The sequence below is a fragment of the Saccostrea echinata genome, unplaced genomic scaffold (assembly GCF_033153115.1).
Source record: "Saccostrea echinata isolate AGI-Se365-2 ecotype Australia unplaced genomic scaffold, CSIRO_AGI_Sech_v1 ptg000061l, whole genome shotgun sequence".
NCBI classification, from domain to species: domain Eukaryota; kingdom Metazoa; phylum Mollusca; class Bivalvia; order Ostreida; family Ostreidae; genus Saccostrea; species Saccostrea echinata.
In genome coordinates, this window is record NW_026889810.1 from 1,399,913 (window position 1) to 1,472,001 (window position 72,089).

Here is a 72,089-nt window from a genome sequence, read left to right on the forward strand (position 1 = left end):
GTCAAATTAACCAAAGCACAGGCGTTTTCTGAAAAAAATCTTGGATGAATCGCCTGTAGTAACCGACAAACCCTAAAAAACTTCTCACTTCTTTTCGAGTGCTTGGTATTGGCCAATTTTCAACAATCTGAGTTTTAGATGGTCTGTTTGTACACCTTGAGCAGAAACAATATGCCCCAAATATTGAACTTCTTTCTGAAACAATTTACACTTTGAAGGTTTCAATTTCAAACTGGTCTCCCTGAATCTGATAAACACTTCCCTAAGATTTGACAGAGTGGATTCAAAATCTCTACCGAAGACAATGACATCATCTAGGTAACATAAACACTTCTTCCATTATAAATTTCTTAGAACAGTCTCCATAAGTCTTTCAAAAGAAGCAGGGGCATTAGATAGGCCAAAGGGCATAACATTGAAATGAAAAAGGCCTCTATGACTACTAAATGCAGTTTTGACTCTATCTTTTTTAGCTAGAGGTATTTGCCAGTAACCATTTGCAAGATTTAAAGTGCAGAACCATTGTGGACTTGTGAGAGTATCGATGGTTTCATCGATTCGAGGAAGAGGATAAGCATCCTTCTCCACTAGGGTATTTAATTTCCTAAAATCGATGCAGAATCTAGGACTTCCATCTTTCTTAACAGCTAAGAGAACTGGAGATGACCATGGACCATTGCTGGGTTCTATAATCTTTTGTTCTAACATGGAGTCAATTTCCCTATCGATAATTTCTTTTTGTGACCACGGAACTCTCGAGGGGGTATTTTCACTGGCTTATGATTTCCCGTATTAATCTCATGTTCCACTAACTTATTGTGACCCAAAGGACCCACAGGGGAAGAAAAATGTCTTGAAATTCAAAAATCAGATCTTTCAATGTTTGTATATTTTCAGCTGAGAGATCAGATGGATTTCCATCTAGCAAAGATTTCAAGTGATCAGGAAGTTCAATGTCTTGGTTTTTCCCATCCAAATTTTCAACAGACTTAGTTGGGGCTATGACTGTTGAAACAGCCTGAACAGAAGCAACAATAGTCTTTTGTAAGCTTGATACCCTTTTGACCAAGGTTCAGCACTGATAAACAGACTGTTTGGTTGTCTTTTTCTGACGTAACTACTGACCTAGCCACCAATAAACCTCTATGTCTAATGTAATGTGAAGGTTCTAGAAGACAATATTCCCCCTAATAATTCTCTATCTATTGTTCCTACCACAAACATTTCTGATTGGGCTGGAATTGTAACATTTTTGTTCAGGGTCACCCTAGCTTGATGATATTTTTCCTGGTGAGAAAACAATTTGATCTTCCCAAACTTGTTTTAATGATTTTTTTTCTTTACTTGCAGACAAACATCATGTTTTGTCATGAAATTCAGACCTAACAGAGCATGGTACTTCTGATCAGAAAACTGGATATTGGAAACTATGAACTCGGTCTTGGAAATTTTACCACCTATATGCATGTCTTACTCTATTTTTCCATATACATCCAGATTATCTCCCTTGACAGATTTCAAAACAAGAGATACAGGTTGTAAATCTACTAGATCCATGCCTAACTCCTGAAAAAAATCTGATAACAGAATTGGCACAGATGCTCCTGTGTCGAGCATTGCTAAAACTGAGATGTTCCCTATCCTAGCCTGTCCACTCAAGTAGTTTTTTGCTGAAGACACAGTAGTAAGTAAAACTGAACTTGGATTTTCACTATCTTTGATGGACTTGATTGACTCTTGTTTTTCTGAAACTTGAATACAAATACTTTATTGGTGAATCGAATTATTGTCATCTTCATGATCTAAAAACCTAACTTTTTTCAATAGGTCTTTTCTCAGAACAGACTGAACCTTCGACCTCAAGATCAGTCCTTTCTAGTTTCCCGAAGTCATTGTTTTCTTGGGACATTTAGTTTCAATGTGACCTACACCTCTGCAAAATGAGCAAACAATTTCCCTGAAATTTTTATTGCTTTGACCCTCTATTGTTGGCATTACGTCTGGGTGAGAAAGATCTATGGTATGAAAAATTGGCACTATTCTGATGGACAGAATTGCATGTATTTGGACTTTTACTTCTTTGCCTGTTTTGTACCCTTTCAGTCGATTCACTCACTCTCAACAATTGATCTAACTTTCTCTCTAAACTTTCCATTCTTTCCGCAATAGTATTGGGTTGGGTGCCCCCCAGAGTCTTGCTAGAGTTGGTTTCAGATCCCTGAACCACTGCAAAAACCCTGTCATCTGTAGGTTTCCTAATTGTATCTATGGGACCTTCTGCAGCTTTATACTCTGCAGCATATGCAATTGCCTGAGCTAAAGATTTTGGATGTCTGAATTGTACATGTTTCTTTAATTCTGAATTTCCTAAACCCTGGATATATCTATCTACCAGAAATTTCTCCAAATTACTGTAGGGCATATGTGGATAAGCTCTCTGTGCCACTCTGCGAAGTGCATACCCATAGTGTGTCACATTTTCTCCTAACTTCCTTTTGTACTCTCTAAACTCATATTTGTACACATCCTCTCTTTCTTTAGGGGAGAACCTTTGATAGAGCTCTTGTTTAAGGGCATTGTAGTCATTTAACTGGCTTAATGTTAGACCCCCCAAAAGTTTTTGAGCTTAAATTCATAACAAGTCTCTGCGCTTTTTCCCTATCATTCCAATTGTTCAGATTAGCAACCCATTTCTAATCATATTTCTCAGTCAGAGCTTTTTCCTTTTGTCCTACACACATGCACATTGGGGTATTGTTTAATGCCGGAGTATTTGAATGTTGATAATTTGAGTAGCCTGCAAAATTACTTGCATTTTGTGAAGATCTGTGAGGCATAAGCTGTCGCTGAACATTTGCATTTGGCACTTGTGAGTTAAGATAGTAATTTTGATAAGGAACTTTTGAGTATGAGGAAATGTTTACTTGTGTTAGATATTGGTATTGACCTTGATCAGCAAAGCTTGAAGCATTCTGATACTGTGATGGAGCAACAGGATGTCCTGTTGAATATGAATGATCCCTATGACTTTGTGTTTGATACCCCGAAGAATTTTAATTGTATATTGGGGAGTGATGTCTATCCCATTGGGGGCTTATTTAATGTAAAGATAAATTAAGTAGATAAATATGAGTTTTATCACAGTTCGTCTTGGAATTTGTAAATGAGTGGAGTCTGTCCATGCACTTCCACAAGATTTGCAGTGGAATACGTTTTAAGCCTTATATTGTTTTCATTTCAAAACTTTAACTGCATATATATCGCTAATTGTTTACATTACCATGTATGTATGTAGAGAATTGAAATCGATCTTTAAAATTACATTTAAGATATTACAACGGTAAATTTGTATGCAACATAAAATATTGTTAATTAGGTATGTTCTTGTAGAATGACTGTTATGTGTTGTGTCCTGTCGACATTATATACTTACAGTACAACTTGACTCCCTTTGAGTTAACATAACCTTGACCAAAGAATATTTTTCTTTCAGTTTAAGGTCATGGCAGAAGAAGTGTCAAATTTATGTAATACATGTAACTCTTATGGGGAAACATATGAAGTTCATACTTTTCACAAAGATTACCAATATACAGATGGCGTGTTTCTGTTCCAAAGCCATTTTCATATCGATGTAATGGCTTGTTCAGCATTTTGTTCGACTTGCCTAATGATGTAAAGTAGGCGGGTTTCATGAATACACGCAAAAAAGTCTCATTTGTTAATCAGCGTACAGCACTATATGCAATATTAATCTAAGCTTAAAAAAACACTTTACCATTAATTGAAATCGTGAGAACCTGCTCAGTGATCGGATGTCTACAGTACCGACCGGACACAACCTAACACCAGAGCGAACCCAAAGCGCACCCTGGGTTCGCTCGGGGTCCGCTGCAGGTCCGCTTTCAGAAAATTTGGGACCGTTCTGGGTGCGCTTCGGGTTCGCTCTGCGTTCGCTCGGGGTCAGCTCTGGGTCCGCTAGAGAGAACCCGGCGTTCGCTTTCCGGGTTCGCTTTACGCAATCATGCGTGAAGCGGACCCCGCTTTAATCTTGCCGCCAGTAAGCCCCGCCCCTTGTTTATTCCAAATACAGTAGTGAAATCGATCATTACTGTTTTTATGGCGATCAAAACATGTACATGTAAGTGACAATATGGAGAAAGTTGATAAATTTTCAAGAATTACACCGTACATTCGACGTAGAATTATCACTTTTATTTTTCTTAACTTACAAGCTAAGTATATCTCGAAAGAAAAAAGAAGAAAATTTATTTTCGATGTATCGGATGGAGTGAAATTGATAAGAGTATCTTAATAAAAAAAAAGTTTTCAAATTCATTTGTTTACTTTTTTCATGCGTTTTAAAATAAGTTGGAACTTCCAATTGTAATTGCAATGGTTAAATCGTAATTTAAATGTTTGAATGACAAACAACTGAATTATGATCTTAGCTATGAAATAGCTGAGACATACTGTACACGTAAAATGCTAAGTTTTCATATTTAGCAGTTTATATTTAAGCTAGGTTGTCGTCCATTACATGTATATGTAGGTCGTGATAATCACTAAAAATTTTCATACAGTGTAACTTGAGTTTCGTTTTACAGATCATTGATTTTATAATTTACTTCCATGCTATAAATCATTATTTTATAAGTGGCAACAAATTACATGAATATGTACTCTTCATGCAACGTACCAAAGAACTATGACGTTTCCAAATTCAAAAATAATAATTAAAAAAAGAATAATCATTGAATTTCTCATTGATAACGTGTCCAGACGAGGTACATGTAACTTAAGGAGCATCGAATGTAGGGGGAGTATATACTCAGGTATATATACCGTGACCATGCAGACAGTATACATCCAGCTAGCAAGTGTCAATTAAAAAAACCCACCGCAATTGCTCTTAACACCCGCAATATCTTCGAAACAGGTGTTTTTGTTTTTGTTTTTTTGTTTTTTTGTTTTTTTTTAATTTTTTTTTTTTTTTTTTTTGACTGACTTGCAAGTAGTTACTAAAGTTCAAAAACATACGATGTAAGGTCGACATGTAGGATCATTAGAATTGACAAAATAATCTTTCCCTATATACATGTACTTAAATCAAGCTATTTATTAAATTCCGGTAAAAGATTAATTTTAAAAAATATCACAGTATTTAAAAAAATGAGAATTTTTTCTCCAGTTAACGTATTGACATAATGCACATTTATACCGTACAATGTACATTTAATTTTTTTTCATGATCAATTATTAAGATCGATAATTTCGATGTTGATCTAGATAAATTAAAACGTGCATGTACATTGAAATAATAAATAAAAAATAATTAAATTAAAGCACGTACATGTTCTTATACTGTATCTTGAGATAATAAAATTCTATAATTTATCGAAGACCTTTTTTTTAATTCTTTTTTTTTAGTAACAATTGTTATAACCATTATTATCTTCTTTTTTTCTATTATGAATTACAGTACTTATTGTCTGATAAATTTACGCAATGTATATTTATATATTAATGGATTTTAAAAATATAAAGAAAATAAATATGTAACTATACATGTAAAATGATAATAACTGGATAATAAAAATATATAATGTATTAATAGATTTTAAAAATAAAAAATAATGCAAATAGATGTGTAAATATTGCATATTGTCTGGAGAATTAAAATATATAAATATAAAATCATGTTTAAAAATCATATCTGTACTGTCTCGTGATTAGCAGACAGTCAGATAACCACGCATCTACACAGAATACTCCAAGTCCATATAAACTGATGAATTTATTGACTTATATGTAAGATGGCATGTGGTAAAGGACTACAAAGAAAACAAAGGGACTAATCAGAAAATGTTCACAATATAACAGATACTAAAAGTGTACGACTTAACCAACTTTGATAATGACTGTTATGGCGTTCCATAGAAAAAATGTTTCAAACAGCAATGTATTTATCTTAAATTCTACTATTTGCATAAAATTATATTCTTACAAGTTACTTTACATCATTTTTATCTAAGTGAAAGAAAGCAGTATAAATATTCAGTAATATTATGCTACTTATATCAAGTTGTTTATCCTAGATATAGTAATGACAACAATGGCGTGCCGTACTTCGTGCACATGCGGTTACCGAAAATCATAATTTTCTATCATTTAACTTCACGACTGCAGCTATGCATTACACATCAAATGAAGTACACATAAAAGAATAAATTTACAAATGTATTCAATTACTTACACAGTGATTTCCCTAATCTTCCAAAAAATCAACAGCTAAACAATGGGTCAGCCTCATGGCTTCTAGAACAACTTGTATTAACAACTCGTACCTTTAATAATTCGTACGAAGGACAGAACACTCCCCGCCTGATATCTCCTAGATATCACAAATATGACTAGAATAAACAGAATGCACTACGAAAATGATTGATTACAATAAAACTAGTTGACTAGATAACAAGATATGACTTGATCCCTAAACAAGTGTCTATACAAATGCTCAATGTCTAATCTTGGTAAACATCTTAAGTAGAGACTAATAAAACAAGTTCATTGACGGGGCGAGTATACAGACTGTTTCCCGCAACTCGAACACGAACCTTACGAACAGCTTTATCAGCACAAGGAAAAGTTTCCTCAATAATACCCATTGGCCAGTTGTTTCTGTTTGCTGCTTTATCTCTCAGAAGCACAATATCTCCACATTTAAGGTTAGCACAAACTTCAGTCCACTTGCGACGCTTTTGTAGGGTTGTGAGGTACTCGTCTCTCCAGCGTCTCCAGAAATGATCTGACAAACTTTGGACTCTTCTCCACTCTGCCCGGTAAAGATCCTTTTCTGTAAACTCCCCAAGATTCCTTGCAGAAAAGGCATCCGCAGTCTTCTGAGTCAACAATGTTGCAGGGGTAAGTATATACGGTGACTCAGCATCTGTAGAAACTGGCACAAGAGGTCGGTTGTTCAGGATGGCTGCTACTTCAGTCATAAATGTGAAGAGTACATCATGCGTGAGATGTTTGTCTGCCACTTTCGAAAGCATAGCGTCCAGTATTCTCCTTGCTGAGCCGATCATCCTCTCCCATGCTCCTCCCATGTGGGACGAGCAAGGGGCATTGAAGATCCAGATAGTCCCTGACTTGTACAGATAGTCTTTGAGTTCTCCATCCTCCACATTTACTGCATCAATCTTTAGATCGTCGGTGGCCCCAACAAAATTAGTTCCCCGATCTGAACGGAAGACCTTGACCTCACCTCTGATGGCTGTAAATCTCCTCACTGCGTTGATGAGTGCAGATGAAGACATATCCTCAATCAATTCTATGTGCACAGCACGTGTCGTCAGGCAGGAGAACATAACTGCCCACCTCTTAGACTGAGCGCTTCCACCCCGAGTTCGTCTGGTCATGATATTCCAGGGTCCAAAAACATCAACACCAACATTGGTGAATGGGGGACTGTTTTCGAGTCTATCTGGAGGAAGATCAGACATCTTCTGGAATTCCAAGGATCCTCTAAGTTTACGACATGGAACACAGTTATGAATGTGAGTACAGATAAGCAACTTAGCCCCGGTTACCCAGAATCCAGCCGCACGTAATGCGCCTTCTGTAATATGTCTGCCTTGATGTTGTACGTTTTCATGTACCTGACCAATAAGGAGCTTGGCAATGTGATGCTTTCCAGGAATGAGCAGAGGGTGCTTCTCTTGTGCAGGAATATTGGCATGTTTAATTCTTCCACCAACTCGTAACGCTTTCTCAGAGTCTAGAAATGGATCCAAAGGAAGAATATGGCTGTTCCTGGAGAGAGCTATATTTTGCTCCAATTGAGAAATTTCTGTAGCATAAGTCTCTCTTTGAACTGTGTGCACTATGAACCTTTCAGCTTCTTGATACATCTCTACAGATCTTTGTCTCTGAGACTCATCTGGCTTCTTCCTATTTCTAATGAACTGTTTAAGGAAGGCAATGGCTCCAACAAGTCTTCTCCAACTGGAGAATCTCTCAAATCTATGTGATCCAAGTTCACTGCTATGACCCAATCTGACTTTGGTCAAGCATACACTGACTTTCTCAATGGGACGTACTTCCTTGTCCTCACAAGGGTTCACTAGAGAATAAGAGTCTTTAGATACTTCCAGCGTACTTGTATCACCATGACGATCTAGAAAATCCCTTGGTCCCTTGAGCCACATACTGTTACTCATTTTGTCAGCAGGTACGGATCTGGTTGCCAGATCTGTTGGGTTTTTCTGTGTGGGTACGTACTGCCATTGCTCAGGACATGTCGACTGTCTGATATGTTGTACCCTGTTTGCTACATAAACATAGAATCGTCTGGTTTCATTGTGTAGGTAGCCTAACACAATCCTGCTGTCCGTGTAGAACTTTACATCATCGATGTTGATGTCCAAGTTTCTCCTGACGACGTTCGAGACCTCAGCCGCCAAAACTGCAGAACACAGCTCGAGTCTTGGTATTGTTGTTCCATGCTTTGATGCAACTTTGGCTTTTCCCATCAATAGTCCAAGGTGAGAAGTTCCATCTTGATAAACTGATCGTAAGTATGAAACTGCAGCTATAGCTCTTTCAGAAGCATCACAGAAGGTATGTAGTTCTACCCTTACTGCTTTTCGTAAGGAGACAGGTGAGTAAGCTCTTGGGATAAATATGTTCTCACATGCTGTCAGGGAATCTCTCCATTGCTCCCACTGCGCTCTATGATCCTCAGAGAGGGGTTCGTCCCAGTCCACTGTTCCTAAGACAAGGTCACGAAGAATAAGTTTGCCTTGTATGGTTACAGGGGCTATGAGTCCAAGAGGATCAAAAAGGCTGCTAACAGTGGACAGCACACCACGTCGCGTGAAAGGGGTTTCCTTCAGGGAAACACGAAATGTAAATGAGTCTGAATCAAGATCCCAGTTTAGCCCAAGACTTCGTTGAATTGGCAAGTCATCTGAGTCAAGGTCTACATTCTTGAGCTCCTTTGAGAGGTCTTGCAGAGGTAAGTTAGCCATTACTTCTCCACTATTGGATGCAAACTTGTGGAGACGGATCTTTCCTATATTCATCAGAGCCTTCTTTGTCCTCGTGAGAAGGTTGATAGCTTCCTCTGCGGATGGAACTGAGGTCAGGGCATCGTCAACATAAAAGTTTCGTTGTACAAACTTCTTTACGTCTTCTCCATATGTTTCGGACGCAATCTCAGCTGTCCTCTGAAGTGCATAGTTCGCGATGGCGGGTGATGGTTTGTTACCGAAAACATGAACCCGCATTCTGTATTCTATAATGTCTTTGTCAAAGTCATTATCTTCGTACCAAAGGAATCTCAGAAAGTTTCGATGACTTTCTCTTACTGTAAACGAGTAGAACATTTTCTGTATATCAGCCATAATCCCTGTCTGTTCAGATCGGAAACGCATGAGAACTCCGATCAGGCTGTTGGTGAGATCTGGGCCTGATAACAGCACGCTGTTCAATGACACGCCTTTGAAGGTTGCTGAGGAGTCAAAGACACATCTTATCTGTCCGGGCTTCTTTGGATGGTAAATCCCAAATACCGGAAGATACCAGCATTCTTCTCCAGAATGTAGTGTAGGTGCAACTTCGGCATGTTTGTTTTCAAGGAGTTCATCCATAAATTCAAAGAAATGCTCTCGTTTTACTGGATCCTGTCTTAGACTTCTTTCCAATGACCTAGATCGTTGAACGGCCATTGCGCGGTTGTTTGGTAGTTTCTTGCGAGGAACGCAAAAGGGAAGTGGTGCACACCAGTGACCATTCTCGTCTTTGTGAAGTTCTTTATTCATCAAACTTAAAAATTGTCTGTCCTCAATTGAGGGTCCCACAGTCTCGTCTAGATCAGTCTGCATGAAGACATCTGATGCTAGCTTCATGTTGATTATGTCGGGAGACTTTAGGCATGGAATACAGTTAGTTGGTTCAAGCACATCAAACTTGTTTGGACATGGGGGTAGAACAGTCGGTCTTCCTTTAGAAGTATGGTAAGTCTTGCAGACACTTATGCTATCTGGTTTGTGGTTTCTGCCCAAACACATCTCTCCCATGACTACCCATCCCAGCTTCAGCCTCTGGGCAAATGGAGAATTAGAAGGTCCGACCACTTGTTCCAGTACATGATGCGCCTCAATTGCATCACTTCCTATCAGAAGGAGAATCTCTGCGTTTTCATCTATAGGTTCCAGTTCGTTCGCTATGTCACATAAATGAGAATAGTGTCTCACTGCCTCTGGGGTAGGGATCTCATTTCTGTTGTTTGGGATGTCTCTGCACTCAATAATTTCTGGCAGAACGATCTTGGTTGACAGGTCAACTGACTGTATAATGAATCCACTAGATCTCCTCCCAAACATCTGTGACTGTCCAGAGCAGCTCCTCAGAGTGTACTCCATTGAAGTACTGTCCACTCCAAAAAAATGGAATAGCTCAGATCTTGCTAATGTTTTGTTGCTTTGCTCATCCAGAATCACATAGGCTTTAATTTGCTTCTGTGGAATGTTCTTATTGGTGACATAAACTGGTAAAATCTTTGCACAAGATTTTCCATCGACACTTCTTCCACAAATTTCGGTACATGTACTGTCAATGTCTAGTGGTTTAATGGGTTCCTCCCCGCCATTCTGTCTCCTGCTCTTAAGGCGCTCATTTGTCATATCGAAGTGCAAAGCTGTGCAATGGGTGTGACTTCCGCACTCCTTACATACAATGGCAGTCGTGCAATCACGTTTCCGGTGGTCCTTTGACGCGCAACATTTGAAGCAGACTCTGGAATCTTTCAGAAGTCGACGTCTCTCTTCTATGGGTTTCAGTCTAAATGCTTTACATTCGTTTAAGTCATGCTTCGAACTCGGATGTAAAATACACTTCGGATGTTGAAAGACTGTTTTTATTGGCTTTATATTACTATTGGTGTCTGTTATCTTCACGTTGACTCTGTTCCTTGAGATACTCAACGGTTTTTCCATGTTGTTGTTGCTATCATAGTTTAGTCCAGGATCATTTTTGATGTAGCTTATCTCCTGAATAAAGTCTAAAAACTCACTGAAGGGCGGGAAAACTGCGCTGTGATTCTTCTTGTACCTTACAGCTCTTGCTGTCCACTTTTCTTGAATGGAGTAGGGCAGCTTCTGTATGATGGGTAGCACCCCAGAAGATGTGTCATAGTACGATAGCAGGGTACTGTACGTTGGGTTCTCTTTCACGCTGTTAATTTCTGCAAGAATGTCTGCCAATTCAAACAACTTTTTGTGTTCTTTGTTTGTTAGTTTTGGGAAATACTCTAACTTCTTTTTAAGAGCTGCCTCCACCATCTCTGGACTGCCGTACCGTTGGTCTAATCTTTCCCATAAACGAGCTACCCCAACACAGGGTCTGTTGACGTTAGATATCTTTATGCTACATGCATATTTGGAGGACACTGGTCCTAACCATTTAATCAGCAACTCTAACTCCTCTGACGGACCGACGTCAAGTTCTTTCATCACTTGCTTGAAAGTTCTCTTCCACGACAGGTATGCTTCTGGCTCTTCAGAAAAGACCGTAAGTCTCGCAAACAGCAAGTCTTTTCTGAGAAGGAACCTTGTGAGATCCGAGGTCACTTGGTTTTGAGAGGAATTCGAATTCACAAGTGCTGGGTGTTCTGGTGACTGTTCACGATGTATATGATACCTAGGCTGAGGTAGGGGACGGAAAAACTCCGGTGAATAACTAGGATCCCGCATGGAATGTGGGTCGAATGGTCTTGCACTAGGATTCAGATTAGTATATCCAGAATGCTCGTTTACATAACGATTTGTCCTTATCTCTGAGTTTTCTTGCTGTTTTGGTAGCAAAATATCGGACACTTCATTCCTATCAAGTTCGCTCCCAGCTGTCTTCAGTGCTTCAACCTCTGCCTCTGCTGCGGCTAATTCCTTCTCATGTTCTAGACGAGATAGGCTTGAAGTGAGTTCCGCTTTCCTTCTTTCTGTCTTTATTTTTGTCAGCGCCTCTTCTTCTTCCACTTTAAACTTCTCCTCCAGAAGATCTCTCTCTTGTTCTGAGAATTTTATCTTTGCCTTGGCGGCCTCTACTTTTGCTTGTTTTTTGGCAATCACTGAAATTCCCGATCTTGCAGAAAGTCTGGATCCATGTGATGAAGACGTTTCCATTAGATACTGTTTCCTTTCCTGTATTTCTTTGAAAGCCTTTTCCACCCGTCTTTTTCTCTCCTGATTGTCTCGAGTGAATTCCTCATACTCTTGCATAGCTTCATCTTCCTCACTTCTGAAAACAAACTCATCATATTCTGATACAAGTTTGCTGTACACTCTGTATTTTTCACTTAAGTCAAATTCAAATGATTCTAGAAGACTAATACTTTTGAAGTCTTTCCAATCTGTTGTTTGAAGTATTTCAACTTCCGTCCAAAGTCTGTGTATCTTTGTTATTTTCACATTTTTTTTCTCCTTAAAATATTCCAATCCCTTTTCTGAGGGCTTCCATTGTCTTTTTTCAGATTTGTGGTCTGTTTCTGTTGTTGTCCCTGTGTCCATATCTTGTTTGGGTGTAGGGATGTTTTCTTCTTTGTTTGCCATAGTGACTGATCCAATGTCCTGACAAATATTGAGGGATTGTTCCTTTACTGTACTGTCTCGTGATTAGCAGACAGTCAGATAACCACGCATCTACACAGAATACTCCAAGTCCATATAAACTGATGAATTTATTGACTTATATGTAAGATGGCATGTGGTAAAGGACTACAAAGAAAACAAAGGGACTAATCAGAAAATGTTCACAATATAACAGATACTAAAAGTGTACGACTTAACCAACTTTGATAATGACTGTTATGGCGTTCCATAGAAAAAATGTTTCAAACAGCAATGTATTTATCTTAAATTCTAATATTTGCATAAAATTATATTCTTACAAGTTACTTTACATCATTTTTATCTAAGTGAAAGAAAGCAGTATAAATATTCAGTAATATTATGCTACTTATAACAAGTTGTTTATCCTAGATATAGTAATGACAACAATGGCGTGCCGTACTTCGTGCACATGCGGTTACCGAAAATCATAATTTTCTATCATTTAACTTCACGACTGCAGCTATGCATTACACATCAAATGAAGTACACATAAAAGAATAAATTTACAAATGTATTCAATTACTTACACAGTGATTTCCCTAATCTTCCAAAAAATCAACAGCTAAACAATGGGTCAGCCTCATGGCTTCTAGAACAACTTGTATTAACAACTCGTACCTTTAATAATTCGTACGAAGGACAGAACAATATCAATAATATTTTTACACTGTACATTCACACGCTTTGCTTGTACAATGTTTAGATTACAAACTGGCATGTTGACTGGTCGATGCGCTGATGGTCAACGCATTTTATCCCTTATCCTGATTGACAGACCTGTTTGGCATGTTGATTGGTCGACGCGCTTATGAGTTAATCGCTAATCCTGATTGACAGCTCTGTTACGCAACACCGAACGCGCGTTCGCTTTCTGGGACCGCTACTGAATTTGGGGTTCGCTTTCAGGGTTCGCTACGGGTGCGCTCCGGGTTCGCTCGGGGTCAGCACTAGCGGACCCCAAGCGAACCCTGGGTTCGCTTTCTGTTAGGTTGTGTCTGGTCGGTACTGTAGTTTACTCACATAAAGTCTTTCAGAATTATACTGTTAATATTCAAGCCTGTCTGCCGGGTTACTACGGGAAAGACTGTGCTTATGAATGCAGTGATCACTGTAAAGTGTCCAGACGTTGTAACAGGTTTACTGGGGAGTGTGAGATGGGTTGTCAGCCAGGTTGTAAGTGAACTTTTTGTAATAAAGGTAACAATTCAAACAAGTTTGGATTTTTATCTGGTCAAAAAACATTCAAAAAGAACATTGCAATGCTGTAACAATCTTATGCTTAAAGTATACATTTAGCATATAAATAATAAACAGAATTGCGAAAGTCTCGAAACTAATATTTGTAAATTGAAAGTAAAAAATGCACGGATCATAATAGTAACAAATTAAATAATTTGTTTGTAATTGTAACTGGAGAATTTATCCCAAATTCTACTTTTTTATTAGCATTTTTTTGCAAAAAAAATCTTTTATCATATTATGAAGCATGAATTACATTACTCTGACGTATGATATTTTATCAAAGACGTCTTTTCTCGACCTCTATGTTATCACTTCTTTTCACACATGATAAAGATGTAAATAAATAAATATATAATCAAGCAACAACATCATGTAAATTTATTTTTTCATTATTATACATTACTGTTTGAATCATTTTTTTTTCTTTTCATTGAAATGTAAAGAATGTGATGGTGGAATGTATGGAATTATCTGCAATCAGAGCTGTGGACATTGTCTTTATGACACTCAGTGTCACCATAGAAACGGTTCATGTTTAGGCGGTTGTTCTTCAGGATATGAAGGTTTTCTCTGTATCAAAGGTAAACAAAAGTAATATTAGAAACATCGTCAGCTTAATATTACGTCATCACTATTTTGTGTCTTATATACATTGAAATGAAAATGGCATTCCTGGATTAGTTAATTGCCGTCCAAAAAGATAAAATTTTCACAAATAAACATTACTACTTTTACGTTTTGATGTTGAATTGTAACTAAAATCATATCGTTGTCAAATGTCAAAACGAGCTGCATTGCCTTTCCCGTACGAAACTCTTAACCGTTTTCCGCCTGGAGTCCGGGCGGACTGAGACGGGTTCCGGTTAAGTGCTAGGAGTACTAAGCCGTACTACAGTCGGACATGGAAAACGTCTTAGCTTTAACCGTTTTCCGCCTCATATCTTAGGTGGATTCCACCTTAAATCTTCGGCGTATTTTTGTTAGACGTTTTCCCGCTTAGCTCTTAGACGGATTCTGCATTAATCTTAAAATTATGAACAGTTTAAATTATGACCACATGTTTCATTCCACTTGATGACCTCGTTTTCTTAAGGCACTAATGGGGGAGATATTCGGAAAAAAAAGTCAAACATTGTTTTTGATCCAGTTATTAGACTTCGAATATTTGACTTTTTATTATGTTGAAGATTGCGTTTCCTACAGCAGTAATTTTTTTCAGTCATATTTTATATCAGATACACGTTTCTTATGCGCTCCTGCTTGACCACCCTCTACAGGGAGCGGAAGTTTTCAGACAGAGCCTCTCTTTGGATGCATTGGTCAGTTTGAATGCAGATTTTGAAAGTGATGACTATTGATCAATTTGGTTGATGAATCTTTATATCTTATTCAGTTTAAAAAGGAACTCAGGCAAGATGTATGCCTGTAAATTATTATTCTGAAGATGATTCGTTATGTGTTTTTGGAAAAAAGAGTGATAAAATACAACACTTATTTCTTTTACCAAATGTAAGGCAGCATCAAGACCCCCCCCCCCCCCCCAATTAATTTCAATGTTATGGGTATGTCCTTTTAGATTAAGATGTTTAAAAAGTACAGGGATAAAGGATATAAAATTACTCATTCATTTGTCAATTATTAATTAAACTGCCCATGTATTTTGTAATTTTATTTTCACTTCGCGTATGTGTTTTCCGGAAATACGATTTCCTTTTAAATTTAGCGACCCTTAGTAACTTCCAGTTTTAAAATCACGATTGAAAAAATGTTCTGATGTATGTCAGCAATTAGCACTGGTTAGTGGAATGGTGACACTGACACCCTTCCAAAAGTGTAGTTCGCTGCTTAGTTAGGATTAGGAGTCAGGTTCTGAGATGTAAGTTATCATTTAAAATATTAATATATACATGAGATTCTTCATTTTTTTACCGTGATGAAAATTCTGAAAAATACATTTTTGGGGCGAAATTAGAACAGTTTTTTAAAATTTATTTTTTCATCCATATTTAAGTGTCCCATTCCTCCTCACGTGGATGCATCTATACGATAGTTTTCCTATAGTATGATAAAGATTTTAAGTATTTCATAATTTATGGCCTTGTTTAAGGAATTCAACTTCTTCGTATAAAACATACAGAAATATTGCATGGATTGATAATTTTTATTCTGGGTGATGTAGACAATAGATCTTAAATCACAGTGTATTTATAATTATTCAATAAGCAGCTGCAATTTTTTTTCTGTGTTATTATCCATCATAATGTACATTTGTTAAGTAAGATCTACATATTTCAAGAGCAGCTATTGAATACACAGTCATGTAAATTGAAAGTGTTTGTAGAAAGGGGTCTTACATTATTGCCTTTTACAAATATATGAAGATTATAAAATGTGATTGAATAAGAGATTAAAAACCTATTTTCGTCAATTTTAAAACTGTAAATATTTTCTGCAGTGCAGTGTTTTACATTTCAGCACTTCAAGCTGTTCAAGTCCTCTGGAATTATGGCCGATAAAGATAGAATGAGGACTCCGACTGCGGCAACTGCAGCAAGTCAGGATGAAGTCCAGAAGTCAGTGTCCATCCACCCTTACATGTACCAGTAAACTGGTAATGCTGCTCTTCTCATTTGAGAGCTTGCCGAAGATTCATGGGAAAAAGGAATGCAATCTAACACCCGTGCTTCATTCAACTGAAGTGGAGGTTATGAGAGGTAAACACATTAAGACATCAGACGTCCGATTAATATATAAAAATTAAATATTCTTATATTTTGTAAGTTTTAGTGTTGAGAGAAATTAGACAAGATTGTGTGAATCCTGATCTGTAATACTGAATAGTATGTCATAAAAGAGTCATTTTATTGAAAAATGTTGAAGAGTCATTTTAAAACGAGAAACACATTTCAGTTTGTATTTTCTTTATAGAGTACTTCAACATGTGGTGTGTGAAGAAATTGGCAAAGGAAAGTAGGAATCATCATGATCATGGAAAAGATAAGTTATTCCAGACAACTTAGGAAGAAGAACAATAAAAATGATACACTCATTCCTCGCAGACAGAAAGAATTTTGTGAAAATAATTAGCCAGTGGTAAATTAACAGCTAATTGTTTTGTTGAATTGACATTTAACATGTTTAAACAATGGTTTTGTCTTTCCTTTTTTATTTGCTAATTCAACTGTGACAGTCACATTTTTTTGTAGATGTATGAAGAAATAACATGTTTTGGTACAATATTTTTTATCTTTTAATTTCATGTGAAGGCAAGGCATGACATTTTAAAATGTTTACAAAAAAGTTTTGTAGTCATTAATTTTTTAAGACCTTGAAAATAAATGATTTATATTTTGTTTAATTTTATTTTCTTCAAAAATCATGAAGGTTGTAAAAGTCTGAAACAACAATAGCTGATACACTGTGATAGGCAGATTATGTAACCATTAATGCAAAATCCATCTAACCATTAAGGCAGAATACGCCTTGTAAGTAAGGCAGAATACACCTTGCTAGTAAGGCGGAATACGCCTTGCTACATGTAGTAAGGTGGAATACGCATATCATAAGTAAGGCGGAATACGCCTATCGTAAGTAAGGCGGAATACGCCTTGCAGGTTAGGCAGGATATGCCTTGCAAGTAATGCATTTTAGGAAAGGCGGAATACGCTCTAACTCATTTAAATAGTTCGAGCCCTATCCCCCCTGATTCCACCTGGACTCCATCTAATAGTCTTATTAAGTTCTTTATAGTTGAAAGGTGGATTCCGTCTTTTGATTTCCGCCTAAGGTCAGGGCGTAAATTTTCGTATGGGTAATGAAAGATATGTGCAAAAGGGTTTTTTTTTAAATAAATGCTATGGAAAGTATCTTCATATGTTTTCAGAACGTATACATTCTTGTATGCTCTTATATAAAACTGATAGGCATTAAAACTTAATTGGTTTGTAGCTGAAATATTGCAGAAATATATCGGGTTGATTTACCTCACAGACAGCGAGGTGAGGCAGAGCCGTCTATTAGACTGATCGACCCGATATGCCACAATTTTATTTTTTCGTTAATTCATCATTCTACGATAAAAGGACCAATTCAGGGCAAATAACACGAAAAAATAAATAAATGTTTCAATAGCCAATTGAACAACATTATTTCACTAAGGAATAGATCGGTGCACTTGACATTATTTTTAAATAAACCTGAATTTTGCGTTGCCTGATGTTCACTATAGAATGCTAAAATATTTTTTTTTTTGGAAGTCTTACACAAATCTTAATTACGTATAAATACATATACTTACTTTAAGTTAATTTATAAGAAGATCCATACATTTTTTTTTGCAAAAAGTGGTTTGTTTTCTTTGTCTATGGGAAAAAAACCTTTTCTTTGCGCTTATATAACTAAAATAATTTGTCTTGAAATTTGTAAATGAGTGAAGCAACGCAATTTTTGCGGTGGAATACGTTTTAAACCTTGTATTTTGTTCATATCAAATTTTTAAGGGCATATGTAGTCGCTAAATTTTACATAACCATGTGCGCATGTTGTCTTTGAGCTGAAATCGATTTAAAAATCATAGTTAAGATATTAAAACAGCAAATTTATAAGCGAGTAAAAAAAATGTTAATTCCGCATGTTTTTATAGAATGACTGATAATGTGTTGTACCCTGTCAACATTATATGCTTACAGTACAACTTGTCTCCCTTTTATGATTTTGACAGAGTGTAATCCGGGTTTCTACGGAAAAGATTGTAGGCAGGGCTGTAGTGAAAACTGCGTATCGCCCAGACGTTGTAACAAATTTATTGGAGAATGTGAGAGAGAATGTAACAGAAGAACTGGAAGATGTAATGGAAGATGTCAGCCAGGATGGAAAGGAATATGATGTGAACAGAGTGCGTTAGATCATGTAATTAATGGACGGCCCTTTAAACAGATATGATTTGTCTAATAAAAAAAAAAAATCCTTTAAAAAGTCTGGAATAAAGAGAATCATGAGCAAGTTATTCTTCACTTAAAATGATAAAAGACAGTAGCTTTCTCAGCGCACTTAGTACTAAAAATTATACATACTTTCAACTTGAATGGAAAAAAGAGAATCTTCATATTGTACATAAAAGGACGAAAATTTTAGGAGGGGGGGAGGTATGGTAAAATGATCAGATTTTATATTTTCATACAAGTCAAGGAGAGGATATTTACTTTCAAGATGATCAAAAACTAGTTTTGTTCTTCCCTGAAAAAAATATTACAAAAAAGGTAAATGCCTAACCCCCAAAAATTTCCTTTTGGTTGGGAAGGACGGGATAGGAAACAGTGTTAGTAGCACCAGTCAAGGAGAGATAATTAATTTTTTCAGCATTTTCCAGGAGAGACTATTTATTTCCTAAATCTGCTTCCTTAGAATCAAATGGTTTTTCATTAAACGATTTAGAAATAAAATAAAAATCGAAAAGATACATATATTTATTACATGATAAATCAAGCAGAGATTTATCTTGGTTAAATCCATTGATATTTTGCTCAAGTATTCTGAAAAAAAAACATACAGTTCATAACGAATATACCTTATTGATTGTCATCTTTGCGCTGTATCAATTAGCAATATTCTTCTTTGGTCATCTGAGTCACTCAGATGACCTATTGTTTTCTGCTTTTGTCCGTCGTTGTGCGCAAATTTTTCAAATATTTAACTTCTTCTTGGGAATCACTGGACCAATTACATTTCAACTTGCCATAAAGTATCACTGGTGTTATTTTATCAAGAAAGATTAAATAAATGGAAGTTTCCGCCTCAAAGGGGAGACCGAAATTATCAAGGAAAGGTATAATTAAGGTTGTGTCATTAAAAAGAAAATCTTCTCAAGAATCATTCGATCAGTGGGGAGCACAAAGGGCAACCGTGGATTTACATAGAAATATATATATATATATATATATATATATATATATATATATATATATATATATATATATATATATATATATTTATGTGTGTGTGTGTGTGTGTGTGAGAAAAATCTTTTCGAGAATAGCAAATCTATTAGTCATTTTATATGGAAGCATCTGCAAGTACCGGTAGATTAAGGACTGTTCAAATCATGACCCTGAGTGTAGGGAGGGGCCATTATTGGAGATCAAAAGTTTTACATAGCAATGTATAGGAAAAATCTTTTAAAATCTTCGTCTCAAGAACAGCACATTCATCATTTGTCATATATATATGTATGCATCCTTAATTAGTATATATTCAATTTTTTTTTTTTAAAAACAGGCCCCGGGGTCGGGTGGGTACAGAAGTGGAACAAAGTTTAGATATAAATGTAAAGAAATTTTTTTAAAAATCTTCTCAAGAATAGCAGAGCTATAATAACCATATTAAGATAAAAGAATCCCCAGGTAAGGCATCTTAAGATTTGCCAAAATCATGACCCTTGGAGATTGGGTTGGGCCAGAATAAGGTATCAAAGTTTTAATAGTGTATTAATTCGTAAGAGAAATCTTTAAAAATCTTCAAGACCGGAAGGACAATGAGTAGTCATATAAATATATAAACATTTTCCAGCTAATGCAGATTTAAATTCTTTTGCTCGCGCTCCTCTTTGAAGAGTGGCTTGGGCCACAAAAAGGGATAAAGAATTTATGTAGGTATATATATATATATATATATATATATATATATATATATATATATATATATATATATATATATATATACATTGTAACGCTTCGGATGTCAAACACTCCCGCAAATGCTAGGAATAAAAACCAAGTCGCTAAATAAAGTTTATAATTTATTGAGGTAGTTCAACAGCGAATATGAGTAACAGTGTGTAAAATTGACAAGTCTCAACCCTTGGGACAAAAGACAAAAATCAGTACAAATACTGATACGAACTGATATAAACTGGCACTATTTCCAGTATATCATTTATGTATAAATTCCCCCGACCAAACTAAAACGGAAAGGCTCTCTATAAATGACTAAATTTACAAATAAATATTCCCGCTACTAGTTCAACTACTAGCACGCAGCAGAAATATTTCCTAACTCTTAAAGAAAATATAAATAACTAGTTCTTAACTAGTAATAATAAATGAAATTTGCACAATGACTAGTAATATTAATTTAGCCTAGCACTACATGTGTACTTCAGTCACATATATATACTGAAATAGTACACACCTTAATCTGGATAAAAACTGGCGACCTTTCTTTAGGACACAAAGGAAACGAGAGAGCACCCGATACTCAGCGTCTGTGTATTTATAGAACTTCCAAAACCCGCAATAATTAATAACCAATTATAATTAATAATTCCATCCCGTAATTAATAATTAACCAATCATACATAATTATCATGAAATCTCACTCTCGTACATCGTATGTAAAATTATTACAATACGTAAATAAATTAATAAAATATAATTTACACTTTAAAAGCACATTTAACATTTAATTAAACAGAATCTACAATCAAATCTTCCGCCAAAATAATTACGGTAAAAATAGATCAATACACCGTGAAGTATCATGGGAAAATACACACAAGTAAACAAAGTATGGCAGCGGCAGAAGTTTCAGTAAAACATGTGTGCTCGAGAACGCTAAAAACATCGATCACACGACAATTAAGATAATCATGAGGTAATCATAAATTACTGTACAACTTTACAACTATATATGTACAAGTAAACGATCAACAAACGTGTAATTAAATAACATAACGATGCTTGACATTCAACACATCATAACACATGAAAAGTGGGGGAGGGATCGTTACAATATTATTGAATTTTGCTATTAAATACTGTTCTTTCTCTAAACATTTTATTAAGATAGAGTGTAACGGGGGATTTTATGGTGTTAATTGCAACCAAACCTGTGGCCATTGTTTTAATGATACACAGTGTCACAACATCAAGGGTACCTGTCTAGACGGTTGTTCCTCGGGCTACGAGGGGTCTCTGTGTTCATAAGGTAAAGTCTGTATATATATATATTACAATATCATTTTTTTTTTCAAATTGCAGTCATAAATTTTCTCTCTAAATTTCCTATCAAGTATGATCTGTGTTTTTAAGGTCCACTATTACTTTATGAAACTATTTTTTTTCTTGGTACATGTAGTTTGTAGGCAATTCTATTGGGGTGAAATTTGTAAAATGACATGTAGCACAGAATGTGTCAACAGGACATGCCATCACGTGACAGGAGTATGTGAACGTTACCTTAAGGTAAGCTATCAAGTAAATACAAAATAAACCTGTACCAAAATGTATGCCTAATGTCAATTTTTGGCTTTATTTATTTTCTGAATTGGATTTCAAAAATATACGCTACATTTTTTATTATTATATTGGAGTACATAAGCACTCATGAAAAAGAGCACTTTATAAGACACTTCAGTGTATATTATACTTAATAATTAAAATTTTTCTTCCAGCTTTTTTGAATTTTGCGTATAATAAAAAAAAAATTATCATCAATTTAGCGCATTTGAAATTTTTATAGAAATGCTCAATTGCTTCCCAGTTTTGATAAATTTTGCAGTCACAGATGTGTGAACGTTGTAGCGGTGTTAACACCATAACCTTTGCAATTGCTGTTGTCGTTGTTCTTATTGTTCTCACCGGAAGTGTCTTAAATTTTGTTATATTGAAAAGAAATCAGGGTAAGTACACGATATATCTTGGTTATATACTACATAATTGTATACTTGCTCTTTTCTCTTGATAAGGTATAACATAACTTTGAAAACATTGACAACCAGCATTTATATGGTGACAATTTTTTTTTAAATAAAAACATAGTCAATTATTTATTCTTAGTTAGAAATAAAAGAATATAAAAGAATTTTATAGAAAATAATATTTTACCTCTTACTTTTACTATGTTGTGAATCTGATTATCCGATGGCATAGCTTAAGAAAAAAAGTGACTTAATGTTGAATTAGTTTATATCCACAGACATCAAGGTATTTAACTGTTTTTTAGATAAAGGCACGGATGTCAATACCATCATAAAGGAAGAAAATTTGAACGAATTTCCAGTTGCCAATATTGAAGGTCATATCATATACATACACAACTAAGAATTCAAAATATATCGTCTGGGATAGGAATTGTGATTAAAATCAAAAGAAGGGTTTATAAATGTATTTATATATATATATATATATATATATATATATATATATATATATATATTGAATATTGACCAATATTCAAAATCCACTGAAGAGGCAAGAGACGAAAGCGCTATGGATTAAAGTGCCATCTTCTACGAAATCTTTATGACTCTTTCTCTCTCTCTCTCTCTCTATATATATATATACCGTTCACGGTAGCTCAGTCGGTAGAGCGCTCGCTCCGTGATCGGGAGGTCGTGAGTTCGAATCTCGGCCGCTACTGACCTAAGTCGATAAAAAATGGGTAGCAACTGTTCCTTCGCCATGCGCTCGGCACTTTGAAGTGATAGTTGCGGGTCCTTCGGATGAAACTTTAAAAACCGAGACCACTTGTCCCGATAGGCGTTGGCACGATAAAGATCCCTCACTGATCAATGGCTCTGAGTGCCGAGTAAAGGTCAACATTTGAAACACTTCACCTGTATATGGTGACGTCTCTATATGAATGAAAAATTCTCGAATGGGACGTAAAACAACATACAATCAATCAAACTCTCTCTCTCTCTCTCTATATTGGCATTTATTTTCGTAGTTTCTTAGAATTAACGTGCAAATGAGTAAAATATGAGAAATTGATCTCAAACCTAAAAGAAGTATGTTAAGTTTAAACAATGCTGACTAAAAGAATCTCAACCGTGTTTAGAATTATCATTGGTAAAAACAAAGGTTTAGAGAATGTCACAAATAAAATGTTTAATGCATTCATTACAAACCTTAATTCAATGTTCAAGCCCCCCAAACATGCTATGTATTGACAAATGTTAGGTATTTATACTTCATGAAACCTTGGCAGTAGCTTTCTGTCTGTGAATTCTCTATGCCATAGTCTTTTCTGGAAAACTCCATTGTAAAATTTTTGGAGTGGAATTTCTTAAAGAATTTTTATTTAACACAGTCCGTGTGTTAAGCTACAACAGAAACTATTCATTTAATTTGTAATGATAAGTTTTAATGCATATTGAATTAATTCCTAATATTAAAAAATTGACTCAATTAAAAAATATTGGAAAATATAAAACTAGACATATTTTATATATTAACTATTTTATCAATTGTAGCAGGATGTCCTTCCCTTATGCAGAACTCGAAGCTCTAGATCAACCTAACACATACGACGAACTTCACCTTTATGCAAAATCCTCTGAATGTAATGCGGTATCTTCTAATGTATACCTAAAGCATTATTTTCTTTTAGTATTATACTTTTTTTTTAACAAAAATGTTGACATCATAAGTAAACTGTAACATTTCGGTCTATGTAATCTATTAACTGATTGCTCTTTGTATAACGTACACTGTATTCTCTAATAAAAAAAGGTTTGGACGAACTTTTTACATAAGTACTCATCTGCATTACATGTATTAGATTATGTATAACGAACAAGATGACACACGCTTTTAAGGCTGTTTCTGAATTGTGAGAAATGTGTCTTTAATTTTAAAAAAGGCTAGTTTTAATTTAATAAAGTTGAATGGTTGTATAAAGTGTTGAAAAGCCATACGTTTGATGTAATCTAGGACATGCTACAGAGAACACTTCAAAAATAAATTTCTAGTAATCGTATTGAACATGCTGAATTTCAATTACGGGCAATGAAACAAAAAAATTAAAATGCTCGGTTATATAATAAAACCCTCTTATTAAGAACCCTATATACATTGCACACTATTTTTACAGATAGAGTAATCTGCCCTTTGATCAAGAAGAAAATAAATTGAAATGTACAGTTTATTACTCAATTTGTGATCAAATATCAAGCATTCATTACATTTTGATAGGCCAAGATGAATAGGTTGAACACTTCATTTGCAGGTATTTTGCCCACTTAAGTAAACAAAAGTGATTTCTGTTCTTCAGCACTTCATTGTCTTTGAAATTTTTCCTGGAGGTATCCTATGTTGAAAATGTGATAGATAAGCTCAATATTTACACCTTTACATACTATAATTTTGTCAATATCCAAAAAATCTTTTCCTCTTGTGTATAGAGGATCCTTAATGCACATGAATTTTGCAAGAGCATTCTTCCTAGTTACAAGTTGAAATAAATTGCAGAGTTTATGACACTATCCCCCTCAGGACAGCTCAAAGCTGTAGCGACGCCATTTTCTATAATTATAGTACATAGGTCAGAGACAGAGTGCACTGTAATATTCCGTGATTTACCTCATTATGTGTATCTTCCGTGTTTTATGCGCGTTTTACATTTAAGGTCAGGGTAAAATTTCCCTTTCAAAAGCGTATACAGCTAATACATTTTGGTCATATTTATTTATTTTTTTTTTTTTGCGATAAAGGAAATTTCTTTAACTTCAAAATTGCTGCTGCTTTCGTAATATCGAGAAAACTACTACATGTAAATAACTACATAAAATACTTGGTTAAAGTCAGATATATTTCTGCTGATGCATGTATCCCATGACTTGAAATTTAAACTAATGAAATGCGAATTCTTTTTAAAGCAGTGACATATCTGGAAACTACAAATTGTATCGAAACAATTCATTAAGATTTTGATTTGAATAAGGGTATTCCCATACAGTATTTAAATTTGTAAATGCAGTGCATCTTCCCCGTTTACATGTAATAAGTGACTGTCAAATCAGGAGACCAATCTGAATTCAATACAGAAAGAGATATACAATGTTATTACAGGTAATATTAAATTCATGCGAAACTTTGATAGCTTATCAAAATAAATTTATTTTAGAAGTATGTAATTGTGCAGTTTTGCGTTCCGTTGATTTCCCAATAGTATGCTTTGACAATGCTGTAGACTCCTGTGAAGTGAATTTATCATTAGTCTGAGGACACCGTGGTCATTATCACATTTCATGAAGCTTGAATCTTTTCTTTAGATAGGCATAAATTAAATATAACATGTATTTTAAACATGATTAGTTAAGGGGATGACCATTTGATCTTGGAGTTGAGTTGTCAGTTTATTTATTTTATTCCCATTTGATACAATTTTTATTTCACCTGAGTCACTCAGGTGACCTATTGCTATCTGTTTTTGTCCGTCGTCGTGCGTTGTGTGTTAATATTTGAACATTTTTACCTTCTTCTCTGAAACCGCTTAACCAATTTCAACCAATTTTGGCATATAGCATCTATGGGTGAAGTGGAACAAAGATTGTAAATTTCATGGTCCCTGCGCCCATGGGGCCTGAGGGGTGGGGCTAAAACCACCAAAATTAATGCAATCTTTAAAAATCTTCTTCTTTACTCCTGAACATCAAGCAGTCAAACTGTTGGCATGCTTGTAATTGAGCCCTCTACCAAAATTGTGAAATCCATGGCCTCAGGGGCAGGGGTTCTGGTGCTAGGGTGGGGCTATGTAGATCATATAGTGAAAGTGAATTATTACTTTGAAAATCTTCTTCTCTATTCCTGGGTATAAAATAAACTAAGTACATGGTTATGATGAGCAAGAGTGCCTCTTCCAAAATTGTGAATTTCATGGCCCCAGGGTCAGGGGTTCTGGTGTATTGATTATATAGTGAAAATGCATTAATTCTTTGAAAATCTTCTTCTCTGCTCCTGGGTATTAAATAAACTAACTTTGTACATAGTTGTGTTGAGCAAGAGTACCTCTTCCAAAATTGTGAATTACATCGCCCCAGGGTCAGGGGTTCTGGTGTTAGGTCTGGGCTCTATTGATTATATAGTGAAAATGCATTAATTCTTTGAAAATCATCTTCTCTGCTCCTGAGTATTAAATAAACTAACTTAGTGCATAGTTATGATGAGCGTGGTTGCCTCTTCCAAATTCTGTGTTTCATGGCCCCTGGGTCAGGGGTTCAGGTGTTAGGGCGGGTCTCTATTGATTATATAGTAGAATTGCATTAATTCTTGGAAAATCTTCTCTGCTCCTGGGTATTAAATAAACTTACTTAGTTCATAGTTATGATGAGCATGGTTGCCTCTTCCAAAATTGTGAATTTCATGGCCCCAGGGTCAGGGTTCTGGTGTTAGCGCGGGGCTCTATTGATAATATAATGGAAATTCATTAATTCTTGGAAAATCTTCTTCTCTGCTCCTGGGTATTAAATAAACTAACTTAGTACATAGTTATGGTGAGCATGGCTGCCTCCTCCGAAATTGTGAAGTTATTGGCCCCTGGGTTAGGGTTTTTTTTGTTAGGACGTGTCTCTATTGAGTATATAGTGAAATTACATTAATTCTTTGAAAATCATCTTCTCTGCTCCTGAGTATTAAATAAACTAACTTAGTGCATAGTTATGATGAGTATGGTTGCCTCTTCCAAAATTGTGAATTTCATGACCCCTGGGTCAGGGGTTCTCGTGTTAGGGTGGGGTTCTATTGATTATATAGTGAAAATACATTAATTCTTGAAAATGTTCTCTGCTCCTGGATATTAAATAAACTAAGTACATAGCTATGATGAGTATGGCTGCCTCCTCAGAAATTATGAATTTCATGGCCCCTGGGTCAGGGGTTCTGGTGTTAGGACAGGGCTCTATTGATTAAATAGGGAAAAGGCATAAATTATTTCTAAATCTTCTTCTCTGCTCCTGGGTATTTTTCAAACAAAGGAAGTGCATGGTTATGATAAAGAAGAATGCCTCTTTCAAAATTGTGAAATTCATGTCACCTGGGTCAGGGGTTCTAGTGGGGGGGGGGGGGGGGGGGCTCTATTGATTATATAGTGAAAATGCATAATTTCTTTCAAAATAGTTTTTCTACTACTGGTTATAAAGTTAAGAAACAGTTATGATGAGAAAGAGTGCTTCTTCCAGAATTGCGAGTTCATGGCCAATGGGTCAGATGTTCTGGTCTAAGGATGGGGCTTTTTTTATTTAATAATATAGTGAAAATGCATTTCTTTGAAAATCTTCTATGCTTCTGGGGATGTTCGAGGCAAACAGAGTATAAGTTTTAATATGCAAGGGTATTTTTACCAGAATTTTGAACCCTTGGACCATTTAGTCAAGTGTTCTAGTCCTGGCCAGGGCTCTATTAACTTGTATTCTGCTGAGCAAAGTTATTCCCCTTTGCCAATCTTAATCAATGTAAATAATGCAAGAACATTTATTGTATAATACAAAAAGTACTTTCATAGTTTTAATGACTTGGATATAATAGATGAATAAAAATGAGACAAAAATAACTTATATTTTTAAATGTTCTTCAAAGGCTAAGAGAGACCAATGTGAGAAGTAATAATAGGGGGTTAAAAAACAGACATTTTGTTAATAGTCTGCATGTAATCTGATAAAATGGAGGGGGGATAGATACTAGACCAATTATTTTGTTGATGCTAATTATACTATTGCTTTTTGGCCAAAAAAGCTTCATTTATCATACAGTTTATGGATCCTCTAAACTGTTGTATTTTACTCAGGTTACCGTTAAGTCCCTTGGACCTCTTGTTATTCCCAAAATCTGCCAGACCCCACAATCCCTAAGAGTCAAACATTCGTTCCCTAAGCTCAACCTGGCCTTAGCTTTGTGTCAAGAACAATTCTCTCGAGGAAAAATCAGTATATTTTGTTCAATTGGAGGAGAGTCAACCAGTCAATTAAGGAATATATTAAGTTTTGTGTGAGTTATTGGTGTGTAAATCACAGAGACCTGTCACGTAGGCATATTTCATGAAGCGCGCTAGCACTGGGAAGAATTCAGAAAGGTAATGTAAGTACCATCGATCAACATTAATCATTTTCAACCTAATATAGAGATAAAATATGATATTTACGTCATTATTTCTCAATTTAAAATTAGTAATGCATTCGGGTACATTAATATTCTTCCGCTGCCATTTAATGCTTAAGAAGTTAGATTTATAAATTATCTTATTAGAAATAAAATTGATATATATTGACATAATTGACATACAGTTGCAGCAAAAACCTTGGCCCAATCAACCACTGTTCTATCTTTCTAGACACTATCCAATACCAACCCTGTAGCAGGTCAACCTACCATGCTTGCACAAATGGGACAGGCACAACCACCAGCTGATACTGCAAGCGTCCAAGTAAAATATCACAAACAGATTGATTGATTGCTTACTGCTTAACGCCTAGTCAGCAATGTTTCAGGCATATTACACAGTTGCTAACATATTTTCGTCGGGTTTTGCAGCTTTGTTTACTTAATGCATTATATACATACAATTCCGATAATTTGTTGTTTTTTTTTCATTCTCGTACAAATTGACATCCCAATTTTCACCTACCTGATCATAGACCCAGTAAGTCATTTCGACAAATAAGGACCTGATCTTTGAAAATAAGGATTTCACCGTTATTTTCACCAATTGCACTTTTAACCACAGCGATTTATAGTAAACTCAATTATTACATAGTTTAAATTATGGGGCTCCTCTCAATTATAATTGTCCTTGCACTGCACTATTTTGCAAAAATATGGTATCTGCTTCTCAAAAGTCCTAAGTGGTTAAAATTACTGTCAAACTGAAGGAAAAAATATACAATCAGAATTTTATCTTTTGAGCTAAATCCCGTGCAGTTTACTTAGCATTGTATTACTTACAGATACTTGTAGATACAGATTATTTAATTCCCAGTCTTCCCTTCTTATTAGTCCCCTACCGGTGAAACCGGAGGGGACTATAGGTTTACTCTGAGTCTGTCCGTCCGTCTGTCTGTCCCTCTGTCAGTCTGTCCCACTTGGTTTTCCGCACTTTTTTCCTAAACGCTTGCAGATATTGAGCTGATTTTTGGTATGTGAGTGTATCTTGATGAGTTACAGATCAAGTTTGCATTTCGTTCCGCTTCATTGATTTTTGACGGAATTACGGCCTTTTCAATTTTTACGGGTTTTCCGCAATTTTCTTCTAAACGCTTGTAGATATTAGCTGATTTTTTGTATGTGGCTTAACCTTGATTAGTTATAGATCAAGTTTGCATTTTGTCCCGCTTCATTAATTTTTGACGGAATTATGGCATTTTCAATGCTTAACGGGAACCAGATTACACTTGCCGGTAGGGGACTAGTATTGCTAATGCAATACTCTAAGAATGCTTGTTTAAGCATGAATTTAGCCTATATTACTTACAAGAGAAAAACGCTTTTGGACAACTTTATATCATATATGAAACAGAACACTTAGATATTTGATCTTACAAAAAAAAACCTTTTGAGAATGATTCCTTCTCTACCACTTTGACCATCCTTTTCGTAATGCGAATGTCGATCTGACTAAGATTTCTCGGTTATACAAAACTCTTCTCCGACTTCAGTTGTGTTTTAGAACTCTTTTGATTTCACTTCTCACATTTTTATGCCCCACCCCTGAAAAAGCCTTTGCATCTGTCGGTCGGACGTTTAGTCGGTAGACAAAGTGTGAATGCTCAATTTCATGAGATCCCTTTGATTGACAGTAATCAAACTAAGTAGACTGTTATGATTGAAGGGTAGAGGACCACTTGATTTTAACACCACAGGGTCAATGTCAAGGCATAACTGCTCGAGATGTAGAAAGATCTTGTCCCCTCAGTATTCTAGGAACCGTTTTCTTTACAGACATTTGTTCGTTGGTTTCCCATAAAAAATGACTTCTTTTGATTTTCATGTCACAAGGTCAAAAGTCAAGGGTAAAATTGAGCATAGAAAGATATTGCAGCTCAGTATCTTGAGGACCCTTCGATACACAGTGATAAAAGTGAAGAGTTCATGACCAATGTTGATTTTCAGGTTACTATGTCATTTGGCAAGAGTCAAACTGGACATACGAATGTATTGACTGCTCAGTATGTTGAAAACCCCTTGCTGAACAGACACTGGACTTGGTACACTGTTTTCCTGTACGGAGTAAATGACCATTTTCGATTTTAATGATAGCACAAAATGTATACTGAACATAGGAATTATTTAATGTTCAATATCCTGGGAACCGGACAGACATTAAACTTGGTACATTGGTTTTCAATAAGAAATAAATGAACACTATAGATTTTGAGGTCACTTAGTCAAAGGTCAAGGGTAAAATGAACGTAGGAAGGTATTTACAGCTTAATATCTTGAAAAACCGAAGCTTGACAGACATTACACTTGATTCACTGGTTCCCCTTAAGGAGTAAATGACCCCCTTTCGATTTTGAGGTCACAAGATCAAACGTCAAGGGTCAAACTTGGCATAGGAAAATACTGACCGTTCAATATCTTAACTCCTTGCTTGACAGATATCAAATTTAGAACTCTGAATCCAACCATTGGAAAAGATGACCCTGTTGATTTTATGGTCAAAACACAAAGGTCAAGGATCAGACAAATAAAGACACATGACATAGGAAGGTATATCCGCTCAATCTCTTGAAAACCACTTGCTTTGCAGAAATCAGTTCTGGAATAGTAGAACCTTCTAAGAGGTATAATACCCCTTATTGAGGTATGTTAGAGAAGATCAACTTCATGCCCGTAGGAAGCAATTTCAGTTGGGGGGGGGGGGGGGGCACAGCCATACATTTTCAGTTGGAGGGGCACTATCAACTACCAAAAATTTTTGACAAGCAAAAAAAAAAAAAAAAAAAAGGTCATCAGACGTTTTTATTCAGGGGGCACAAGCATATGGTACCTATGTTTTCTATAGTTATCTATATATCGGCAAAATTATTGGGGGGGGGGTACCCCCCCCCCCGGTTCCTATAGCCATGCACTTAAACAATATTTTCGGTTATGAAATTACCTAGTTATATTTGTTTGTTAACCGGAAAATTACGTTTCAATTACAACTTAAAGGTATACTTTCAGTAAATTGTTGTGATGATAATTTCTTGTGGCAAATTTTTTGTTTACAATTTTAATGAAATACTAATTATAATAAGATTCAATTTCTATTATCATTTTATTATTAAACTAAGATGTCTTGCATTTATATCGATTAAGCACATACATTGATTTAGAAATCAAGCCTTTTTGGCACATATCCAAACGTATCTAAAGAAGGACGAAATCTTCAGAGGATATTGAAGTCGTACCATAAATTTTATCATAAGACTCATTTTGTTTCAATAAAAATAATTAGCTATATTTGGACATGAAAATAAACTCTACTTAAGCGATTTAATGCATATGTTATAAAAAAAAAAGTTGACGCGTCGTAAAACGTAAATTGAATTCAATAACTTTTCGGTGTAGCTTGTTTCCTTTTTAATTCAACAGGTGCAAAAGATCAAGCATGAACCGAATACATATGATAATACAACAAACTTTCATCAGATAACATTTCTGCACCATGTTTTTAAAATATGTTGTTATTGTTTCTCCAGTATACCATTTCAGCGTATCTTGTTTAGTGATCATTGTTAATTCCCGACTCATAAGTTTAAATGTCCTCTTTAATTAAAAAAAAGGCAATCACAGATTTTACAATGAATTATTTACTGCACACAAGTACATGTGCATTGCACAATTGAGGGACTTTAAATATCTGTGCCTAGTTTAAGATACACTTCCTGGTTTTTATTTTCATATAATAATTTGATTTTTACCTTTGGTATCTAGATGTCTATATACTTACGGTAAGACTAGTCTTCTTTTACTTTCTTGTTAAGGAACAGTTAACATCATAGAGATCTAAAAGCATACATCTACATTCATATAAGCACTCTTATATAAGTATTACTAGGGTAATGCCTGAATTTAAGGTACTATGTTATCTCCTTCCCTCAACAAATCTAGGACTACTCAACTTCGGATAAAATTTACCATGATTTCCAGGCAAACCCTAAATATACCATAATTAGCAAAAGTTAACTTTATTACCATATTTAGGTCTTTCCACCTTTCTGTGGAAAGACCTCTTGAAATGCTTATTTTTCTTCCCGGACTTTTGAAACCGCAAGACTTATAGAAAAACTTTATAGTTCATGACACTGGATATTAAAAGTTATTCCGAAAAATGATCCCCCGTGTTTGACCTATGACCTCTTACAAAGTTATTGCCCCTTTCGCAAGAACAGCTTGTTATTGCTACTCCTTCGAAACCGTAAACTGTAGAGATACAGAACCTTCACCAATGTCTTCGACTACTTGAGAGGACCTTTCAATCTATTCATTGCGAAATGATTTGTCGATCCCTTCAATGAGTTATTGCCCCTGAAAGTTTATGAAGTTTACGTATAATGAAAAATTTTCAAAACGATAAGTCGTAGAGACATGGAACCAACTGCATTAGATTCTTTGACCTCAGAGCTTAAAATTTTTGTCAAGGTCAAAGGTCAAGGTCATTCAAAATATGAGAAATTAAGCTCTTCTTATATCTCTTTTGTCTTTCAACCTATACTATATATCTTTACATCTTTGATATGTCCTCTAAAAACTATTTCAAAGATTTTATACATGTCCCCTAAGATTAACCCCTTTAAAAGTTATTGCCCCTTTCATTAAAAACCTTGTTATCGCTACTCCTTCGAAACCGTTAACTATACAGACACCAAATCTTCACTAATGTCTTAAGGGTCTTTAGACACATCTTCAATCTATTCAGTGTGAAAGGATCTGATGATCCCTTATATGAGTTATCGCCCTTTAACGTCTTTGCGCTTATTATTAATCCTTATAACTTTAAAACTAAAAGTCGTAGAAGCACGGGGTCAAGTGCAATGTGACCCTTGACCTTTGACCTTTAATATTTGTTCAAGGTCAAAGGTCAAGGTCATTTTAAAATTTTCATTTTTTCTATCTTTCAAGCCATTTATGGATTCTTTTTGTATAAAAATTAACTTTAGAGTTTAAAATATGAAAAATATTTGAAATTGAAAGAAGGTGGAAAGACCTCTAATTGAACAATTAGTCTACTAGTTTGGTTTAGTAATTCAAAGTATTTCTTACCATGATTTTCATATTTTTGTTGGTCGGTAGAGCGCTCGCTCCGTGATCGTAAAGTCGTGTGTTCGAATCAAAGCCGCGACTGACCTAAGTCGACAAACATAGGCAGCAACTGCTCCTTCGCCAAACGTTCGGCACTTTGAAGTGAAAGTTGCGGGTCATTCAGATGAGACCTCAAAAACCGAGGCCCCGCGTCAAGGTAGGCGTTGATACGATAAAGAACCCTCACTGCTCAATGACCCTGAGTGCCGAGTAAAGGTCTAAATTTTTGAAGCCCTTCACCTGTATATGGCGACGTCTCTATATGAGTGAAAAATTCTCGAAGGGGACGTAAAACAACATACAATCAATCAATCCATCAAATTGTTGTTGAACTCCGACAAGCAAATAAGGCTGTCACCGACAAGTGGAGAATCCTTTTCATAGTCTTTCTTCTTCTTTTTTTATCAGCTGTTCCTGAAATTCAAAGTCATATCAGCAGGATAATTTCTATCTTTCACTCCATGGTACCTCGTCAATGAAAGTATATTAGTCAGAGGGAACGAACATTGAGATGCATAAACGTTTTCCAGCTTCTTAAGTCTGAACATTGACAGCACCGGGTTTCTGTACATCGATTGAGTCGATCTAAGTTAAAGTAACGTAATGGGTCAAAATAATGCGTTTCTTTTAAGATATCTGTATCATAATGCGAAAGATTTATGAAAAATATGATTATAGTGAAGATATGACAAACTCAACTGTACTGTAAAGCAAGAAAAGACTGCAAAATATAAGTGCCGGAAAAACAAAGGTTGTTTCTACCGTTTCGTTGTAATCGTGCATGTCAAGGTCACGCAACTTTTATTTTTTTTTCGTAAACTTGTAAACAACATTGATTTGGAGCATGCGAAGGTGAGAAATATGATGTGATAATCTTTTTAAATTATTGTATCAAAATTTTTGGTATACCGACATTCAAGTTTTGGTGCATGACACCATGGTAACCTCTTGAACTTTCTTTGCGCACGCGTACAATAAGGAGGAAGAAGTAAAGCAATATTTTCGTCTTGGGCCAAACAAAAACTATTTTTTGTTCCATAGCAGTAGATTTTTTGGGTTCCAAAACCTCTAATTTTCTGAGACCTAATACTTTCAGGAATCGAACAAAATTTGCATCGATCATGCAAAAATTCGAGTTTTGTCAGTTTTTGTGCGTCACGGTGTCACCTTTAACAAACAAAAACATACCTGTAAAACCGGTTTTATTCGATTGGCGATGCGCGCCAATTGCAATCAGAATACGATACTAAATATTGCGCAAAGCATATATTCAATAATAATAATATATAATTTAATAACAACTAGGACATGTACCTTTCTAATTATAAGGTACCACAACCTAAAGTAATAATGTTCTCGCACCTGTCAAAAAATTTTCGATAACCACTCGTAAATAACAAATGATTCTGGATTCTTGGTATCGATTTTCAGGAAAGATGCTGTCGTGGTTATTAAAAGAAGTGTGGACATTTCTTTGATTTTTTTTCAACAAAATATGGTCCGATTTTAATTAAACATTGTACATTAGTAAAATGCACTTATGCACATTATTCTTTCGTCCACTTTTGATTTTGACGAACAGTGTTGACAATACTTGGCATGTTTACAAAAATAGCATTAATATTTTCATAAAATGGTACAGGGGCTACAAAGATACAATTTTTTTTAAACTAAAAGAAGGAAAAAGTCAGCTTCAGTTCTCCTTTTCCATATTTTAAGAGTGGAATCAAATCTATATAGGGCCTTATTTGAATTTTAGAATAGTCACTTAATTTGGTTTATCAACGCTAGCGGAGGAGAGTAAATGATACTATGGTTGGATGTATTTGCAGTGCATTTCGCACAGCGGTAAAAGTTTATTCCTCCAAACGAAAATCTCTACTAAATGCGACCTGTAGAAATACACACATTTTACCTTCTTTATCTAATTCATTAAAGATCACTTCTTTGCGTTTTTATTATGACTTTGAAAAAAAAGGACTTGTAACTGACACGATGGATTTTAAATATAGAGATTAACTCATTTACAGGTGACACCCAAATATCCCGTACTCAATGTTTTATTAAATATCACTTCGCACTACAAGAAGGAATTCAAAATTTTATGTAATAACACATGTTATATGTTTTATATTTTTTTCTATAGAAAACAACATCAATAAAAAAGACAATACTTTCTTGCTATATGAAATAGAATATAACTTTCGAACTTTATGGACGATTGAAAGTTAAAATACAGTTAATTAGACTATGAGGCATTCAATTCCTTTCAGATTGAACATGAGCATCGTACTTATTCACTTCCTTCTTTGTGCCACATGTACTCGGGCTTTCGGTAAGCTATTTGAAAGAATAATTGAGGAAAAAATGCATAACTTCCTCAATGAGCATAACGTATGGAATGAAATTCCTTTCTTTTTTAGGTCGTTTTTATATAACAAATCATACAGTGTGTCAAGTGAACATGTCTAGAAAATAAACAAGCTGTACCAATTAGACAAACTGAAACTTGTGTGGAGATTTTACACCCTACATGTATTAATATCTTGTATTATTTAATGTTGTATATGTAAGAATATGATTTTTTAAAGATTTTTTTTTCTAAATTTGTTTGTTAAAGAAAATTTAGCTTTTGGGAAACCTACGTGGCAAGAGAATTACTTTCCAATCAGACCAATTGAATGGGGAGCAGCAAAAGCGGTAGATGGGGAATATTCTAATCGCTCAGCAATGGGCAACCAGTGTACAATATCAGGAAATGGAGAGAAGACAGCAACATGGGGAGTAGATCTAGAGAGTGTGGTCAGCATCAGTTTTATAAACATATATTACAGGACAGATAATATGCCTAGTACGTGAGTAACCTAAAAGCATTCTGTTAACATCCTTAATTCCAAGTGTTTAACATTTCACGATTTTCTTTGTTCATTTCAGGGTGGTTTTAATTTCACTGTCACTAAAAATTTCATTGTTAGACATTTGCAATTCTAAAAAAAAAAATTATTCTTAAAAAAAAACAAAAAAAAAAAACGTTATATTGCAAAATAGTGCAGATTGTTTATAACAAACGTAATCAGTAAACAACTTTGACTTGCTTTTGTTATTAACTTCAGGTTTCGCTAATGATTCTCTATGATTTACTACTTTTTATATCCTAATAAAAAATCTACTATAGTTTACAATAATTTACTATAGTTGATCTCTTAAAACATCAGAGATGGGATCAGATGCCATAGAGGACTAAGCATTCCCCGTCAACCGGGCACACCCGCCATGTGCTCCTTGTCATGATCGTGCAAACGTAAAAATCTGTAGACAATTCAGTGTGAAAATAATAGCCTAACAATTTGTATGACAAAAGTCAGTCGACATACAACTTAGTTAAAGATTGTATATACTGATAAAGTCATTGTATCGACCATAAAATTCGCGTAATATTGACTTTAAACGAGGCCTGTTTCATTGGCTTCTTTGCAAATAGTTTGCCTCTTTTTAGAGACTGTTCGTACGTAGAGCGTTAAGTGTTGGGTTTAGGGGAAAATTAAGTTACATGCTATTCTTCTGATGCACTGTGTCAATATTATACCCAGAACAATTTCCCGCATTATATTGTGTTCTACATGTATGCCAACTCTTAAAATGTTTGAAAATGAGGATACCTTCACCAATGTTTAAAACTAGCAAATGGCAGGAAAATGGCAGAAAAGAGCCCATGGACGAATTTAAAAAAGATTAGACAAATAATTATCAACCTGCATAAAAATGCAGGCTATGTGAATAAATTTCAAAAGCTCAGCATGTGTCTTTTGAAACTGGCTAAATTCCTGCCAAGTACCTCATTGATATCTTAAGAAACAAAAAAAGTTATGCCGAAAAATGATTCTAAAAATATCAGGAGTGCAACATCGTTTTGTGACATTTTGAAAATTCCATATTTTTGAAGATCTATTAAATAAGTAATAATGATTTATTTGGAAATAATTTTCTGATTAAATTTAATATACTAAGCTTTAAATTTAAAGTGTACGAATATTACTTTTGCTTGATCAAGTAAAGTTCACGGCTGATGCTGAAAAAAAAATGTTAAACAATGTCAGGAGTGCATCAAATAAATGTAATGATGCCAAAAAATATTGAATTTACAAATCTTTATAAGAATTGAGTCAGCAAAGGAATTTTGAAAGTGTTTAACAAAAGCCGATAGACCATTTAAAGTTGAATTACAAGCAACATTAATGAGGCTTAAGTATCTGCAGATACCCATTCATGTCAGAAGTGCATTTTGCTTTCCTAATTGGAAAAACTTTAATCAGTACATAATGTTATGCTTTCCTTTATGACAATAAAGTGAAAAGGAACATGTTTATCAAATAAATCTATCATTTACAGGATCTGTCTATGTTTTAGGTCCATATTTCCACGGTCAGGAGTGCAACATATTTTTTATAAAGATTCAAGTTCAAGGATGAACAGAATCCTATTCATCCTATTAAACATTGTTTGGTCAATAAGCATCTAATGGAATAATTTAGTACTAAGTTAATTACAGTTTTATTAAAGAAATCTGTCCTTTTTCGAGTTCATCGTGCAGATGTTTTAATTTTTTCCCCCTTTTTTTAAAGACATTTTAAAAACCGGACTGAAAAATTTGAAATAAAATTCAGATAATTGCACCATAGCTTCTGACAGAGTAGAACCATGTTCTGATGTAATTTATGCTTCACAATTCTACTTTAAAGTTTCACATACTCTTGGGCAGGTGTGCAACACAAGTATTAGAATTTTCAGCGATCATTTTTGAATAAATATAGACAAAAATTGATGAGTAGAATTTTTCTGGTTGACCTCGATTTCTTACGTTATTTGTTCAATGAAATGTTCTATAAAATATACATCTTTATCCTCCAAATATATTTTAAGCTAGCTTTATAACATAAACAAGGAATAAACCCAAGTTTAAATAATTTTATGCTTTTTAAGCATGCAGGATTAGGCTATAGATATTGCACCGTTTCATCACAACTTGTAATCTCATAATTTATTTATCGATATTTTGAGGAGTTGAAAGATAAGAAATGGTAAAAAGCGAAAACGGGAAGAAATATGTTGTCGGGTTTAATAAAGATAAGCTATATAACTGATTCGTATAGCGGATAAACTCTACAAGAAGTTTTAACAAACAAGTTTCTGAGAAGTAAATAAAGTGAATACAGTTGAACTTCGGTATCTCGAACATGGATATCTCGAATAAAACGGATATATCGAAATGATTTGAGGTCGAATGTACTTTCTCTTTCAGTAATTTACCCTCAATATCTCGAACTATCTGATATATTGAAAGATCTTCTTCGTGCCGTGGAGTTCGAGATAACGAGGTTTGACTGTGTAAGCGGTTATTAATAGACAGACATGTCTTATTTACTCTGACGGGTTCCTTGCAGCCTTGAAAATATAACCTCATTCTTATTTACGTGGCCCAGATGTACAACAACAAATACTAAATGACCAACAACACTTCATGAGGAACGGCACACCAATATTTTATTTCATAGATCTTTAAGGAAGAGATTGCAAGGGTCCCGTGAAAAAAATCCGCTCTATGAATTTTTTCTCATTTTTACATAAAATTTGCCTTACGTTAGTGGTATCATAATATGAAAATGTCAATCATGATCATCAGGCTTTTTAGGATGATATGGTTGCTATGGTAACCACAGTTTTTCAATATTTTGGTATTTATGTGGTGAAATTTTAAGAATGTCATACAGATATCAAAATTGAAAAAAAAAAAAATTTCTACCAGATATTATATAATATGCTTTATATTCATTGAAAATAAAATTTGTATTGGAAACTTTTGATAGATGTAGTAATGCCGCACTTGCTCTAGGGAGTATTCATTTTAAATTTACAGTTATATTTTCACCTTTAAAGCAGTTTCCAACGTCTTAAAAAAATACCAAAGGAATTTTCCAAAAACTAATATATTTTGTACGAATTATTATAAGTGACTTGTGGTCAAAATGTGAAGTACGATCATCACATTCGTTTTGAAGCTACATGCATATTAATAACCACTCCCCCCCCCCCATTCCTAAAATATTTAAAAAAAAACTTCATTATTAAATTTTCATATGATGGTTTGAAGCTTAAATATGTCTTTTAACCTTTTAATCTGTTAAAAGACTAAAATTATTAGTTATAGATTTTTTAAATAATTTTTTGAAAATCTTGCGGTTTTTGCTCCTTTTATATTTAGAGCAGAATGATAAAATTATCATGTGCACAAAAAATAACAACTTGCACATTTTTTTTAATTATTTCCCCATCTCCAAAACATTCATTCCGTTATTATAGTAATATAAATATTGTATTCTAAACTAGTGCACAGTGGTCCAAGGGCCAAACTGTTCATACACTGAAGACTCATCGAGGTTTCTGCACAGTGACCTGAAATGGGGGGGGGGGGGGGCTGTAGACACTTGAAAACATTGAATGAATAGGAGCTAATTCATAGAACTTGTATCGGCAATATTTATATAAAAATCCAATTATCTTTTTTGGCAAATTATAATGATTGGCTATTTAATATTTATATTTGCAAATATATTTCCTTCAGATTCTTTGCAAGTTAGAAAAGGGTTCATTTTCTCATGAACTATACACGGATGTGTAAGAATATCTGTGTAAACTGTTCTGTTTCAAAAATAATCATTGAATGACATAAATTTGCAATGCTCTATGCTTACGCGGTTCATGAAATATGCTGGCGTGAAGCGTCTTTCTTCATGTCCTAGTGAATTTTCAACAATAAAATTCATTTTTCAAATATATTCCCGTGATCATGATGAATTGAAATGTATATGCTCAAAATGATTTTCCCTCTCCGGTATACCTCTGTAGTACTTCTATTGTCAGAGGAACCTCTCTTTATTTAGAGAAAATTAATATTTCGTCTGTCATTCTAGAATTTACACCTCTATTTTTTGTTGCACGTATTTTTTTTTATTAGATTTGTGAAAACTTGCAAAAAGAAACTTTTTTGTCAAAAGAAATGTGTTGAGTTTCAATTTTTGACGTATCTGCGTCGACGCTCACCAACACTCTGCAAAGTCAAATCTTTATTTTATTCTTTCTCTCTTCTATAAATATTGCCACGAGGACTTTTGCATGAGCGCAATCATATGACTCTCCTAATTATTCCCGAAATGGTTACCGTAAACTTTCTTTTTTAAAACATCGCATGAGTCGATCAGGTGACGCCTTGCAATCGCATCCTCCAGACATCCCTGTTAAGTTATGGAGCTAATATCGGCCTTTCAATGCTGAAAACATAGTTTAAAAGGAATGGTTTAAAGATCTATTAAATATAATTCTGCTGTGCCATTCCTCCTTAATGGTAACAATTAAATATATCTTGTAGGTCCTGGTGCCTACTACGGTCGATTTGCTGGATTTTTCCTCTACGTTTCTAATACAACGTATAAGAACGATGGCTATCTTTGTTTCCATGAGATACAAACAGTAGACGGTACACCAACAGAGAACCAGACAATAAACTGTACTGTACATGGACGTTATGTCATATACTACAACGAGAGAAAACCGGATGTGACGTACCCAAGTTACTATTCTCAATTTGCTTACAATGAATTATGTGAATTAGAAGTTTACGGTGAGTTTATAAACCGCTTAAATGCTTTCAATCATTAAATAATTATCCATTATAAGAATGTCCTCTTGAATCTTTCTTACTTAAAAAACCAGCGTGATAACCCGGACGTTACATACTTGTTATTACTCTCAATATGCGTACAATGAATTATGTGAACTGGAAATTCACTGTTTTAAAGTTTAAAAAGTATTTTAAAAATGCTTTCTAGGTCATGAAGCCGTTTTTTAGCTTTAAAATGACACGATGCTTAAATATCTTTTGTATGGCGTCAGGGTGCCCTGACGAAGGATATTACGGAGAATACTGTAACCAATCATGTCCCGAGAACTGTCATAACCAAATATGTAACATCACTACAGGAAATTGTATAAATTGTACAGCGGGATATCAAGGTCCTAAGTGTAGTCAAGGTAAGTAAATAATAAATCATATTGAATGTACCAACGTGTACAACGACATACCGGGTAGTAAGCGTTTGTATTTCAAAATAATGCGGACTATTTTCATGTTAATGAAAGCATCTTTTTTAGGCGAGGGGTGATTAAAAAGTTGGTGGACTGCCTCGATAAAATCGATATTTTGTGACATAAATATTTGACTTTTTTTTAACTTTATGATAATGCCATTATACACAGCATGATAATAATTAAAAGTCGACTACTGATACTATCTTTTGCGTACACGGCCAGTCATGTAATTATATTAGGTAACGAAGTAAACAAGCTTAAGAAATTTGAACAAAATTATACTTTTCTATTAAATATTCAAGAAAAATGATGCCATTTAAATACAGCGCAGATGTGTTATATAATGTTTCAAAATGTGATGGAATTTCAGCATTTCAACTCTTTTACGGTTATTTTCTTGGGTGATGTTTGGAATTTGTTGGTGGAAGAGTAACGACAGATATCAAAGTTTATTCCCGCAATATCATACAGTCGCGAATGAAACAAAGGAAATCGCAAACGGTGAAATCCAATAGTGAAAAAAAATGTCTCCTCATTTTTAGTATTGAGTGGCTTGATCTATTCAGGAATGAATGGATGAACAGTAAAACGGATACACGCTCGGGATGCCCGAGAGCAGTAGCGTCTTTCTCTCTAAGGAGAATATTCCTCACACTTGCGATTTTATTCTTTTCCCCAGATTTTGACATCTCAATGATGTTTAAGGCGATCTTAGTGAACTTATTTAAACATTGAAAAACATCATTTTATTCTTTGACTTGGAATACTTTAAATATGTTTTAATACATGTATGTATGTTTGTCAAATTTATGCGTTTGTATTTTCCAAAAAAAAAATGATGAAATTTGAAAACATAAGAATTTAATCGAATTAGTCATGTTCATTTTTATTACCCCTCGTATGTCGACGAATGAGATTAATAGTATAGATTGTTATTATGTTGCTATTTTGTTGTACTTACAGTATGTGATGAACACACATATGGCCTGGAGTGTTCTCTGTCATGTGGTAATTGTAGTGACGGAGATACCTGTCACCATGTCAACGGCACGTGTCTTAAAGGCTGTAGTGAAGGGGTGGAGGGAGAGGCATGTCAAAAAGGTGAAATCTGGAGCATGCAAAAGAGATTCTATCAAAATCCTCGGTATACTGATATTCCACTTCTTTGGAATGAGGCTACCTTAACTTGTTTATTTTTCTTTCACGATAAAGTGAAACAAAATTGCCTTGTCGAATCACACTTTTTCTGCAGTATAAGTAGACGTTTTAAGTCTTGACAACTCCTATATTTCTTAAACCTATTCGTTTTAAGGAATCGTGTAAAATACCATGGACCATTCCAATTTTTTTAAAATCTAATTTTCCCTTTTGAGGGTCGCTGTGATGTTCTTATATGTAACTTTAACATTGATAGGTTTGTGTTGGAATTTGATCTTGAGGTATGCAACATAGGTTGTATGATATGACCTAGATTGTTAACCACTTAATTACAATCATATTAAGTAGGTCTCATACGTTTTCGATGAATTAGAACTCTTTTTGTCATTATTTCATGTAGTCCGAAATATCTGTTTTCCAGGCATTTTTCACCATTTTGATATTTGACATGCCAGAAAAACGTCAGAACCGGCTCCATTATGAAAAAGGGAAATGCGTCGCCTCCAACTGGAGGCGGCATTCTCGGATCGATTTTCGATACATGCGAACCGAAGACACACATCTTATCAACAGTACAATGCTTCTAATACTTACCAATATCGCTTATATTGTTCCTTTGTAATATAAAATGTCTGGAGAAAACATTTTAATTTTATCAAACTGTTGAGTTTTGTTCTTATTTCGTGCATTCTGAAATCTGGTGAGACCTGTATCGAAATGTGGATTGATATTTTTTAAGCGACACTGGTGAGACTAGACGCATTGTACTATTGATAATTAGTAAGTTTTGTTGATGAAATGCAGTATATTTGGAGTGGGATCGGAATTCTAGTCGGGTTCGTTGTACGATATATTATGTTGTATGTGTATTGAATAAAATGCGTGTTGACCGTTGTGTATTGTCTTCTTGCGTTGTCGTTCAGATAGCACGAATTAACAAGTTTGATAATGAATTTCGATTTGCAATTATCGAAAATCGAGTTCAGTTGGGTGCGGTGAAATTTCATGCCCTAAAGCCAATCATATTGACAGTATGATTCTGAACGATATTTACATAACTTATTGTGCTTTCATTGTGTTTCACAGAATGTAGTCCTGGGTACTACGGAAAAGGATGTATACATGAATGCAGTGTTAACTGTGGAGTGCCGAGACGATGTAACAGGTTTACTGGGGAGTGTGAGGGAGGGTGTCAATCTGGGTGGAAGGAAAAACAATGTGATATGAGTATGTATACGAGGGGTGATCAAAAAGTTCGCGAACTATCTCTATATTTACAAAACCACAATTCAGATCAAAATGAAATTTGGCCCAGATGTAGTCATACACATGTTATATAAAGAGCAGATGTTATGTAATGTTTTGCTACATTTTCTGACGTTACAGTGTGAAAATGACGTCAACATGTAGGTGACTTGTTGGAAAAAATGACTGACTCAGTAGTACTGGAGCAACGAAGTTGCTGTAAAGATTAACGTGTATCTTGGAAATTCCTTTGCAGTAGCATATATTAATTTGTACAAGGATTATGAAGACAAAAGCCTTGCCAGAAGTTCAATCATTCATTGGATTGATTGTTTAAGTGAAGGAAGGGAGATAGTTAAAACTGATGTTTATTCTGTTGCCCAATGAAAGCAAGCTGGGGAAGAGATGTGTCCTTAGCTGAGCAATTTGTTATAAAAGAATGCCAAGTTACAGTTAGAAAAATGGTTGAATTAAATATCTTAAAAATAATAAAATTATTAAATCCCTTAAATATCATTTACTTTAGACTTTAAACATTCCAGATATGATAAAAAGAAGGCTCCCATACTTTATCCACAATGGATAAACGACGCTTCCGAGACAGAAGACTCGGGTTGTGATGGTCGTCATGCTCATTCTGGGAAAGAATGTCCTTATCCACCCATCCTATTGCCGAAATTTGGCCATTTCTGACAAATGCACAGTTCTTGTTATAAAACATAACTTGCATGGTAAAAAATATAAGACTCGGAACGCTACGGAGCATGTCACGTGACCGCCTATATCACGCGATTCGCGCATGCGCAGAACGATGGCAGATGTGCATTTAAATACGTTAAAAATAATGAACGCTAAAACCTTATTTCATTTCTTTTATGGAAGTTATATGTATTCAATTAGTTCGCGAACTTTTTGATCACCCCTCGTACATATATTTCTTGCTGTCAAGTGAAATCGTTAAATAGGGATATTAATAATGAATTAACCATGGTTTTTTTTTTAAATCTGGCTTTCACCGTCATGGTAGCTCAGTCGGCAAAGCGCTCGCTCCGTGATCGGAAGGTCGTGTGTTCAAATCACGGTCACAACTGACCTAAGTCGATAAAAAATAGGTAGCAACTGTTCTATCGTCAAGCTCTCGGCTCTTTGAAGTGAAAGTTGCGGGTCCATCGGATGAGACCTTAAAAAACGAGGCCCGTGTCTCGGTGGGCGTTGGCACGATAAAGAACCCTCACTGCTCAATGGCCCTGAGTGCTGAGTAAAAGTCTAAATTTGAAGCCCTTCACCGGTATATGGTGACGTCTTTATATGAGTGAAAAATTCTCGAACGGGACGTAAATTAACATACAATCAATCAGTCAAAAAGCTGGCTTTTAGAAAATTCAGAGCACTTTAAATGGTCAAAGATGATAGCTACTTTCTTCCTCAGGTAAATTTTTACTATTTTTAAAGTAAAATAAATTCTTGAAGAATTAAATATTACATAAAAATATTCCTTTCTTAATCAAATGTTACCAAAAAAACCCAAAAAAACAAAACGAAACAAAACTAGATGCTGTCATGAGACAGTAATACCCGCACTAAGGTGTTTGCCTCTAAATGCACACTCCTTCATATTGGGCTTACCAAGGAGAAAGTCCAAATAATTCTATAATTTACACAGTGCATGTATTCGTCAAATCGAGCATAAAATGCTCAGGTGACCATGTGACCCATGAACCTCTTATACGCATTTCATATACTTAATTCATTACCAGTCTGAAATAACAGAATTTAATTCATAATGTAAATTAGGTTTTGATAAAAGGGGGGGGGGATATAAATTTTTGGCCCATAATTGGAACTTTTTAAATTTATTTTCTCAACAACAAATAATATTATTTTAGTACAAAGCGTTTTTGATGAATTTATCAAAATGTGCAAACTTTTTTTAGTATTTGATTAGGCAAAAACCTCCTTGAAAAGCCATACCCAATCAATTTTGTCACCCCCCCCCCCCCAACACACACACACACAATTTGCCTGTTATTGGAAATAGGCCTAGATGGCAAAGTTATGTTAAAACATCGTTTCTTATGATAATTTAAAATTTGTTCTTGTACTGTACATGTATGTGAACACCTTTTTGAAAATTTCTACATCACGTTGGGCTTGCGTCACCCTACCAGTACTAGTACTAGTTTTACCATTATCATTTTTAGATTGCACATGCCATGTGACATGGTGCAGTGTTACATGTATATCAGTGGAAATTAATTCATTTTGTGTTTTAATTGGATTATATTTCATGAAGTTGACAGGACCTATGACAGTCGGTAAGTACAAGTTGAAATATAGATTTGGGGAAAATAAACCGAAATGCAAATGGTTAGGTTAAAGTTTAAAAAGGATCAAAGATCATCGGCAATCTCCTATGCAGAGTTGTCGTTCGTTTCTCTCTCAGGCACTGAATGTATGAGCCGATGGTAGAGAGTGGATCATCGGATGCCACAATAGACGAATTTCACATTCTGAAGAGTTATCTCCCGTTGTCGACATTACATTCAGTTACAGGCACAGATCCGGGAATTTTTTTACCGGGGGGAGTGGGGGTCCACACCTCGGTCCAAAAAAATTCCAGCCCAGAATTTCCTGAGGAGCAAAAAAAAAACAAACAAACAAACAAACAAAATAAAAACAATGATGGTGGGGTCCATGTTTTTAAAGGGGGAGGGCATCCAAAGTCATTTTTTATTTGCTTCTGTAAATCAGTATATAGTCCTATTTAAATAACTGCAAATTCCAGGGGGGGGGGGGTCCAATCTCCCTAGCCGCTCCCTGTCCCTGAAATGACAAATGATCATGTGACTCCTAAACAGTAGAAAACTTTTCCATTTGACTATACATAATTTTGTTTCTTGAGTTATTATGTTATGTATATCTAATGGTTTAAGGTTATGAACACCTGGAGGTCATCCCCACTCTCTTAATGAACTGGAAATGTTCATAATATGACTACATCAAATTAAATAAAAGTACATCAATGATAAGATTACTTGACATTTCATTCATGAATTTGGGTCAACCAATGTACCCTCCTAGAATTAGGAATGAAAATCATTCAAAGAGATGGACCATTAAACTATTTGTATATATTCACATTTTTTTTTATGTCAAACCAAAGTATTAGACTAGTTTGCATACATGAACAAACAGGGGTCTGGGAAGGTGAAGGGGCAAGGGGAAGGAGTTATCTCTTTACGTCTTAATTGTTGAAAATTCCTAAAATGAATGTTAACCTCAAATCCGACTTGTACGTCTTCATTATTTTTAAGTGGTGGTGTCTCCGTATGAGTGAAAAATTCCCAAGAGGGACATTTAACAACAAACAAACATTAATGACTTAAAAAACACAATATACATGTACATGTTTATTAGTCAATGGATATACCTCTTATCATATCTCTAGTTCTCCCTTGAATCAGAAATGATGATATAAATATTTTAAGAATGATTAAGAGTTGAAAAGGTTGTGCATTTTAAAATTCACCAAGCTCTGTGGTTGAATTAGCTATACCAGTTTAGCTTATTTTGCTACTCAAAGCACCTTGATTAACTATTTTTAATCATACTGTTTTCTGAAATGTGAAGTTTTTTCAACATGGATACAAGTCATACCTTTTCAGCTTCTGAAAACAATGCATGAAAAAAAAAACTGCTTTTCAAATACTGTAACTCTTTCCAAGTACTTGTGATCATCAGTTTTTTAGCTCACTTGAGTTTTTCTGGTTTTCTGATCACATTTTGTTTGTCATCCATCTGTCCGCCTGTAAACTTTTCACATTTTTGTCTTCTTCACTAGAACCGCTGGGCCAATTTCAACCAACCCTGCCACAAAGCATCTTCGAGTAAAGGGGATTCAAGTTTGTTCAATTGAAGGGTCACCCTCTTTCAAGGGGGGATAATCAAGAATTAGTGAAAATTTGGTGGTATCATTTTAAAAAAGTCTTATCAAGAACCACTGACTGGGCCCAAAAGTTGAAACTTTCTTTACATAGACAGTGTAGCTTCAAATTTGTTAAAATTATGACCCACTGGGGTAGGGTAGGGCCACATATGGGGATCCAATGATTTACATAGAAAAATGCAGGGGATTTTTTCCATCATAAATCTTCTTCTCATGAACAGCAAGGGCATTATTGTCGTCCGTTTTCACAAAAGGGACCTAGAGGACATTAAATCTCATTTGTCTGTCAGTCTGTCCGTTTGTCAGTCTGTCTGTCTGTCACAATAAATTTAACCTTGGTCATAACTTCTGAATAATAAGAGATAGGGCTTTCATATTTCACATGTACATTACCTACAAGAACTTTCTAAACATACCATGATTTTTGAACCCATGACCATGACCTTGAAGTTTGACCTACTTTTCAAAAAATTTAACATTATTTTAAATGATCATTTTGAAAGAGAAAAGATAGGGCGTTCATATTATACATGTATATTACCTGTGAACAAGACCTTTCTAAATATATCATGACTTTTGACTCTGTGACATTGACCTTGAAGTTTAACCTACTTTTCAAAAATGTTATATTTCCTTATAACTTTTGATTGAGAAGAGAAAGGACTTTTATATTTGACATGTACATTACCTGTAACAAGATGTTTCCAAGCATGCTATGATTTTTTTACTCCTTGACCTTGATGTTTTACCTAATTTTCAAAAAATTTAACTTTGGTGATTACTTTTGAATGACATATGATAAGGCCTGCATATTTGAAACAATATGTCATAAATAATGGCATCCCATCCACTAGGACACGGAAAGCAGGGGACCACAATTCTTTGAATTTGCTTGTTAGTCATTTTGATATGGAAACATCCTCATGTAGTGTAGATTCAAGTTTTTTATGCCCTGCCATGAATATGGCCGAGGCATATAGTGTTTGTCATTTCCGACTTCAATAAAATGTCATATGCTGATACATACTGATGTAAGCTTTTCAACTGCATCAAATTTTTTGACCTTGACTTTTCCTTTGACCTTGACCTTACTTTTCTTAAATTAGTGTCTAGATCAGTTTTGAATAAACAATTCAAGATATATTTATCAAACTTCATATGCTGATATATACTGTTGAGAGATATCAATTGCATAAACTTTTTTGACCTTGACCTCACCTTTTTAAATTAGTGTTTATCTACGTTTTAAATAAACCATTGCTGATATTTTTATTGAACTTCTATGCTAATAGTAAATACATACTTATATAAGCTTTTCAACTGCATCAGCATTTTGACCTCAACCTTTCCTTTGACCTTGACCTCTCTTTTCTCAAATAAGTGTTAAGATCAGTTTTAAATAAATCATTCAAGATATTTTTATCAAACCTAATATGCTGATATGTATCAGTGGGAGCAATTCAACTGCATCAAAAACTTTTCACCTTTCACTTTCCTGTGACCTTGACCTCCCTTCTCTTTAATTTGTATTTTGCTTAGTTTTAAAGTAACAATCTAAGATATTTTTATGTAAGCATGCACTTATACATAATTTTGTGAGAATTTATCATCATTTTTTTTAGATTTTAGTTTCAATTTTAAAGAAACTGTTCAAGATATTCTCATCAAACTTCATACACTTATACAAATTTTCATGTTGCATAAGTAATATACATTCGGCGGGGCATTTATGTCCTATGGACATATTTCTAGTTTTCAAATCATGACCTCCGAGGATAGGTTCAGGCCACAATAAGGGATCAAAGTTTTATAGAGATTTAAAAGGAAAAAAAATCTTCAAAATTCTTCTTTTTAAGAACAACAAAAGCATGATTAATATGGAAACATTCCCATGAAGTGTACATTCAAGTTTGTACAAATCATGACCCCATGGGTTAGGGAGGGGCCATTTTTTTTCCTGCCACTATTTGCTATCCACATGTAAATGCAAATTTTAAAACCAATTTACACATCCACAGGACAAAATCAATCATCTTCCAAATGATCATGATTTAAGGCTAGTGCATAAAATATAAGGGAAGTTCTGGGAACCAGGATGTCTAAACATGTTAAATATATTTTTTTAAAAAATGACCCCTATTTGACCCCCAGGGAGAAAAAAAGAATTTCGAAACCTTATTGCACATCTATAGGACACCACCAACCATCTCCCAAAAGATGATAAGGCTACTGTGTAAAATGTAAGAGGAGTTCTGGGAACTAGGGGCTTTTTGCATAAAAAACGTTATTTTTCTACCCCTATTTGACCCCATCGTGAAAATGAAAATTCTGAAACCTTACTGCACATCTACATGACACCACCAACCATCTCCCAAAAGACGATTAGGCTACTATGTAAAATGTAAGAGGATTTTTGGGAACCAGGGGCTTTTTGCATAAAAAGCGTCATTTTTCGACCCTCATTTGACCCCCAGGGTGAAAATGAAAATTCCAAAACCTTACTGCACATCTGCAGGACACCACTAACCATCCCCCAAAAGATGATTAGGCTACTGTGTAAAATGTAAGAGGAGTTCAGGGAACCAGGGGCTTTTTGCATAAAAAGCGTCATTTTTCGACCCCCATTTGACCCCCAGGGTGAAAATGAAAATTCCAAAACCTTACTGCACATCTGCAGGACACCACTAACCATCCCCCAAAAGATGATTAGGCCACTGTGTAAAATGTAAGAGGAGTTCAGGGAACCAGGGGCTTTTTGCATAAAAAACGTCATTTTTCGACCCCCATTTGACCCCCAGGGTGAAAATGAAAATTCCAAAACCTTACTGCACATCTGCAGGACACCACTAACCATCCCCCAAAAGATGATTAGGCTACTGTGTAAAATGTAAGAGGAGTTCAGGGAACCAGGGGCTTTTTGCATAAAAAACGTCATTTTTCGACCCTCATTTGACCCCCAGGGTGAAAATGAAAATTCCGAAACTTTACTGCACATCTACATGACACCACCAAACATCTTCCAAAAGATGATTAGGCTACTGTGTAAAATGTAAGAGGAGTTTGAGAAATAAGAGTGTGACAGACGGACGGACGGACGGACAGACATGAGTAACAACAATATACCCGAACTTTCTTTAGAAAGTGCGGGTATAACAAAACAAAAAAAACAACAACAACACACACACAAACACACACACACACAAAACAAACTGAATAATATGAACTATACACTAATACATTATAATTACCTTCATTTACTTGTATTTCTATTATTATGCTGGAATCAAAATAATTTATAACGTCAATGATCACTTTGAACTATGCTGTATGGAATAGCTTTTGTATATATTTCTCATTTTTCCACTGCATGCCTTTCAATTATTTTAATTAAACCTGTGCTTTTAACAAGCAATTTTCGGAAAACGATATAGGAAAAAATACAAACTTAATTTTTAAGATAATATCCTTAAAACAAATGTAAAAAATCTCTCTATGTAATCTATCTATCGTCTTCAATTTCTTATTTGCGTATTGTTTTCAAATTATAAAATATTAAAATATGATTTTAAATTCCTTTTTTGCATGGTTATTTTGTCTGTTTAGAAGAATGTTTGATTAAAGACATTGTTCTTTATAGCATTTTCCAAATAATTTTTTTCAAGATTTTTTGCAAATTATTTTTATGACCTACCATTAAGAGAAGTTATATATTCATTGTGACATCATAATACCATACTTGACTCAAAATTATAGTGCAAAATATTTTGTTTTAAAATGATCGCTGAATGACATAAATTTGTGGCAAGACGTCAGACAAATAATGTAAACATAATATAATAAATGAATTTAATATTTGATTATTCATGAGTTACATGAACTACAATGCTCCACGCCTGCATGAAATGTGCCGGCGTGAAGCGTCATAGTCCTCATGACCTCATGTCCTTATGAATTCTCGAAAAATTAAATCTTTAAAATACACTTTGCATAAATGTCATCCTTAATATAAACATTTTGGAAAAGTCGTGGTCGTAACAATTTTGCAAATATTCACAGCAAAAAAAAGTTAAGGGTTATGAAAATCATTTATAATTTCTATATCGAAAAAAAGTATATTTAATGAAAATAAATCATAAAGTTTCTTCCTTAAAGTAACGACACATTTGATAAAAAACTTATGGTAAATGAGGAACAAAACCAACAATTATGGACACTCTCCTGATAAGAATGAATTTCCATATCCAGTAATTGCACAATTACTTTGTGTGGCCTCTCCTTGCCTAATTACACGTAACAGCCCTGCATCACCTGGAGAAACTTCGAATGAGTGAACGGATGGTCTTTGGGGATGCGATCCCATTCCTCTAACAGAGCAAGTTCATTGGTATTTAATGGAGCAGGATCCCCTTGCTGAATTTTCCTCTGTAGATCATCCCAGACATGTTGGATAGGATTGAAATCTGGTTACTTCGAACGCCATTCCATTCGCTCGATAGTCTTTGCCTCAAGATACTGGTTCACGATGTTTGCTCAGTGTGGCCCGGGGTTATCATTCATCAAAACGAATTCAGTACCTATGGCCCCGGAAAATGGTCTCACGATTGGGTGAGGAATCTAATCTCTATATTTGATACTGGTCAGTGCTCCGTTGACCCTTGAATAGAAATGCTTCACCACACCATGACAGAACCTCCACCGAAGGATTCGTCTGCAAAGAGTACAGATCTCTAGTGACGGATTTGCAAATTTGCATGATTTTTTTGCAAACTATAGTTTCATAACTCTGTTGTCTGCAGTCAAATTGAGCGTGTGACAGATCGTCTTGCATTCAAGTTAGCTTCATTTATCTTATTCCTGCAAGTTTGATTAGAAATGTTTACTCCATGTGTGTAGAACAAGTCCCTGTTTAAGGCAACAGCCGAATTGAATCGATTTGGCTTTGCTTGCAGTGCAAGTTGGCGGTCCTGATGGACCGTTTTAACATTGTGGTCTTCCTCTCCAATGCCTTTCCTGGACTGAATCTGTTTCCTGAAATCTTTGCCACAATCAACCAATGACGCTTTTTGACCTGTTCATCAATCTACCCACTGCATCTTGTGACATTCCAGTTTGTAGCATCCCTATGGCCCTACCAGCTTCCTGTACATCAAGATGTCGTCTTTGAGGCATCAATTTAATGGTCCTTATTAATTGTCAGAATGAAATATTGACAGTAGTTTATAAAGACATGCTTACCATTCTTAGTCTGCAATGCTGACTAGGGTTAAGACTTTTTTCGTTTGGCTACGAACACGAGGATTGATAAGTCGGTGAAGTGTAACAAAGGACATTTGTCGTTATGGTTAATCACACACATCATTTTAAAATAAATTTAAGAATTTGGACTTTTTTGAATTTAACTGTACTATATATAACCCTTAACTTTTTAAAAATACCTTTAAGAAAGGAAAAGGTGTCTGGAAATTTAACAACTCTTTACTTACAGACAAAAGGTACGTTGGCAAGGTTAAAGAAAAATAGAGTCTGTTAGAAACCAATTTATATGAAAAGAATAATGTACTTATAAAAGATATGAATTACAGTACATTTTTTGAAGTCCCTCTAATGGAGATTAGAGGAATAATTATCTCACTTTCGTCATACAGAGAGAAAGAAAAAAATAAAGAAGAAGCCTTGCAAATTGCACAAACAGAATAATTAGAGGCAGAGAATAAATTGAATCTACAGTAAATAGAGGAGAAAAAAAAACAAGTCTTGAGAATGTGAGAAAAGAAAAGTTACAAGGTCATGTTATAAGGTCTCGAGCCAGATGGGTTGAAGATGGAGAAAAACCATCTCAATATTTTTGTAAACTGGAATCCCGTAATTATTTGAATAAGATTATCCAAAAGGTCAAAACAGAGGAAAATGAAATTATTTACAATCGGTCAGAAATTTTAAATAGAATCAGGATGTATTACAAATCTCTTTATACCTCTGCAGATGCAAAACTTCTCGATATAGATCTTGCAGATATTATTACAGTTACTGAAGTTCCAAAATTTGAAAATCATGTTGCCAATACACTTCAGGGAATTATTTTGATAAAATGAAGTCTTACATGTGTTAAGAAACATGAAAAACAATAAGTCACCAGGAAATGATTTTTTTTTTTCGGTCAGATTTGAAACATTTCATAGTACTTACCATAAATGACATATTTAAGAAAAAAGAACTTACTATTTCTCAAAGAATAGGGATATTTACATGTTTACCAAAACGTGATAAGCCAAGAGAGTTTTTGAAACATTGGCGGCCTATTACGATTTTAAATGTGTTTTATAAACTTTTATCAGGTTGTATTAGTTATACAATAAGATCCACCCTGGGTAATATTATATCAAATACTCAGCTTGGATTTTTTAAAAGAAGCTACATAGGTGAAAATACCAGATTTATTTATGATCTTATGGCTTATACTGAATCTAGAAATATACCTGGTTTGCTTGTACATGTACTTATAAACTTTGAAAAGGCTTCTGATTCAATATCCTGGACCTTTGTGTATAATGTATTAAAATTTCTTGGGTTTGGTAAAAACATTGAATGGGTAAAAATTCTAAATACCAAATTTTATGCATCTGTACTTCATTGTGGATTTTTATCTGAACAATTTAATATCCAAAGAGGATGTCGTCAGGGAGATCCCGTGGCACCATATCTGTTTCTTCTTTGTGCAGAAAATCTTGCAAATATTATTAAACAAAATCAAAGCATTAAAGGAATTGTAATTAAAAAGACAGAACATAAAATATCTGAATATGCAGATGATGCCAGGCTTGCCCTTGATGGTTCACCTGAATCACTTTTTGCATCATTAGATACAATTAGTCTTTTCTCAAAGTTTATAGGACTTAAAATTAACAGCTCAAAACCTAAAACTGTTTGCATAGCTCCAAAAAAATTCTCAAATCAAGTTTTTCATCATTCTCGTAGGAAACTTGAATGAGGTTGCACATCTTTTAATTTACTTGGAATTAATTTTTCAGTAAAACTAGATAAAATTACTGATATAAACTATAATGTTCAAATACCCAAATTAATAGCATTAATTCAACAATGGAAAAGAAGGATTCTTACACCTATTGGAAGAGTTTTTTTTTTCTAAACACTTGCAGATATTGAGCTGATTTTTTGGTATGTGAGTGATACTTGATGAGTTACAGAACAAGTTTGCATTTCGTTCCGCTTCAATGATTTTTGACGGAATTACGACTTTTTCGGTATGTGACTTTACCTTGATGAGTTGTAGATCAAGTTAGCTTTTTGTTCCGCTTTATTGATTTTTGAGGGAATTATGGCATTTTCAATTTTTAACGGGAACCACATTACACTTGCCGGTAGGGGACTAGTATTGCTAATGCAATACTCTAAGAATGCTTGTTCCTATTTATTTTGAAAATATTATTGTATATGAAAAGTGCACTAAAATAATTTACAGATATTTGAATAGTAACCATGTCACTCCTACATCTATATTTCGATTGAACCAGGAGCTATCAGTGTTTTTAGAATCTGATTTTGTGTTCAAGAGGTTTTTAAGGTTTGTTTTAGAACAACTATGGATGCTACTGTTCAATACCTACAATATAGCATGCACCCTTCATAGAATCCTTCCAGTGAAATATTATTTGAAGAAAATAAATATTTTATCTGATGACAACTGTACTTTTTGTAAACAGGAGATAGAAACAATAGAACATATATTTTTGAATTGCACAAAGATCTCTTCATTGTGGAGTAATCTTAGCATGCGCATTTTTACAAAAACTTCTAAAAGAGTTGGGTTTAACACATGTAATATAATTTCGGTGAAACGCCATTATCTTATCATAATAGGGTGATAAACTTTATCATTCTATATACAAAGCAATATATCTTTTCCTGTTTGAAACAGAACAAAATACCTATGATTACTGGGCTGCTTCATCATTTACCTCTTATATACAAAGTAGAAAAATGCATATCAATTCAAAAATTTGCAATGAACAATTTTGAAAACTTATAGTCACCATAGTAACCTCAACTTTTTTGTTGAGTATACAATTGTTCGTTTGGTCGAATATTTTCCGGATTTTTTAATACACGTACGCATTGCGTTTATCTGATCAAGATAAAGGATTTTCTGCAGGTTGACCGGTCAAAAGAGTATTTTATGGCAATGCTTATGGCACTGTAAAGAATATTCATATTCATTTAAAAAAGAGTGTGACGATGGAATGTACAGTGTTAATTGCAACCAAACATGCGGTCGTTGTAAAAAATGATACACAATAACCACATCAATACATGTCTATACGGCTGTTGCTCTAGTTTTAATGGACTTCTTTGTGTAATTGGTCATACATGTCATTATAAATATTGCATCTTTTTTTTTAATTTTAAATAATAGACATGCCAGATAGTGTAACGTTTGTTTTATTATATAACTATAAACAATAAATAATTTAAGTTTGTAGACAGTCCTATTGGGGTGTAAATTGTAAAAAGAACTGTAGCACAGATTGTGTCAACCGGACTTGTCATCACGTGACAGGAGCTTGTCAAAGTTATCTTAATGTGAGTGACTTTTTTTACAAGGATCTTCCAATCACTTCTTGTTTTAAAAAAAGATATACACTCACGAATAAATAAATGAAACATACGTATTTCGCTACATTTAATATCACCTTTATGTTAATGTTCATTGAAAAGAGAGACACAGACAATGAGCAATTATAAATGATTTAATAATTATTTCTTATTTTTCCAAATTTGTAATTTCAGATGCGTGAGCCCTGTAACTGTGATAACACTATAACAATTATAAGTGTTATTGTCTCTGTTTTAATTGTTGTTTCCGGAAGTGTCTTGAACTACATTATCTGGAGGCGAAATCGGAGTAAGTGCACTTCTTAATTCTATTATATATTACACCTATATTTTGCCTTTTCTTTTCTCTTTGAACTGTTGCTACTACTGTTGCAAAGATTTTTTCTTTTTTTTTTATTTTAAGGTCAAGGTACGGGAGTTAACACAGGACAAAAAAGAAATTTAAAAGAATTTTCAGCTGTGAATATTGCAGGTAATATCGTTTATAATCAACTCAGAATATATTACTTAGGGCATTTCAATTTAAATGAATGAAGTGTTGAGTATATGTACATTCTTCCTCGTGCAAAAACAATCATTCATCTTTGCTAGGGAATAACACACTAATAATTTTTTTTTCAAAACATACAAAGAAAGTTCAAATATTGACCACATGACTGAAACAAAAAGGGAAGACTAGTAGATTCTTGACCGTGTTTAGCATTATCATATTAAAGATAAGGTTCAGAAAATGGTCAAAATAATATTTTAAAAAATTATTTATCGTAAACATAAAAAAACGTATTTTTTAAGCTCCCGGAGGAGTATTATCGGTTATGTTTTGTGTCCTACAGGCCATGGATGGTAATACATTTACACTTGACAGGGTTTTGAAGTCTTTGAGCTGTGTTTCTTCATAGTTTTTTTTTTTTGGATGAATGAAGTTCGAAGTTGTAAGGAATCAATTAAACAATCTGAATTTGTATGTATAGCTGGCCTCATATTACATGTATGTGTTAAATAATTATAATTTAAGCAGATATTCAGATTTTGTGAAATATGTTTATAATTTTCAGGTCCAAGGAGCAGCGATGATAAGTATGTATTATTTCTTCATTAATAAGCCTAATGTTTGATGAAGTATGAAACATTTTGTATAATTTATTCTAAGATGGACTCGTTTTAATATTAATGTTTTGTTCACAAAAATAGAATAACCTCCACTTATGCAGAACTCGGAGATCTCGACAAACCCAGCACTTATGATGAGCTTCACGTCTATGCGAAAGCTGATGAGAAGATGTAATACATTTTGAAGAGAAGTAAATAAATTATTGTTTTGAAAGAGTTTTTCTACTGAGTTTTTCATCAATGTCCTTTTTTGATAAATGTATGAAATAAATATAAAAACGAAGAAAAACAAAATCATGGTAAAGACTGTTGTAGTGTTATGACCCCCCCCCCTTTATTTTTATATCATTGTATTTTTGAAAGTGTAAGTAAAACAAGTGTACATGATAGTAACAGTTTGGATTAATGTACATATATAAAGTTGATCACTCACTTATGTGTTCTACGGTAAATGAAGCGCGTGTTTACATCATGTTTACTTTCGTTTTCCTACTTCTTGTGTAAACGGAGTTTTCTTTCTTTTGTATAATGAATACTGAGGCATTCCAAATGTTAGATTATCGATTTTTCTGTTACAGTAGGAAATATGAATAGCATGTTCTTTCGATAATGATTGAATGTATACGAGATTTTTGAAAACATAAGAAATGTTTATAATGTAAATATTACGTTTTGTTTTATAATTTCATAGACCAGAATCGACGAGATTTTACTAAGCGAAATCTGTATTGAAATTTTCTGTTATATTTTCTGTTAATGACACGTGATAATGCAGATTCTGTTTTTCTGTATTTTTCTATGTTTTGCTCGTGCGATGTATAGAATTCTTTTTTTTTTCATAGTATAAAAGCCTGGTAAATTCTGAAATTCGAAGTCCTTTGGTTCTCTCTCATTCTTCATGCAACGTAAGTCATTTTATTTTGTTATTATGGTTTGGCTACATCTTAATTTTTGAAAGGAAACATTGAATTTTATTTACGGGAGGTTGTTTAATTGATTTATGAGAATTAGCAAATATTTTGGTAATTTATTTTGCTAATTTTAGGTATTCGTTTGAGACTTTGATCAGTTGACATTTGATAGCAAACTAGATTTGGTAGTATTTTACTGAGTTATTTAATTTCAACTTTATTGGAAAGTCTGATCTATCTGATTTCTAAAATTAGGCTCTCTTTTTAATTATTTATGAGAGAAATTATATTTTAAAAAAAGTCTTTGTTGAAAACATAACTTGATGATTGTCTAAAGTGATCACTGTAATTGATAATTAATTTAATTACTGTCGTATGAAGACTTAGGGTATTTCTCAAGAGTGATTTTCCTCAGAGAAATTTTATTAGGAACTTTTAGATTCTTAAGGGTCATTTTCCCCTGAGAATTCTATAGCTTATTCATTTCTAATTACTGATAAGAAACTAATGAGCGATAGTCTCAGATGAGTTTAGCTTTTAATTTTTATACAAGAAGTGATTGACCTTCTTGTTTTGTCACATTGAGTTATCCCGAGTTGTTCCCCTTTAATTGTGCTAAGATATTGGTCGATCTCGTCATCATGTCGGTTTTGTGAAACAATTTTACGCACATGAGTGAAGTCCTCTGCCGCGTTGTTTTATATTTTGCTTGTATATTGATTTGAATGAATAAATTTGTTAACTTTATGAACTTGTGTCTTATTGCAACAAGTCTTTAAGACGTCTGTTCAGGTGTTGGTAATGGTCAGTGTCAGGGTCAGAGTAAAAGTATTGAGAGTGAATAGGTCAGGTCATTTTATTTTTTTATAAGAGGTCAAATTCGAGTTTCCTTGCTGATGGGAGATAATCAGCTGGTGGCAGCGCTACTGGGAAAAGGACTTTCCCGCTACACTATTATAGAAGCTTTTACCCTGGTTTTATGTATTTCACCTTTTAAGTTGCTTGACATTTGTTTGTGTTCACAGGATGAAACTCAACCATTCACTTAACTGAACGATGACTAAAAACCTCCTGAAAATTCACTGAATGGCAGGTTTTCAAGAGGAAAATCATGTGATTTTTACATGGCATGTTGGATAAATTAGAATTTGCAGATTGTGATGTATATTTGACATTTGAATGGTTGTTCATGTACATCAGTCAAACTTACTGTGCCCCCCCCCCCCCCACCCCAAGACACTATTTGAATGGATACCTTGTGCAGGCAAAAGTGCTTATCATACTTGTACCTGGTTAAGTTATAGGAACGACTAGCAGCAAGTATATTAAAGAATTTCTTGAGCTTTAGTCATATTTTGTCCAAACATGACGCTCATGTACATCATAAATACCAATGTCGACTTGTCAATGCTTAATGTGAACTTTTTCATGCCCGTGCCATTAAATGGCCGGGGCATATAGTGTTACCCTGTTCCGTCATTCTGTCATCATTCACTTTCCGTTCATTATCTCTGCAACAGTTGCACACAGAAGAGTCAGGCGGTCCAAAATTTAAAAAAAAAGTTATTTAAGACTGCATCATCACAGTGCCGTTAGCTTAAGTTAAAAGCATACAAGTATAAGTAGGATTGACATTTTGACCATCAATTTGTATATGTACATGTATTAAAACTCTGGCTCTTGGAACGCACAAATTTCGGAATTTTCCAATGGAACAACAACTTACTGCATGTCATCTTGGATAAAGTTTGCTTGTTTATTTCAACAAAATGACATGATCTACAAGGCTACATTAAATGTTTAAGAATACCGAATTATCCTCGCACAGGGAAAATGAATTTCACAATTCTGTTCTCAATAATCTTGCATAGCAGTTTGTATCTTTTTCCCAATTAGTAAATCAAGGGAATATATATATATATATATATATATATATATATATATATATATATATATATATATATATATATATATATATACATACATACATACATACATATATATATATATATATATATATATATATATATATATATATATATATATATATATATATATAATGACTTACTCAGCCCACCTAGAACAATGGACTCTACAATTCAAGTACATGTAGTTCATTTTAATAGTGCAAAATATTACATGATAGATACTTAACTGCTTTAAGTAGTTTTGATGGAATTTCAATGGTTGACAAATAAGCCTTATAGAGGGCCTGCACAATGTTTCCAGTGGACATAAATTTCACAATTTCTTGTGGCAGCTCTTTGATAAAACAACGATAATCCTTGATAAATTTTCACAAGTAACAAAAAAAGACTTTCAAAGTTGCTCAAAATAGTTGACACTAACTGAAATCTTAGTTTCTCTTACCTGGACTTGGGGAAACAAACTTACAAAATTTGGATAACAGATTGCTATTCAATATAAGGCAAAAAAAAGATTTTCATAGGTTTAATGTAGTCGCAATATATGACAAATTGCGTTCCAATTTAAATCCAGTGAAGATGAATTATGTTGGATACCTTTACCCGAAACTAGGCCAGAACCATGGGCCCGGAGAAGAGAATTTTGACCAGCATGCAAGATATCAATATGTAAAGAAGATTTTCAAAGGTGTAATGCGTTTCAGTTTATGATAAACCTAAACAACGGTGGAATATGCACGCATGGAACATGAATTTATCGTTATGCTTTAAGGGATAATTTCTCACTGTTACCATGCATGTAATCATTGTAGCAGCTAGGTGTCCATAATTAAATATTTTGTAAAGTAAGCACAACCCTAGCGCCTGAACAATGGACCTATAGATTTTGAACTTGAAATTTTGGTAGCCGGCTAAGTGGTTATTTTAATCATGCAAACATCTTATCTGACATATTTTCTTAAGAAGATAATATGTACAAATATGTATTTTCAAAGGACCTGAGCCATTTACCCCGATTCGATGAATTTTAAAAGAAATGGTATAAGTTAAGTGTTATTTATAATTAAGCAGCAGTTTTTCTGATTGACGTCATATACTTTAAGAAGAAATTTTAAGGTATCACGTATTCAAAATACCTGTCATCCGTTCTGAGGCCTAAACACTGGCACAATGTAGAATTAATTCTATAATCTTGGAAAACGGTTCAGTACTGGATGTTAATCATGTGAACTGTGTTTTTGCTGGTAATAAGTCAGGAAAGTAACAGTGTTTTTGCTGTCCACAAGTCAGGAAATATTTTTTTCAAGTATGTATTGTCATTGCATGACCAACTTTACTACGAATAGGAATTATGTGATTTTCTATTTCGGTAGAGGGTATGTCCATGCTATTATCAAGATACAATTGAATAGTACACCTTTAGATTTGAACGACTTTTTAAATTCCAGATTTGTATGCCTGCTCTGACACCTGAATCTCCCAGACTTTGATTTAAAATTTCTTGTAAAGGGTAATTGCTTTATTCATTCATCCTAAAAACGGGAATGGATTCAAAAGGTAATTTTCATTCCATGGGTTATAAATTGTGCAAATTCGTAGACAGCAAACCACTCAATTTTTTTTTTTAAAAATCGCTTGTTTAACTTTCAAACCGAAATGAAAAAGGATGGAGATAACGAACATTCATTGACCTATAAACAATTCAGATCTTTGAACAGGCCATACACTTGAAATTCCAAAGAATTGCATTTCAAAAACAACATTTTTTTCCCCAAGTAAGACCAATTCTCCATTTCTAACAACGATATACTAGATTGCTATTGGGCGTCCAAGAAGCTCATGTGACAAAAATATTTACAAAAAGATGAACATGTCAAAATTCGAAGAACTTGCCTATTCTACCAAAAATGCACCATGTTACCAATATATATATTTAAAAAAATTTACACTTGATTGATATCCATTACCATATACTGTTTTCAACAGAAGAGCAACGACCATTATCAGTATCTTGAATCAGGTTTGAATACCAGAGCTTAAACTAGTTATTTTGTAGCCTTAGATTATTTGAGGCTAATTTTCCAATTCTACTTTCTAGCTTGAACAGTAATTCGTAGTTCCTGCGATTTTTTTTATTTATAAATCCTTAGTTTTGTTCTAGGTTGCGTATTAAAGGAAAGGTTCCCCAGATTACCGTGTCACATCTCCGATGTGTAAATTCAGAGGTCTAATGTATTATCTGTAGAGTGAAAAAAAATATAAATCAAAGCAACTTTAAAATAATGTTTCCTTGCTCTTTCCCCACTCAGTATGAAAAAAAAAGTGGTCGGTAGCTATAGGAAGGTGACAAATCCCCCCCCCCCCCGAAAATTTCAACATCAATGCTGAATTTTCAAAATCTATTTTCCAGAATGTATAAAATTAAATAATGGCTCCCTGGAAGTTAAAAAAAAAACTTTTGAGTCGGTCGGGAGAGGGCAACCAAACATTTTTTTTTACGAATGGCCTCACAAACACAATGATAAATGTATTAATTGCCTTAAAGTTAAAAAAGTTAAAGGAAGTCTTAATTTAAAAAAAAAAAAACAACAAAATTTGATGCTTCAAGAATATTAATACTTTCAATCATATATTTTATTTCATTCATAAGTCCTGTTTTATTAAAGGATTGGAAATAACAAAGCATTGTTCTGCATTTGTATCCCTTTACTCCTGTTGGATATTAGTAGCTAAATTTACAGCTTTTTATTTAAAAGAAATTTTCGTTCTCCTTTAGAACAGATAGCTTATTTTGCAGATTTGTCCATTTCAAACTTTTCATCATTTATTACTTTTCAACCGTTAAAGATATACACGCTATAACTTGCGTCAGTTAAAAATAAAGTTGGAAATTTATTCATTTTGTTTACCAAATAAAGTTACGAAAATATTGTAAATTACACAATTGGAAATGGACGCATTAGAAAGATATCAAATTATAATTATTTATTATCCTACTAGGACAGTAATGCCTCTATTTAAATTCATGCATCATGTGACACCGTCGCTACTTTTAGATTGATAAACAAAAATGGCGTCAAGAAAACGAGGTAGGCCGTTTGGTATACAAAATAACTTTTGACATGGATGGCATACGTTTTATGCTTAAAGATACTTATCTTTGAAAACAACCAGTAGTAACCATCCACTCTGTAATGACAGATATTAACTTTTATTCAAAATCGTAGTCAAAATGCAACGTACCTCGTTGTCTATGATTTCCCGCGGACATGCGTGTCTATATACTGTTTACGCACTTCCTTCATCAATATTCATGAATAGGCTGAATTCTTAATTGCAGATCTTGCTTAATTGTTTTGTAATTACAACGACTTATTTAGTAAAACTTTGTGGAAAGTAATTATTTTTTATTACACATCATGTTTCTCAAATCATTTAATCATTTTGTTTCACATACAAAATCGCGTTTATATAGCGTGTATATCTTTAAAGATATATAAATTACGTTGAAACAAAACAAAAAAAGGAAAAAAAGAAAACTAAATAGTTACGGAACTGGCTTACTGCAAAGAGGTTTCACAATTCGCATGTCCACGTAACAATAAGTCTGATTTTAATGAATGCGGCGTCATTTTTATTTACAACAGAGCATAGATGACCCAGTTAAAACCAGAGATATGATCTGCAAATGATTTAACTGAGTCATTAAAGTGCACAAGTACCGGCGCCATACACACTGATTACGAAGTGTTATTTAGTCTTAAGCGAATTATAGGTATCAGGCAAAGAACTAAGTATTACAAATAAGACTATTTCAATCCAATATTGGTGAAGTTACGCTCTTTCGATGAAAAAAAATACTATGAAGTGTTAAATTGTGTCTATATTTCTCGTGTAGGTATCGGTATTTAACTTCCGGGATAAAATCACGGTCATAACATTCAACTGAATTCAGAAAAGGTAGGTGAACTTGTTTATAACATTTTTAAATATGCTCAAAAGTGAGAGGGCAATAAAAGTTTCCTTACTGGCTGCATGAATGTTTTGAACGATTATTGATTAATATAACCAGACAAAAAATCTCTGCTCCTGATAATCCCGTGACATATATGTGGACAGTGCTACACCATACGAACGTATTCTTAATTCGATGTATTTAAATTTACGTACGTATAAATCTCTGATGTACATAGGAGTGCTGGCCCTTGGAAACAATGCTAGCAAACCAAACATATGTAATCAATGATTATGCAAGAAAACTTCATATGTCAACCCAAATTATTAGAACTTGCACGATAAATATTTTTTTTAATAAATCCTCAAACCTAGAGGGAAAAGTATTGCATTTTAAACAAAAGTTATTTCCATCAGATTATATTCCTTCTGAAACTTTTTTCTAAATAGTAAAATTGATCTTCAATCTAAAGTAAAAAATCAATAGCAACATTGTTCATCAATTCATCACAACACAAAATGTCAAAAAGTTTAAAAGTTTTGAATGTGACTACTGCCGACGGTGCACTAATTTTCCTTTTATCCTAACACTTTGCTTGAAATATTTTTGTGAATGTATCTGTTTAATCTGGTTTAGTAAAGGATGATGTGACATAACTGCTATCTGGGGCCCCTTTTTCTACGACGAATTATATTTAATCTACAACGATTTTGATAGTTTTCAAACATGAGTGAAAGAATACGACGCCTTTTGAATAGTTTCAATAGTTCCGACACATTTTAATTATAAGGATTACTGCATTATCTATGATTTTTTAGACCCTATGACAGCAACATTCGGCCAGGTTTGTGACAATATCTTCTTTTCTGAAAAGAGAATAGGCGGTTCTTAGTACAATAGAGGGATATGCATGTCCGAGAAATTTACCTTATATGGCTATTGTTATTATTTCGCACATAGTCGCTTAGCGAGAACAATTGTCCAATCCGATGAGGCGATGACAGAACGAAAAAACATTCTGTCGTTTACTACATGTTTACATTTTATCACAGACACGTGGTTTAGTTCAATTTACACATTATATCTGCCATATTTAAAACTTTTAATGGTCAGTCAAGGCTGTTTATACATAATAATACGCATGGAACCTCAGCGTTTACCGTTCTGGGTCAAGAAATGCACATGAAACTCGTATTCACTGATACTCGGGAATACGTGTAGACCTAGCGAATTGCCCACCAAACGCTTTACAAAACTTTCAATCATGTATATTTATAAATCGTTTGTAACTTTGAGCCGGGAAATTGTCGATCCGTGCCTAATCTGTGACTCAAATGCATAAAAAATTGTTTATCGGAAAGTAGGTAAAAAAGCCTCTTTTCCAAGCATAAAATTTTCTTAGTATTTTTGTGGTACTCACTCGTAATGCATCTCATTTAGCTGATTGGTCAGTTAGAAAGTATGGCCAGTGCCTCGATTAGCATATGAATTTATTCTTACGTCAGAAAAAATAGTTTCGTCGATCTATTCATAATAGGAAAGGCCAGCTAGATTTTACCATTTTTTAAAAAACAACATGTGAGCGCAGTTAGGTACATTTTTCTCCTTTCACATACATGTATAAGTAGATTTCAATAAAATACAATGACCAGCCAAAGGACAAAAATGTACCTACTTGCGCTCGTATATTTTAAGGGCTTCAAAGAGTGGGGCGGGGCCAAAATTCAATTGGAATCGGAAGTAAACATGGTACCCCTACCCAAATGAAAGATCTATATCTTCCAAATTACGCTTCTATTTTTGTTAAAAGTAGTTTTCGATAAGGGAACACATATCAGTGATTAGTTGCATGCAAAAATTAGAGTAAAAGTTGGACATTTAATTTTTTGTCAATTTACCGGGGGCCGTATGTCACATCATCCTTTCTTGTTGTCTCTCACTCAACCAAATAAGTGAGCGGTAGGTGAAGTGTCAAACGAGATTCATTTTTCTTTAAAAAAAAAAAAAAAAACTACAGGTGACACTGAAATGAAAACAATGTTCGATGCAGATAAGTAGGGCTTTTATAAATCAATAAATCAAAATAATTAATATCGTCAATATCGGAAATACGCAGCGTGTAAACTCTTTTGGATTTTATTAATAAATACTCAAATTGAAATTTGCATAAAAATCCCTCAATGAATCAAATATCACAAAAAAATTTGTAAGAGAATAATTGGCGACGATTTTATAATTCGTTTATTTAACGTTAATTATTACTATTTTCAAACTGATTGCAACACTTGAATCAAGAGCATTCACAGGATTTTGCCTGCACAAAGACAGTATAAATCATGTTTACATGTCACTGTTCATAAAACGTCGAATTTAAAAAAAAACAAAACTTTTAGAGTTACTTACCCTAAAGTGTCATAGAGACAATCTTGTTATTAATTGGAGATAAAGAACTCTTCAGTGAAAGTAGATAATTTTGAAGACGATTTAATATGAAATTTTTATCGGAGCCATTGAGAAAATATCGGTTTGATTTTAAAATATGCTTGGGTTATGGATTCTTTTAAAATAACCCTCCCCTGCCGCATGTCTGAATTATGATCTTGAGATTTTTGTATCATCTCAGTTAACATTTATATGTCAAAAAGAGTTAATCCAAGTGAACTAGAAATAAGAGACAAAACGGCGTCTGGTAGAAATGCTTCAGATCTGGATATTTTACTGACTACAAGCAATAACGGCCAACAAATAACTAAACTATTTGACAATTTGACAAAGGGGATGACATCATCTTTGCCATCGTAATTTCTCTAAATCACTTTTCACGGGCAAGAAATATCCGCTGTTTACTCGACATTATTTTACATGCTTATAATTCCCGTCGCAAACTGTTAAGTTCATTGTGTAGCTACACGATGTACGAAGAATACTTTCGTTGAGGTGAGATTTTAAATAGACAAATCTCGAGATAAGGTTGTATAAATATACATAAGTTTTTTTTGTTCTCAACTGATTCAATCCGCTAGAGCATGCTCTGAGTAGGATCAATTCTTAAACCATGGCAAGATACTGTGAAATAAAATGATGTTATAATGATTTAAACAATCCAGCCTTTTTGCAAATGAACGGTCCTTATACTGACCTTGTTCGTTAAAACAACATATCGTTGGGTTGTATTTTGTCTTACATATTTCTAACCAATTGTCGAGTAATTGATTTTATACTAAACTTGTAAACGGATTACTCTGTCTACCTGATTAATACGAATGGACCCACGGTGGTGTAGCCAGTTTACTCTTAGGTATCCAAATCCACTATTGGTGTTTTAGGGGTCAGTGTTTCAGCCCAATTCGAGATTCGTTTTCTTTACTACATTTAAGTGATTAACTACTGTTCTTTATCTTCACCATTTACATTATCTCTTTTTTTAGCTCACCTGAGACGAGGCTCAAGTGAGATTTTCTGATCAAAATTTGTTCGTTGTCCATCGTCGTTGTCGTGAACTTTTCACATTTTCATCTTCTTCTCAAGAACCACTGGGCCAATTTCAACCAAACTTGTTTGTAGCCTCGGGTAAAGGGGATTCAAGTTTGTTCAAATGAAGGGTCACGCCTTCCAAGAGGAGATAATTATGAATTCGTGAAATATTAATGGCATCATTTAAAAATCTTCTTCTCAAGAACCACTGTGCTTGAAAATATAAATATGAAACTTAAGTGGAATCATTGTAAGGTAGTGTAGATTCAAGTTTGTACAAATCATGACCCCTAGGGGTAGGGTGGGGCCCCAATAGGCAATCAAAAATTTTACATAGGAATACACAGGAAAAATATTTAAAAATCTTCTTCTCAAGAATAGCATTGCCGTGATTGGTCATATTGATACGGAAGCATCCTCAGGTAGTGTAGATTCAAGTTTGTTCAAATCGTGACCCCCAGGGGTAGGATGGGGCTACAATGGGCGATCAAAGTTTTTCATAGGAATAAAAAGGAAAAATCTTGAAAAATCTTCTTCACAAGAACAGCAAAGCCACGATTGGTCATATTTACATGGAAGCATCCTCAGGTAGTGTAGAATAGAGCTTGTTCATGATCCCGGGGGAAGGGTGGGGCCACACTGGGCAATCAAAAATTTTACATAGGAATACATAGGAAAAATCTTTAAAATTCTTCTCAAGAACAGCAAAGCCATGATTGGTCATAATAATATTAAAGCATCCTCAGGTAATGTAGATTAGAATTTGTTCAAATTATGACCTCAAGGAGATAAGAGGGGCCATAACAGGGGATCATAGTTATATAAAGGAATATAAATGATGTATCAATAAAAATCTTCTTAAGAACAACAAAGCCATTATGTGTCATATTAATTCAAAAGCATCCATAGGAAGTGTAGATTTAAGTTTGTTCAAATCATACCCCCCCCAACCCCCCCGAACCACTTTTATATTTAAACTTTTCAAAACTGAACTGATTTTTCCTAGCCAAAGTGCTCAGGTGAACGATGTGGCCCCTGGCCTCCTGTTGTTTTTATTCCTTTTTTGTTGGGGGGGGGGGGGTTTCAACGTTTTATCTTCAGGGTTTTTATCTTTAACTTTTAACTTCTCTTTCTCAATCTCTCACAAGTGACACTTACACATACTTGTATTAGCTGTACAGCAGAAAAGGAATTCACTGAACAAATGTACAGTGTTTTGTCCAATGCTCGATTTTTTTACCCTGCATTTATGAGATAAGGCAAGTTTAATCTTCCGGGTTTTTTATCCTATATCTTTTAAACTTCTCCCTACTTCGCAAGTGACACTTAGATACACTTGTATTAGTTGTACACAGTAAACAATTCACTTACGAAATGCAAATTAATATACTGTGTTTACCCTAAGTCAACAATGTATTAAAACAACATGCCTCGGTGTTTAGAGATTAATTACGAAATATAATTGGATACAACATATGTGTAAACAAACATCCTTGAATGGAATTGGAGATTAAAATTGAATAAAAGTGATGTTTCTTTTTCTCCGACTATTTTAACAATCCCTGCTGCTATGATGAAGTTAATGTTCATATTTTCTGATACTAATTTCATTCCAACAGGTAATTACATTTTATTGTTAACGAGGTTCGCTCCTGAGCTTTTGAGCAGATTTATATCTTAACCTATATTTCAAAAATTCTGCATAAAGTTTTAATTCTTACAATAATTTTGGATTCTACAATGCCAATTAAACTATATTCAGTTAAAACTCCATGATTAAATTCCATACCAAAAGAATAAAGCGAGGAACTATATTTTGTGGCGGAAGGTTTTTTTTTAGAAGAAAATGATCATTTTTTCTCTTTCCAAGTATTTAAAGTATGTTAAGTTTGAATTCCTATTTTTCCATGCAGTCTGCACACAGAGTTATTTTGTGCAGTGAACTGTTTTATACTGGTCCTAAATTATATATTAAATAAACTGTCATGAATTCTATCATCATATTTGATAAATATAGCAAATATATTGTGAAAGTCAAGAAAAAAAATATCCCCATTTTCAGCTTAAAATTAGCACTGTTTTAGTAGAATCTAAATATTAACATATAAGACCCCCACTTTTTATTTTCTTTTCTGAATGTATAAGATACTTTTAACTATTCTTCTTAAATTCAGTAAAATGTCATTACTTTCAAATGATATTTTTGCTTGTTAAATTTTTAATACCAGAAAAATGAAATTTTTTGAGTGCAAAAAGGTCAAATAATTGAACATGCGGAGTAATTTGAAAAAAAATTTTCGTTGTCACAAATTTTAATGTGTCTATTCGAGATGAAATAAGACTGTGTTTGTTCCAATAATTTATTTGAATAAAAAAATTTGGAGGAAAAACTTTAAAAATTGATTTATGTCTAAGACGTATTTACAGTGCAAAGAGGTCAAACTAAATGCTCTGTAGCGCCAAAAGAAGCGCATTGACCCCCGTTTTTTGTTTTGATTTTTAATTAAGCTATGTGTATAAATTCTAAAAATATACTTGATAAAAAATTCTCATTACTTTTGATGGCAGGATCCAACCTCCTTAATCCGAAGGATATGCTACTATAACCACGGAATTGAAACTTTGAAAAAATGGTATGTTATAATACATTGCACAAATACATCGTTATTGATTACGCTTGAAGAGATAATGTAAAAGAAAATGTTTATTATTTACTAGGAAACAATGGTTGATAAAGGAATGTATAAGGAACCCCATGGAACGAACATTGGGTTATAAAAGGTATTAATATATTTCATGGTTGTCCATAGCAGAAATGATCAACTGAACTTCAAATGAAAGAAAATAACATAGAATACCATACTCTTTTAATCTATTTACTTATCGTACATTTAATTGATTTTCAAGACGGAATGAATCTTATCACGATTTGGATATTCCTGATTGCCAGATATTCTTGGGCCTTTGGTAAGTTTCATAAGATAAGATTCTCAAGTTTGTTCAAATCATACAGAATGGTAGAAGCTGAAGATAAACTATTTTAAATCTAAACATATAGTTTCTTTTCTTGTAAAGAAAATTTAGCTTTGAATAAACCTGCATGGCAACAGACTAATTGGCCTGATAAGCCTGTAGCATGGGGAGCAGCAAAAGCGGTCGATGGGTTGTATACTGACCGCTCAGCAGGAGACCAGTGCTCAATAGCGGATGACAGACAAGTAACAGCAGAATGGGGAGTAGATCTACAGAGTGTGGTCAGCATCAGTCACATCGTCATCTACTACAGGACTGACAATCTTCCTAGTACGTGGACAATAATGCATAACATCACTCCATAAGAAATGAAAAGGATGCATGTAGCTTATAAAATCAATTTATTATACACATACACATGTACTAGTAAATGTATTTACATCCCCTGCATATTTCTTTTTCATAAAAACCTGATTGTCGCTGTCAATTGGTTAGCAGTAAACTAGTCTTTTAAAGCAATCTGAAAGATTTCTTTAGAATGTAAAAGGTTGCAATCGAACAGTGCCAATTCCATAAATCTAGTAGAGAGACAAATAGTGAACAAGACAAAAAAAAACACAAGATAACAAAAACAAAAAAACCCTGGATC

General features: G+C 34.2%; 3 protein-coding genes across 3 annotated transcripts in view; 2 read left to right on the forward strand and 1 right to left on the reverse strand.

The window, feature by feature from the left end:
* Positions 1-6,099: 6,099 nt before the first annotated feature.
* LOC133175165 (uncharacterized) lies at positions 6,100-12,692 on the reverse strand. The gene has a single exon (XM_061310282.1). It carries the CDS (start codon positions 12,612-12,614, stop codon positions 6,543-6,545), a length of 6,072 nt encoding a protein of 2,023 aa, XP_061166266.1. The 5' UTR covers positions 12,615-12,692; the 3' UTR covers positions 6,100-6,542.
* A 4,602-nt stretch (positions 12,693-17,294) lies between these two features.
* LOC133175166 (uncharacterized) lies at positions 17,295-58,377 on the forward strand. Its single transcript, XM_061310284.1, has 9 exons — positions 17,295-17,300; positions 18,637-18,814; positions 36,591-36,821; positions 41,394-41,645; positions 41,918-42,055; positions 43,076-43,213; positions 44,357-44,497; positions 58,148-58,169; positions 58,284-58,377. Exons 1-9 carry the CDS (start codon positions 17,295-17,297, stop codon positions 58,375-58,377), a joined length of 1,200 nt encoding a protein of 399 aa, XP_061166268.1.
* A 13,000-nt stretch (positions 58,378-71,377) lies between these two features.
* Positions 71,378-72,089, forward strand: part of LOC133175196 (multiple epidermal growth factor-like domains protein 10) — a 12,935-nt gene continuing 12,223 nt past the window's right edge. The window contains exons 1-2 of the mRNA XM_061310308.1: positions 71,378-71,434; positions 71,543-71,770. Coding sequence (XP_061166292.1) covers positions 71,380-71,434; positions 71,543-71,770 — 283 coding nt within the window. The 5' untranslated portion in view covers positions 71,378-71,379. The remainder of the gene's footprint in view (positions 71,435-71,542; positions 71,771-72,089) is intronic.

Coding starts and splice junctions, on each gene's coding strand:
- LOC133175165 (XM_061310282.1), bottom strand. CDS start 12,614: ATGGCAAACAAAGAAGAAAACATCCCTACACCCAAACAAGATATGGAC.
- LOC133175166 (XM_061310284.1), top strand. Junction 44,498..58,147: donor GGAAAAACAATGTGATATGA/GTATGTATACGA, acceptor TATAATTTTCAG/GTCCAAGGAGCAGCGATGAT. Junction 58,170..58,283: donor CCAAGGAGCAGCGATGATAA/GTATGTATTATT, acceptor TCACAAAAATAG/AATAACCTCCACTTATGCAG.